This window comes from Oncorhynchus keta, chromosome 17 (genome assembly GCF_023373465.1).
Source record: "Oncorhynchus keta strain PuntledgeMale-10-30-2019 chromosome 17, Oket_V2, whole genome shotgun sequence".
Taxonomy (NCBI): Eukaryota; Metazoa; Chordata; class Actinopteri; order Salmoniformes; family Salmonidae; genus Oncorhynchus; species Oncorhynchus keta.
The window spans coordinates 36,341,858-36,399,141 of record NC_068437.1 but is presented as its reverse complement, the minus strand read 5'-3'; the positions used below and the strand labels follow the sequence as shown (position 1 = coordinate 36,399,141).

Here is a 57,284-nt window from a genome sequence, read left to right as displayed (position 1 = left end):
CAACAGCCCCAAAACTTCACTGCTCTAGAGGAGATCTGCATGGAGGAATGGGCCAAAATACCAGCAACAGTGTGTGAAAACCTTGTGAAGACTTACAGAAAAAAATTGACCTCTGTCATTGCCAACAAAGGGTATATAACAAAGTATTGAGATAAACTTTTGTTATTGACCAAATACTTATTTTCCACCATAATTTGCAAATACATTCATTAAACATCCTACAATGTGATTTTCTGGATTTCTTTTACTCATTTTGTCTGTCATAGTTGAAGTGTACCTATGATGAAAATTACAGGCCTCTCTCATCTTTTTAAGTGGGAGAACTTGCACAACTGGTGGCTGAATAAATACTTTTTTGCCCCACTGTATATAGCCTCGCTATTGTTATTTTACTGCTGCTCTTTAATTATTTGTTACTTTTTTTTTTCTTTCTTTCTTTTCTTTCTTCTTAAAACAGCATTGTTGGTTAAGGGCTTGTAAGTAAGCATTTCTCTGTAAGGTATTTGGCGCATGTGACAAATACAATTAGATTTAATTATGTATGAATATTTTTAATGAGGTTTTACTTTCTCAACTTGTGTAAGTGAGAATGAGATGTAAACACTTGTAATCTATGCAGTGATAAATGTACACGTCTCCAAAGCTTTCAGTGTTCCAGATCCTGGAACACTGTTTTATATTTGCTTAGGCTTACTTTATAATTGGTTATGCATTATATAACGTTGGCACAGACATATGATTAGGGGTAGTTCATAGGCCAAAATTGGGGGGTTGCTGTGTTCTGTGTGGTTTCACACTTTAATTGCAAAATGAAGCAGTTCGGGCTAGTTTGAAATAGAATATGTTTTCCAAAGATGGTAGGCCTAGTAGTATTTTGTGGCCTAGATGCTTTTAGTAGCCTACCCTTTGGGACCTCCCTTACTGAGCATACTAAAAGAAAGCATCGCGCACAACCTAACCAATCGAATTCGTCTATTTCTCGACGGAGCCTTCTTCCCTACTGCCCTTGTGAAAAACCCTCCTCCAGGGTGAGTGGAATGAATATATCCTTCCTTTTTATTTGATCAGTCCTAAACATCGGACTGTAATCAGATATATGTAAATCATTAATAGTAAGAAAACCCGTATATTATTGGACTTTATTGTGGATTATATAAATAGGGCACTTCACGAAGGAGGACTAGGCGGGTGCGACGAGGGATCGAGGGACGCCGCCATATTTGCTCTTGCTCGCTAGTGCACTACGAGATACGTGCTTTGTTTCGTGTACCCTTCATTTTAGTACCCTTGTATTTGTTCATGATGGAAGCGATGGATAAAAGGCCTTTTGGTTCAGAATATAACTATAAAAGTAAGTTTTATGCCAACCACGAATGTCGTTTTCTAAAATTTGTGTTAACCTAATTGTTTATGTTAAGCATAGGGTATTATTTTGCGACGCCGACTTGGGAGTCTGTTGAAGTTATCAAAGTTATTTGTTTACTGCTGATGATGGATATACTAACATTGTTGTATTTGTTACCCAATAAGTGTCGGAAAATGACATATCCAGATTGATAAAATTGCGTGCAACGAATGACGCCATCTTCACTGGGAAGAGAAACTCTGCCATGCCTGCCTGGAGGTGAGTGAGTGATACAATGTCTGATACTCAAAACAAAAGTGGATGTTTGATGGCTTTGATAATGGCAATTAGTTGTGGCTTTCATCTATATGCTTACCTCAAAATAAACTATCTTATGCCACTTTATTTGATATGAGAATGTTATATTTTATCAGTTTAGTTGATAAATCAATGTTGAATCACTGATGTGCATTTCCTAACAAAAATATAATTTGAAAAACATGTAGGCCTATAGGAAAGTCAGGGTTTTAAGAGCTAGTTATGAAGATGAAACCCTATCGATATCCGACTTAACTCACTTTGATTCTGCAGAGCAATGTTAGTGGAGTTGGGTCTCGAAGGAAAGCTGACAACTGGGCAATTGAAAAAGAAGTGGGAAAACCTTAAAAAGAAATATAAGGTAATGATTATGAATGCAATTGAGAACAGGAAACATACACCCTTGGCCTTAACTCAAGATGTATTATCTTCTGTTTTGAATCACGCTTGAACACAGATTCTAGGCTTTGGTTCCGGCCCAGTACTAACCCGATGTATCTAATCAAGGGCTCAATGATGCATTTAATCAAGTGTGTGTCATAACCATAAATCCTGCAAAGACAAGGAATAGAACATTAACCTGATTGTACCCTCTGTCATCTTTCTTTGTAGGATTTTAAGTACCCTCCTCTTGGCATGGAGAAAGTCAATCCAATGTCCTGGCGTTGGTTCCACCTCATGGACGATGCCATCGAGGGTCGCCTATCTGGGTCTGCCCGTATCCTAAACCCTTCACTGTTTGATTTTGGGGAAGTTGGGGACGTTTCATTCGCGTCCTCTCCCACTACCTCTCCCATAGCAAACAAGAGACTTTGTATGAGGCCGGAAGGGGGTGAGGGGACAAACATTTTTGAGTTCTGGGCCAAAGCACAGTTGGGGGAGAGTGTTGGGGCTGCGAGCACGGTAGCAGATGGACAAGTGGCGTACACAGACGCAGCTACAGAGGAGATCCGTAGGGCTGCGGTGGAGTGTGAGAGGGCCCTGCGAGAGGAGGGTAGGGGTGGGGGTCAGAACGAGAGGGCTGCGCCTGACAAGATGCCAGTGGGTGGATACGGGAGGACCATGGCTGAGGATGTAGAGACCATAGCTGAAGACGGAAGAGCCATGTTGGTGAGAAATCCTGGCAGGAACATTGAGAGGGAGACTGCTGAACTAGAGAGACAGATAGCAGATTTGGAGAAGGAGAGGGAAGTGTTAGAGAGGGAGCAGGCTGATTTTGACAGGGAGAGGTTGATATTGGACAGAGAGAGGGATGTGGTGAACAGAGAGAGGGTGGCTGTTGAGCGAGGCAGAGCATCACTGGACAAGGACAGAGCGGCGATGGATAGGGAGCGAGCGGCAATGGAACGGGAGCGAGCCATACTGGACAGGGATAGGGCGTCAATCGAGAGAGAGAGGACAGAGCTGCAGAAAGAAAAGGAAGCCCTAATGAAAAGCAAGATTTCCAGGAACAACGGCTCTGCTGATGTAGAACTGGACTCATCTACTATAGAGAAGAGAGAAAGACTGCTTTCCATATTTGAAAGACTTGTTGATAAGCTGTGAAAATGAAACATCGTTCAAAAACAAAAAAATTGTCCAGGTGAAGGATATTGTAGGTGACAGTGTGTACAAGACATGAACAGGTTTCTATGTCACCAGGCCCCTTATCATTGTGATCATTTTCATAAAGTTAACTAGTGGTGGCTCTCAGATCCTCCCTGCAGACACTGGGAGTGCAGTCATTTAATTAGTGCTTGGTGAAATGAGCATTGAGTGTGAGGTTTCACCTGGAAAAAGAACCCGCTACGATGTTTGTTGCGCTCGTTCTGTTTTTACATTTTTTTGTAGCTTGTTTACCATTAAATGTCATCCACTATTTAAGTATAGGTTTACACTACGAGAAATGACATGAATTTCTGTTCCCTAAATGCATTTGTTAAACTGCATTTGACCATTATTTATGTTCTGTTCGATCTGCCAGAGTACCAGTGTAATGCTATATTGTTAATAAAGCCCACTTTTTTTTTTCTTTCCTCTAGTTGTCATATACTGCCATTACTATGTAATTACCCTGTACCGAGGTAGTAAATATGCATGAATGCATTCAGTTGTACAACTATAGTCTTTTACAATAAGCACTATGCAACTGCCTATATTTACATACCTGGTACAATGTAATGCTCCTCTATGACCCTGGAATAATACCTATAACATAATGACATAGCCTTCCTCACTGCCACCATGTCAATGTTATGATCATTTTATGTACTTTAAAAAGGTGTGCTTGAATCATGCAAAGACAGTCAGATTAATGTTATCAGGTTTCCAGATATTTATTTATCCAGTCAACATTTTCAGAAAGAAATAATCTCAAAAACATCTGTCAGACAACAGTCAGTCCATAATTATTCCATCTGTGCCTAATGGACAGCTCCTGAGATACTATTGTACAGCATTTCAAGTTTAATAAAGTCAAAAAGGTAATGAGGTTTTCTGAACACCAAATGCATTAGTGCTTGTCACACCTTTTTTGGCTTTGTGCAAAATCTGTACGATTCCATTGGCTGGGGAGACTTCCAATGGTGTCACGTGCCCTGCAAAAGGTTTGTACATGTTAGCATTTTAAAATGCTCACATACAAAAAAACTAGAGAAAGTTGCCAGTCAACTCAACACTCGTGACCTTTTCTTGACAGACAGCTGGTTGCCAGGCCAGGGAGTGTCCATTGGTTGGCTGTGGTCACCAGGGCCTGAGAGATCATGAAGTCATTGGAAAAACGTTAGGCCATTACCTCACAAGAGTGAGGCCTAAACAAAACATCTGGGATACCTTGTCACAGCATAGATGTTCGTTAGAGGAATGCCTGTATCCAACATGTGACACAATTACCCGACAGTGGCACAACGTGCCAGAGAAGACACTGACTGACTTCTAGGGGAAAGACCAAGCAAAATAGGTGCATGGCTGTGGTACAGAAAATCCACAATAACTCAAAATTCCTCTCCAAGAGGAAATAGAAGATGTGCATGTGATAATCCACCATGCATTAGCAGTACAAGCTCTGAAACATCAAAATAACTATAAACACTTGGGAGTCATCAGACAGAGAAGAGAGTACAATATACAAAAGATGGAGCTGTATAAAATGTTGGTCATTTTTTATGTTTACTGCACACGTTGATGCCTGTAGTCAGTGTGTGCGAAGTTCAAATGTGTGCCAGTCATGTTGAGAGTGCATAGGGTGCTTTGTTTTTACACTGCTGCTACTCGCTGTTTATTATCTATGCAGTCACACGGCAAACTACCAAATTACCTCGACAAATCTGTACCCCCGCACATTGACTTAGTACCGGTACCCCCTGTAATATAGCCTTGTTATTGTTATGTAATTTTCTTGTGTTACTTTTTTAGTTTATTTAGTAAATATTTTGTTAAGTCTATTTCTTTAACTGTATTGTTGGTTAAGGGCTTGTAAGTAAGCATTTCACGGTAAGGTTGTATTCGGCACATGTGACAAATGTAATTTGAGTTCAACACTCACTACCGAGTTCCAAATTGCCTCTGGAAACAACGTCAGCACAAGAACTGTTTGTCGGTAGCTTCATTTAAAGGGTTTCCATGACCGGGCAGCCGCTCACAAGCCTAAGATCACCATGCGCAATGCTAAGCGCCGGGTGGAGTGGTGTAAAGCTTGCTGCCATTGGACTCTGAAGTAGTGGACACACGTTCTCTGGAGTGATGAATCACGCTTCACCATCTGGCAGTCCGACAGACAAATCTGGGTTTAGTGGGTGCTAGGAAAACACTACCTGCCGGAATGCACAGAGACTGGCCTGCAGAGCCCTGACCTCAACCCCATCGAACACCTTTGGGATGAATTGGAACACCGACTATGAGCCAGGCATAATCGCCCAACGTCACCAATGCTATGTGGCTGAATGGAAGCAAGTCCCAGCAGCAAAGTTAAAAAATCTAGTGGTAAGCCTTCCCAGAAGACTGGAGGCTGTTGTAAGCAGCAAAGGGGGACCAACTCCATATTAATGCCCATGATTTTGGAATGAGATGGTCGACGAGCAGTTGTCCACACACTACAAGACCAAACGCATCTTAAGTGTGTTAAGTCTAAAGACAAGTCAAACGCATTATCTGCTGATGTATGCATGTCCTGTGGCGAGAAGGAAAACGCTTGCAGAAAATGATCTGGGGTTATTTAACTGTAGAATTGACACTTCTTTCAGAATCAATGGAAATATCCTAGTAGACAATATTCATTAAATATTAGGTAATATTATTCGTGGCCATGGTTCCAAGGGGCGAAGTGAAAGGCCCACACTGTACGCCCAATTTCTTCTCGTCACACTGAGACACAATCATAAACATCTCGGTGATGGCGATTCTTTGGCCTGTTCTTTCATGATATTGCTGTAATGGCGAGTAGTTTTGTCTCTGAAGTTTCAGATTGCTGTTCAAATGACCTTGTTTTCCCTGGCAACATCGTGGCTTTTTCACCGACTTCCGATAGCAAGGACTGAATGTTCGTGGTTATTTTAAAGCCATTGCATCAAAACACATAGCTACCAAATTTTTGTTTTTTAATATCATGGAAAAAAAGTTATCTATGTTTTGGACGGTCCTTTCTGTCAAATGGCTATTGTAGCTAGCATATCACAGTATTGACATATACAGAAAATGTTTTCGTTTTGTTGAAAAGATTGAATATCCTCGTAATATGCAAGAAAAAAAAACTTATTTTTTAAAAGCGGCGATGTGTCAACTATAAACTGCTGCAGAATTTGTGAACAAATATTTGTTTTTCTACCCCATGTTACACGGTTACGACACAGGAAACAACCAATCATATTGGTTGAAATACATGACACTCATCAAATTCATACGGATCGTATAACGTCGAAGTATATGCATATACTACTGACAAGATACTTGTCTTAATGGGAGTAGTTGTCCACAAAGCGGCACCTGTGTCAAGCTCCAGCCTATTCCTTTCTTTGGATTGGTGGATACATATATTTAAATACATGTTTTAGTATTCGATAAGGGTTGTTGACGTCAACAGCCTGTATTCAATTGGGATATGCTATTTTCGCCTTCATCTGCTCGTCGAAAATGTTCAGACTTGCTAACTCATTGTAGTCAACAACCACGTTCATCCAGTTAGCATTTCGGAAACGTCTGAGTTTCCTAGTTCCGACTTGCATGTGAGACAACTCCGAAAGTGCCACCCCAGGATGTCACGTGACCATTTATGTATTTGTATTGAACCTTTAACTAGGCACGTCAGTTAAGAACAAATTATTTTTTACAATGACGGTCTACCCCGGCCAAACCTGGGGTAGGCCGGTTGTGCGCCGCCCTATGGGACTCCCAATCACATATTTAACTCAGATGCAGTGCCTTAGACAGCTGCACCACTATATCAGTACACTCATAACAATCTAAATAAACCTTACGTAGCAAATAAGCCATACACTTTTAGTTGACCAAATTCCACTCTCTCATTGACCTCCATGCAAAACAAACGAAACATCGCCTGCTGGAGACAGATTTTTTCCCCTCTGGCTTCGCCTCTTCCACGCTGATTAAGCGTTCACTGAGGGGATTCTATTAAACTGCCCCAGGGTGCACTGGGCTATGGACCAACACGTGACCGGCCGAAAGCTGTGAGGGAGGCGCGCCCTTTTTCTTTGGAGTTTAACGGCGGTTGGCATCCAATATGTTACATTACCGCACCCAACGGTACTATAAAATAAATATATTATGCTTTGTAATACAAAATGGGAAAAGAAAGAAGTAAAAAAAAATAATAATAATAAAGATACCCTCCCTTCAAACTAACCCTACACTCATTAAAAACCCACTACCCCATTCCCTACTTTGACCCTATCAACTCCTGCACCATGCCAAAGGCCTGGGAGGACGGGATACCACCACTCAACATACCCTGTAACTTCTGAGGTCAAATCTCGTATACCAAAATACTTCTCTGCAGCTACCACCACAATATCTATTTTCTGTGGATAACGTTCCATTTCTGCGGTACAGTTGATAACCATTGCTATGAACACTAAGAAGCCAACCTTACTTAAGTGATAATGCCCTCGAAGCCAGTATTTGTAAGATATATTGGCCAATATATCCTCCAAACGCCAGCTTTGAGGGCATGATCACTTTTATACAACGGGTTACCAACATATTCAAATAATGATTTACATATTTTCATTACATATTTTATTTTTATGAATTCATTCTTCCTTCAACAAGATGTAGTCTCGACACAAATCTAGGGTTGCTACCCTAACTGGTTGGTCGTTCATTCTAACGGTTCGTTTGCCAGAGACGTGACTCAGTCGTTAAGTATTTTTGTTCTGCATCTATGGACCCAGTCGTTCGATCTAAATGTTCTGTTGCCATACTGGCTGGCAACGTTCTTATCCCATGGTTGCTAGCTAGCCAACTACGGCTAACGTACAGTCACGTCAAACAGTGCAGCCAGAGAGGCACCACTCGCCTCAGTTATGTTGTCAACAAGGTAGCCTGATCTGTTGTTCAGAAACATAACCGAGGTAAAGACAGTTTCAATTTGGATATTCGCACTTTCAAACCACTTGAGCCACAGACTCCAAATAAGTGTCAATATGTTGGAAAAATTGCGCAAAACACTGCACAGGTCTTGTTTTCACGATTTGGTCATTCATTCACTTTCCAAAGCTAATAAACATTTGGAAATGTGAGCAGCATTAAGTATTCCTAGTTGAATTAGTTAGGGAGTGTAAACAAAGTACAAACTTTTGTTAAATTTTAATTTCAATAGCTCCTTGGTCATGTGACCTACTGACCTCAACCAAGGTTCAGAATGTCCACTAACTACACTTCTATATTGCACACCCTTTAGTTTGTCCATTTTCTCCTCACTCAATTTTACATGATTTTTTTTCAAAATGTTAAATTTCAATAGCTCCTTGGTCATGTGACCTACTGACCTCAAACAAGGTTCAGAATGTACACTCAGTGGGCAAGTCAGATCTGTAACTGTGGGATAAGGATTGGCTCTAAGGGCTGAGTCGGTCAGGCTTGGTGAGAGTGACTCTGGACGTGCCCCGGGCCCTTCTTGCGGATCTCCCCAGCTACGGTGCTAGCCGGCCCTTAGAAACGGACTTAGAACTGGTATGGACCTGGGGAATCCGACTGTTTAATTAAAACAACAGCATGTAGTGGAGATGGCGTGTGCCTTACCATTAGCTGACACTACCAAGCCTCAGGCTTGCCTGAGTGCGGGACACCACACATTGTAGGTGGGGAGGTCTTCTCTACGCTCACTAGACTCTAGACCCATTGGCCCCGCAGTGATAGGGCATTGCATGGATCTGGATCATGCCCTACGAAGTGGGGAGAGGTATCTCCAGCTTGTCTGGGGAGGGAGGCCTACATCTGATGTGGGTAGTACCATCCACGCCCATTGATTTGCTGCGGACCTATAAAATGGACGGGTGAAGCCTAGGTTCCCACTGGGCACAGATCACTGAATGTCAACTTGAGGAAATTCAAAGGAATATTACCCACCTGTCGCGGTCACACTCAAATCACACAAGCACATTTGGTGTATGTGCTTGGCTGAAGAGCCAATGGTGCGAAGCTACCATCTATGGGATTATGACTGAATGCCTCTATGTCAGAATCCCCCCTAAACGTAACGATACAGTAGCACCACAGATCTTCGGTTGGCCCGGGATAGCCTGCCTCTTTTGGCAGGTGAGTAGAGCTGTTAGTGACGGGGTTGGGGTGCGGCCGGATGAGTTACCGCCCCCTTCTCCTGATGCGCACCGCATGTTTGTGGAGAACATAGTGCTAAATCACTTGCAGACAACCTGATTCTGGGTCGGGGTTCCATACGTAGCAGAGCAGCTCACTCGCTGTGATCTATTGAAAGTCAGCCATCGATCCAAGCTTTTGTCGGGGACAGAAGGCATCTTCCTCCACCATCCTCCTTCTTTACTTATGGGTTACCAGATGTATGCAGAAGGGCCAGGGGCCAAAGGCCAGACACAGAGTGTGAGAAAGCCCAAGCAGGCAGGTAGAAGGCGTAAGACATTGACATGGGGCTCTGGATAGGTAGGGGGCTAGGTGGTGGTCACCCATCCACCCCCCCATCCACTCCACCTGTGAGTCAGGTTGGGACTCGCTGTAGAAGTCAAAGGGTCACCAGGTGCACGAGGAGGTGCACTCAGGTGCACTCCATCAAGGCAGGGGGCACTCAGAGTCCGAGCAGGGGCGGCCGGACACGGAGGCCATGGAGTTTATTTAACTAGGCAAGTCCGTTAAGAATAAATTCTTATTGGGACTGTTTGGGACAAATTCTTATTGCCTGTTTGGCCCTGTCCAGGGGTATCGTCGGGTGGGGCCACAGTGTCTCCCGACCCCTCCTGTCTCAGCCTCCAATATTTATGCTGCAGTAGTTCATGTGTCGGGGGGCTAGGGTCAGTCTGTTATATCTGGAGTATTTCTCCTGTCTTATCCAGTATCCTGTGTGAATTTAAGTATGCTATCTCTAATTCCCTCTCTCTTTCTCTATCGTTCTCTCTCTCTCGGAGGACCTGAGCCCGAGGACCATGCCTCAGGACTACCTGGCCTGATGTCTCCTTGCTGTCCCCAGTCCACCTGGCCGTGCTGCTGCTCCAGTTTCAACTGTCGTTCCTGCGGCTATGGAACCCTGAATTGCTCACCGGACGTGCTACCTGTCCCAGACCTGCTGCTTTCAACTCTCTAGAGACAGCAGGAACGGGAGAGATACTCTGAATGATCGGCTATGAAAAGCCAACTGACATTTACTCCTGAGGTGCTGACCTGTTGCACCCTCTACAACTACTGTGATTATTATTATTTGACCCTGCTGGTCATCCATGTTCTGTTATAATCTCCACCTGGCACAGCCAGAAGTGGACTGGCCACCCCTCATAGCCTGGTTCCTCTCTAGGTTTCTTCCTAGGATCTGGCCTTTTTAGGGAGTTTTTCCTAGCCACTGTGCTTCTACACCTGCATTGCTTGCTGTTTGGGGTTTTAGGCTGGGTTTCTGTACAGCACTTTGAGATATCAGCTGATGTAAGAAGGGCTTTATAAATACATTTGATTTATTGACAATGACTGCCTACCCTGGACCAATTGTGCGCCACCCTATGGGACTCCCAATCACGGCAGATTTGATGCAGCCTGGATTCGAACCAGTTACTGCAGTGACACCTCTTGCACCGAGATGCAGTGTCTTAGACCTCTGTGCCACTCTGGAGCCACACTCAGAGTCTCTGAGTGGTAAAAAGTGGACGGGTCACAAACTGCACAGAGACTGTTTCGGGTTACCAGGTGCACGTGGTTCCTGACAGCGGAAATATAGACGTCTTAGTGTCCGGGATGCTTAAGTGTGGTTGCCTAGTGGGCAAGGTTATGGAGATGGCTGACCCTGGCCGGGACGCGGTGATGGGTGATGCCCAGTGAGAGGGGTGTTGACCGGATAGGGAGAGTAGGTGTTGAGTCCCGGAGGTCTGTAGTTCCAGGGAGTAAGCTATACACTCTCAGCCCCAGGGAGAGGGCAGGCAGGCGGCAGGGAGTGTAGGCATAGAGGCCTGGAGTCAGAGGTCACCAGGTCAATGGGTGCCTGCCTGGAGGTCAGGAAGGCCCCAGGTAGAAGGCCCAAGTGAATAGGTGTGTGAGTGACACTGTCCTTCAGGGGAACAGAGCAGACAATTAATGTAAAATTGTGTGAGATGAAAATGGACAAACGAAAGGGTGTGCAATATAGAAGGGGAGTCAGTGGATATTCCGAACCTTGGTTGAGTCCAGTCGATAACATGAACAAGGAGCTATTGAAATGAGAACATTTGAAAAATTAATGTAAAATCTTGTGAGATAAAAATGGACAAACTAAAGAGTGTGCGATATAGAAGGGTAGCCGGTGTACATTCTGAACCTTGTTTGAGGTCAGTAGGTCACATGACCAAGGATCTATTGAAATTAGAAGGTTTGACAAATGTACAATGGCTTGCGAAAGTATTCACCCCCTTGGCATTTTTCCTATTTTGTTGTCTTACAACCTGGAATTGTCACGCCCTGGTCAAAGTATTTTGTGTTTATCTTTATGTATTGGTTCAGGCCAGGGTGTGGCATGGGGTTTTTGTATTGTGGTGTGTTTTGTCTTGGGGTTTTGGTATATAGTGGGATTGTAGCTAGTGGGGTGATCTAGCAGAGTCTATGGCTGTCTGGAGTGGTTCTCAATCAGAGTCAGGTGTTTATCGTTGTCTCTGATTGGGAACCATATTTAGGCAGCCATATTCTTTAGTTGTGTTGTGGGTGATTGTCCTTGGTGTCCTGATGTCCTTGTTCTGTGTTAGTTTACACAAAGTATAGGCTGTTTCGGTTTTTGTTCCGTTTGTGTTTTTTCGTGTCTACGTTGCTTATTAAACATGGATCGCAATCTACACGCTGCAGTTTGGTCCGACTCTCCTTCACCACATGAAAACCGTAACGGGAATGAAAAGTACATTTTTGGGGGTGTTTGTATCATTTGATTTACACAACATGCCTACCACTTTGAAGATGCAAAATAAATAAATAAATTATTTACATAAAAACAGAACTTGAGCATGCATAACTATTCACCCCCCCAAAGTCTATACTTTGTAGAGACACCCTTTGCAGCAATTACAGCTGCATGTCTCTTGGGATATGTCTCTATTAGCTTGGCACATCTAGCCACTGGGATTTTTGCCCATTCTTCAAGGCAAACCTGCTCCAGCTCATTCAAGTTGGATGTTTCTGCTGGTGTACAGAAATCATTAAGTCATACCACAGATTCTCAATTGGATTGAGGTCTGGGCTTTGACTAGGCCATTCTAAGACGTTTCCCCTTAAACCACTCAAGTGTTGCTTTAGCAGTATGGTTAGGGTCATTGTCCTGCTGGAAGGTGAACCTCCGTCCCAGTCTCAAATCTCTGGAAGATTGAAACAGGTTTCCTCTCAAGAATGTCCCTGTATTTAGCTCCATCCATCATTCCTTCAATTCTGACCAGTTTCTCAGTCCCTGCCGATGAAAAACATCCCCACAGCATGATGCTGCCACCACCATGCTTCACTGTAGGGATGGTGTTCTCTGGGTGATGAGAGGTGTTGGGTTTGCGCCAGACATAGTATTTTCCTCGATGGACAAAAAGCTTAATTTTAGTCTCATCTGACCAGAGTATCTTCTTCCATATGTTTGGGGAGTCTCCCACATGCCTTTTGGCGAACACCAAACATGTTTGCTTATTTTTCTCTTTAAGCAATGGCTTTTTTCTTGCCACTCTTCCATAAAGCCCTGCTCGGTGGAGTGTACTATGGACAGTCCTATGGACAGATATTCCAATCTCCGCTGTGGAGCTTTGCAGCTCCTTCATGGTTATCTTTGGTCTCTTTGTTGCCACTGATTAATGCCCTCCTTGCCTGGTCCATGAGTTTTGGTGGGCAGCTCTCTCTTGGCAGGTTTGTTGTGGTGCCATATTCTCTCCATTTTCTAATAATGGATTTAATGGTGCTCCGTGGGATGTTCAAAGTTTAGGATATTTTTTTATAACCCAACCCTGATTTATAATTCTCCACAACTTTGTCCCTGATCTGTTTGGAGAGCTCCTTGGTCTTCATGGTGCCGCTTGCTTGGTAGTGCCCCTTGCTTAGTGGTATTGCAGACTCTGGGGCCTTTCAGGAACAGGTGTATATGTACTGAGATCATGTGACATGTCATGTGACAATTAGATTGCACAGAGGTGGACTTTATTTAACTATTTTTTTTTTTACTTCTGAAGGTAATTGGTTGCACCAGATATTAGTTAGGGGCTTCATAACAAAGGGGGTGAATGCATACAGTTGAAGTAGGACGTTTACATACACTTAGGTTGGAGTCATTAAAATCATTTTTCAACCACTCCACAAATTTCTTTAGTTTTGGGAAATCGGTTAGTACATCTGCTTTGTGCATGACACAACTAATTTTTCCAACAATTGTTTACAGACAGATTATTTCACTTATAATTCACTGTATCACAATTCCAGTGAGTCAGAAGTTTAAATACACTAAGTTGACTGTGCCTTTAAACAGCTTGGAAAATTCAAGAAGAGGATAAAGGGGGAGGCTTGCAAGCTGAAGAACACCATCCCAACCGTGAAGCACGGGTGTGGCAGCATCATGTTGTGGGGGTGCTTTACTGCAGGAGGGACTGGTGCACTTCACAAAATAGATGGCATCATGAGGAGGGAAAATGATGTGGATGTATTGAAGCAACATCTCAAGACATCAGTCAGGAAGTTACAGCTTGGTCGCAAAAAGTTGTGGCAAAATGGCTTAAGGACAACAAAGTCAAGGTATTGGAGTGGCCATCACAAAGCCCTGACCTCAATCCTATTGAAAATGTGTGGGCAGAACTGAAAAAGCGCTTGCGAGCAAGGAGGCCTACAATCCTGACTCAGTTACACCAGCTCTGTCAGGAGGAATGGGCCAAAATTCACCCAACTTATTGTGGGAAGCTTGTGGAAGGCTTCCTGAAACTTCTGACCCAAGTTAAACCATTTAAAGCCAATTCTACCAAATACTAATTGAGTGTTTGTAAACTTCTGACCCACTGGGAACGTGATGAAATAAATAAATGCTGAAATAAATAATTATCTCTAATATTATTCTGACATTTTACATTCTTAAAATAAAGTGGTGATCCTAAAACAGGGAATTTTTACTAGGATTAAATGTCAGGAATTATGAAAAACTGAGTTTAAATGTATTTGGCTAAGGTGTATGTAAACTTCCGACTTTAACTGTATGCACATGTAACGGATGTGAAACGGCTAGCTTAGTTAGCGGTGCGCGCTAAATTGCGGTTCAATCGGTGAGGTCAATCATTATATGAAATCCAAATAAAAATCTATTTAAATTACAGGTTGTAATGCAACAAAATAGGAAAAACGACAAGGGGGATGAAGACTTTTGCAAGGCACTGTATGTAAAATCTTGTGAGAGAAAAAATGGACAAACTCATTCTGAACCTTGGTTGGGGACAGTAGGTCACATGACCAAGGAGCTATTGAAATGAAAAAGTTAGAAAAATTAATGTAAAATCGTGTGTGATGAAAATGGACCAACCAAAGAGTATGCAATGTGTAGGCCAACTGAGTGTACATTCTGAACCTTGTTTGAGTCAAGTAGATCACATGACCAAGGAGCTATTGAAATTAGAAACATTGAAAATTAATGTTAAATCGTGTGAGATGAAAATGGATAAACAAAATATTGTGCTATATATATGGCTACAGGTCCTGGCTGTAGGTCCTAAGACTAAGGAGCTATTGAATTTCACAAATGGACAAACAAAAGATTGTCCAATGTGTAGGCCCACTGAGTGTACATTATGAACCTCGTTTGAGATGTGTGGGTCACATGACCAAGGCGCTGTTGAATTTCAAAAATGTAAATAAATAATTTGAAATAGTGTGAGATGTAAACTGACAAAAAAAATGTGTGTAATGTGTGTCTATGCCATCGGGTTAGCTAGAACCAGTTTTTAATGTTTTAAGAGTAATGGTCACTATGTTGATGGTCCCTAACTGCTGTTGGTGGATGTAAGGAAAACTACAGGCGAATAAACAGCCATCACTAACACAAAGAGGCTGCTGACAACATACAGACTTGAAATCATTAGCCACTCTAACAAATGGATCCCTAGTCACTTTATTAATGACACTTTAATAATGAGGTTTACATATCTTGTATTTCTCATCCCATATGTATATACTGTATTTTAGACCATCTATTGCATCTTGCCTATGTCACTCGGTCATTGCTCATCCATATTTATATGTACATATTCTTATTCCATCTCTTTACTTAGATCTGTGTATTAGGTAGTTGTTGTGGAATTGTTGGATTACTTGTTAGATATTGCGGCACTGTAGTAAATAAAAGCACAAGCATCTGCTAACCATGTATGTGACCAATACAATTTGATTACTCCACTTTTGTTTTGAGCCGACATCACTTTCGGGCAGAATGGGGCAGCCGGCTCATGCCCGGGAGACAGCCCGCTTCCAAAACGAATGCAATCATCTTCCACGCTTTGCAAAATACGCCTGCCCGGGCCAGATTAATAGAATCCCCTCACTAGTCAGCTTGTTAAATAGAAGAAAAACTGCATAACATCTCGTTAAATGTTGTACATTATTGTGCAACCTGTTCTATTTGGTACCAACTCGAAATATTCCTAACACATGGACAAATTTACTGAGAGATGAAAGGAAGAAATTGTTTTGATTGTTATTCTGTTAGTGGGTTGGGTTATCTGAGCTAGCTGCTTGCTACCAAAACGTTAGCGGCCACTATTGCCTGCCTAGGCTACGAAAACGTTAGCTCCTAGCTAAACAACGAATCGAGCGCTGGCAAATCCAAAGTTCTTTGTTTCAACAAACTGCACCTTGAAGAGAAAAATATTATCAAACTCAACGAGATTCTGGCTGCAGGATAGCTACAACTACCTACTCAGCATTTCTTATAGTAAGCTCACTGGATGGAAAGCTTGGGCACGCTTCCTTCCTGTAAGTGTTCACTTCTCCATTCTTTAGCTGCCGCAAATGGTGGACCAACTTCCCGTCACGGATAGCTCTTATAAAAGTGAGTAGCTAATGTTATTAGCTAATTTCCCTTGTCTAATTTAGTTAGCTGGCAGAAGGTCAATTGTAACGTGTGCAATTGCAGGTTGTTTTACTAGTAAAGTCATTTATTATGTGGATTGTTTTTATCAGCTGTGCCTCCATCGAGATCTCTAGCTTGTTATAGACAAGGAGATAGCAACACATTGTGTTTTGTTTACTGTATCTGAAAAGGACATCAATAGGTTCATAGAACTCTGTTCCTCCAATGAGGTTATTTTCACAGGACAAATCAATTCTGCCAAGGTTGCCTGGAAGTATTTATTTATTTATCTATTTCACCTTTATTTAACCAGGTAGGCCAGTTGAGAACAAGTTCTCATTTACAACTGCGACCTGGCCAAGATAAAGCAAAGCAGTGTAACACAAACAACAACACAGAGTTACACATGGAATAAACAAACGTACAGTCAATAACACAATATAAAAATATATATACAGTGTGTGCAAATGAGGTAAGGCAATAAATAGGCCATAGTGGCGAAATAATTACAATTTAGCAATTAAACACTGGAGTGATATATGTGCAGAAGATGAATGTGCAAGTAGAGATACTGGGGTGCTGGGGTGCAAAGGAGCAAAAAATATAATAATATGGGGATGAGGTAGTTGAGTGTAGAGGTCGACTGATTATGATTTTTCAACTCGATACCGATTATTGGAGGACCAAAAAAAGCCGATACTTTTTAAATATACATATTTGTAATAATGACAATTACAACAATACTGAATGAACAATGAACACTTTTATTTTAACTTAATATAATACATCAATATCTATTTAGTCTCAAATAAATAATGAAACATGTTCAATTTGGTTTAATAATGCAACAACAATGTGTTCGAGAAGAAAGTAAAAGTGCAATATGTGCCATGTAAAAAAGCGTTTTTAAGTTCCTTGCCTGCTGCTGCCTACCACCGCTCAGTCAGACTGCTCTATCAAATCATAGAACATGAGAACATATGAAATCTGGTGGTTCCGTTCAACATGAGTCTTTAATATTCCCAGGTAAGTAGTTTTCGGTTGTAGTTATTATAGGACTATTTCTCTCTATACTATTTGTATTTCATGTACCTTTGACTATTGGATGTTCTAATAGGTACTTTAGTATTGCCAGCCTAATCTCGGGAGTTGATTGGCTTGAAGTCATAAAAGAGCTGCTGGCAAACGCAGTAAAGCACTGTTTGAATGAATGCTTACGAGCCTGCTGCCTCCTACCACCGCTCAGTCAGACTGCTCTATCAAATCATAGACTTAATAATATAATAACACACAGAAATACGAGCCTTAGGTCAATAATATAGTCAAATCCGGAAACGATCATTTCAAAAACAGAACGTTTATTCTTTCAGTGAAATACGGAACCGTTCTGTATTTTATCTAACGGGTGGCATCCATAAGTCTAAATATTGCTGTTACATTGCACAACCTTCAATGTTATGTCATAAAATTCTGGCATATTAGTTTGCAACTAGCCAGGCGGCCCACACTGTTGCATATACCCTGACTCTGCGTGCAATGAAATGCAAGAGAAGTGACACAATATCCCTAGTTTAATATTGCCTGCTAACATTCATTTCTTTTAACTAAATATGCAGGTTTAAAAATATATACTTCTGTGTATTGATTTTAAGAAAGGCGTTGATGTTTATGGTTAGGTACATTTGTGCAACGATTGTGCTTTTTTCACAAATGCGCTTTTGTTAAATCATCACGCGTTTGGTGAAGTTGGCTATCTTTGTTAGGAAGAAATGGTCTTCACACAGTTCGCAACGAGCCAGGCGGCCCAAACTGCTGCGTATACCCTGACTCTGTTGCACAGAACGCCAGAGAAGTGACACATTTTCCCTAGTTAAAAGAAATTCATGTTAGCAGGCAATATTAACTAAATATGCAGGTTTAAAAAATATATACTTGTGTATTGATTTTAAGAAAGGTGTTGATGTTTATGGTTAGGTACACATTGGTGCAACGACAGTGCTTTTTTCACAAATGCACTTGTTAAATCACCCGTTTGGCGAAGTAGGCTGTGATTCAATGATAAATTAACAGGCACCCTGCAACGCAGGGCAAGCTAGATAAACTAGTAATATCATCAACCATGTGTAGTTAACTAGTGATTATGTTAAGATTGACATTTTTTTATAAGATACATTTAATGCTAGCTAGCATCTTACCGTGGCTCCTTGCTGCATTCGCATTACCGGTAGTCAGCCTGCCACGCAGTCTCCTCGTGGAGTGCAATGTAATCGGTGTCCAAAAATGCAGATTACCGATTGTTATGAAAACTTGAAATTGGCCCTAATTAATCGGCCGACCTCTAGTTGAGTGGGTTATTTACAGATGGGCTATGTAGAGGCGCAATGATCTGTGAGCTGCTCTGAAAGCTGATGCTTAAAGTTAGTGAGGGAGATATGAGTCTCCAGCTTCAGTGATTTTTTTTTTTTTTGCAATTCGTTCCAGTCATTGGCAGCAGAGAACTGGAAGGAAAGCCAGTCAAAGGAGGACTTGGCTTTGGGGGTGATCAGTGAAATATACCTGCTGGAGAGCGTGCTACAGGTGGGTGCTGCTATGGTGACCAATGAGCTGAGATAAGGCGGGGCTTTACCTAGCAAAGACTTACAGATGACCTGGAGCCAGTGGGTTTGGCGACGAATATGAAGCTAGGGCCAGCTAACGAGAGCATACAGGTCGCAATGGTGGGTAGTATATGGGGCTTTGGTGACAAAACAGATGACACTGTGACAGACTGCATCCAATTTGCTGAGTACAGTGTTGGAGGCTATTTTGTAAATGACATCGCCGAAGTCAAGGATCGGGAGGATAGTCAGTTTTACGAGGGTATGTTTGGCAGCATGAGTGAAGGATGCTTTGTTGTGAAATAGGAAGCTGATTCTAGATTTAATTTTGGATTGGAGATGCTTAATGTGAGTCTGGAAGGAGAGTTTAGTCTAACCAGACACCTAGGTAGTTGTCCACATATTCTAAGTCAGAACTGTCCAGAGTAGTGATGCTAGACGTGTGGGCATGTGCGGGCAGCGATCGGTTGAAGAGCATGCATTTAGTTTTACTTGCATTTAAGAGCAGTTGGAGGCCACGGAAGGAGAGTTGTATGGCATTGAAGCTCATCTGGAGGTTAGTTAACACAGTGTCCAAAGAAGGGTCAGAAGTATACAGAATTGTGTTGTCTGCGTAGAGATGGATCAGATAATCAGCAACAAGAGCGACGTTGATGTATACAGAGGAAAGAGTCGGTCCGAGAATTGAACTCTGTGGCACCCCCATAGACAGACTGCCAGAGGTCCTGACAACAGGCTCTCCAATTTGACACACTGAACTCTGTCTGAGAAGTAGTTGGTGAACCAGGCGAGGCAGTCATTTGAGAAACCAAGTCTGTTGAGTCTGCCGATAAGAATGCGTCCAAAGCCTTGGCCAGTTTGATGAATACGACTGCAGAGTATTGTCTTTTGTCGATGGCGGTTATGATATCGTTGAGGACCTTTAGCGTGGCTGAGGTGCACCATTGACCAGCTCTGAAACCAGATTGCATAGCGGAGAAGGTATGGTGGGATTCGAAATGGTCTGTAATCTGTTGGTTAACTTGGTTTTCGAAGACCTTAGAAAGGCAGGATAGGATAGATATAGGTCTGTAGCAGTTTGGGTCTAGAATGTCTTCCCCTTTGAAGAGGGGGATGACCACGGCAGCTTTCCAATCTTTGGGGATCTCAGACGATACGAAAGAGAGGTTGAACAGACTGGTAATAGGGGTTGCAACAATTGCGGCGGGTAATTTTAGAGAGTTTCCGGATTGTCTAGCCCAGCTGATTTGTAGGGGTCCAGATTTTGCTGCTCTTTCAGAACATCAGCTATCTGGATTTGGGTGAAGGAGATGGTGGAGGCTTGGGCAAGTTGCTGTGGGGGTGCAGAGCTGTTGACTGGGGTAGGGGTAGCCAGGTGGAAAGCATAGCCAGCTGTAGAAAAATGCTTATTGAAATTCTCAATTATAGTTGATTTATCGGTGTTGACAGTGTTTCCTAGCCTCAGTGCAGTGGGCAGCTGGGAGGAGGGGCTCTTATCCTCCAAGTATGTCAGGGTTGGTGTATGAAATTGTATACACCAGTATACCACAACCAGGTTTATATCTTTCTTTTAACGGTGCAGTGCAATTCTAAGGGGATTGGGTCTTGATGGAAAGCTGACAGCTGACCAGATTGCCAAAAAGTTGGAAAATCTGAAGACCAAATACAAGGTAAAGTGGGCTTGTGTTCTTAGAAGACTGAGATTTCTGACTTCTAAAATAAGTGTTTACTGATATTGTCAATATTTACTGATCATGAAGTCAAAACAAAAAAGCCTCATCCCAGCCATAGTCACACTTTTGTATTTGTCTTTTAGGACTTAAAATACATTTTTCTTGGCAAGGACACTGTTGCTACCAGCATAGCCTCCTGGCCCTGGTTCCAATTTATGGGCGAGGCCATGGAAGGACGCCTCTTCAACAGCGCCCAAGTTTTGGCAGTGGCATCTTTGGCTGGTGAGGCTCCAGGTTCTTCTTCACCATTAACCAACGAGAGAGGACAGGGGGGTGACGGTGCTGACATTTTGGAGTTCTTGATCAAAACTGAGATGGAGGACAGTGTGGGGACAGAGAACTTGGAGGACAATGCAACTGTTAACACTGACGCAACTCAGACTGAGGGCCCTACTACTATGGGCTGGCGAAGAATTTCAGAATGCTCGTATAAAAGTAAGTAAGTGAGTGAGTTGGGAATACTCTGATTCTGTTGATCATTCAAATTATTTATTCAACCTTAATTTGACCAGGAGGTCTGTTTAGTCCAGGGCTCTTCAACACTGTTCCTGGAGAGCTACCATCCTGTAGGTTTTCAGTCCAACCCCAGTTGTATCTAACCTGATTCAGTTCAATAAATTATTAGAATCAGGTGCCGTAGATTAGGATGGATTGGAGCAAAAACCTACAGGACAGTAGCTCTCCAGGAAAGGGTTGGAGAACCCTGGTCTAGACTCTGGTCTTTAAGGTTACCTAGTGGCGCAGCGGTCTATGGTACTGCATCTCAGTGCTTGAGGCATCCCAACACACACCCTGGTTCAAATCCAGGCTGTAACACAACCGGGCCTTGATTAGGAATCCTATATGGCGGCACGCAATTGGCCCAGCATCGTCCGGGTTTGGCTGGTGTGTGCCGTCATTGTAAATAAGAATTTGTTCTTAACCGACTTGCCTAGTTAAATAAAGGTTAAAATTCAAGAATAAGAATGTAATTGTAGTTATTGGTTGTTAGCAAGCTTGCTGCAAAAAATGGTGTGTTATTTGATACATGGTAATGTATGCTCAATCTGATGTACCTGATTCATATTACTGACATTGGTTCCTGTTTATCAGTGACAGAGCAGGAGACGGAGAGAATGATAAAGCTGCGTGCCGTGAATGAGGCTCTCTTCACAGGCAGAAAACATACTGCCAAGCCTGCCTGGAGGTGAGTATGTTTGGAAAGGACATATACAGACCATGTTTTGGCCCAGCACATCCTGTGATTATCTGTCCCAAATCCACCTCCAGCTCCTTTGCACTTATGTATGTCTAAAAGGACTGGATAGGTGTAAACAATATGATGATAAGTCTTTCTAGCTCGACTTGGAGCTATTAGCATATTGCTTATACCTATTTGATCATTTCAGATTTTGTTAACTGCTCTAAATGAGAATTAGTTTGCAAATTGTTGTCTTCGGCATTTTTGTTTGTCTCTGAGAGGAGGCTGCTGAGTGGAGGACGGCTCATAATAAGGGCTGGAATGGAGTAAATGGAATGGTATCAAACACATGGAAACCATGTGTTTGATGAGTTCGATTACCATTCCATTGATTTCGTTCCAGCCATTACTATGAGCCTGTCCTCCCCAATTAAGGTGCCACCAACCTCCTGTGTTTGAGTTTATTTTATTTTTACAGGGACAGTGCACATTAATCAACATTTCAGTAAAAGTGACGGTTTTAGCCGGCCGGCTAATTTTCAACCGCAGTCCCTGGGCAGGTTATTTAAAAACAATTACAATATAGACAATAGCAACATAGGACAAGCAAGACATAGCATACAGACAGAGCAACATAGGACAAGCAAGACATAGCATACAGACAGAGCAACATAGGACAAGCAAGACATAGCATACAGACAGAGCAACATAGGACAAGCAAGACATAGCATACAGACAGAGCAACATAGGACAAGCAAGACATAGCATACAGACAGAGCAACATAGGACAAGCAAGACGTAGCATACAGACAGAGCAACATAGGACAACAAGACATAGCATACAAACATAGCAACATAGAACAAAAAGCAGCAATACAAAGTTCAAAAAAGCAACAAAGTGTTTCCACACCTCATAAGCTACAGACAACATGGAAAGCTGCAACACACAGAGGGACCATGTTCACATATCTGTTCACATATCTGATTGACCTTCAGCCATGTCTTCAAGCATTTTGTGAAAGTGTGATATTAGGTGCCGTTGTGTTGTCTCCATGTTTTCCTGCAGAGCTATTTTAAATGAGTTGGGCCTTCAGGGAAAGCTGACTACTGACCAGCTTGCCAAAAAGTGGGATAACCTCAAGAGGCGATATAAGGTAATGTGATAGTGACGGCAGTACTCAACCAGCGTATTTGTGTGTTTCATTTTCATTCTTGAATTTTTTTGTGTAGTGTATAAGAAACATTCCCAAAGTTTCTTGAAGTTATTCTTGATCCACAATGTATCACTCTCTCATCACCTCCTGCACACATCTCTTCTCAATTCCACTCCACACTGCTTTGTCCACTGAACCCAGACACTGTATTCCTCTTTTGGTGCAGGAGTTGAAATGTCCAGCCCGCAGCATGGAGAGCAACCCAAATTCCTGGCCCTGGTTCTACCGCATGAATGATGCCATGGAGGGACGATTCGCCAGCTGCGCCCCCATCCTGACGCCATTAGTAGAGGAGGGTGATGAGGAGTTTGAGCCCTCTCCACTACCAAGGAAGAGGGCTCGTCGGACGCCAGGGAAGGGTGGGATGTCTGAGTTCTTGACAGAGTCTGAGATGGATGAGCTGGTGGAAACGGAGGAGAGGAATGGAGCAGCCGTCTTCCAAGGGGCCACCATAGGGGAGTATCACACGGCCACAGAATTCTCATATAAGCGTAAGTGATGATGTTTTGCCTTTCAAAGGGACTATTTGCTCAAAATATAAATCAATATGATTTTCCACTTTCTTGGAATGGTATTGGTCGACCCAGACAGTTTATAAAGTGCATGTTTGAGTTATTGTCAATAAGCTAACTAGCAACAAGTTACTTCGATAACAATTATTTGTGAAGAATAATGCTAGTTGTTATATTTGCTTGATTTACAGTGACTGAGGAGGACACCAAGAGATTGATAGAGTTACGTGCTTCCAATGAGGCTCTTTTCACAGGGAAGAGAAATACGGCCAAGCCTGCCTGGAGGTAAGTTAGCTTGTGTTGGAAGAAACTATTTGGCTAAATAAAAATGTGGTATTTCCAGTCAATGTACTCAGTTTATTTTATACTTCCATTATTTCTCTGTAGGGCTATAGTAAAAGAGATGGGCCTCGCAGGAAAGTTGTCTGCTGACCAGGTTGCCAAAAAGTGGGACAACCTGAAGACAAAATTCAAGGTATTGTAACTAGTGTGTGTCCATGTATATTTTGTCCATGATCTCTCACCCTGTTTCAGGGGCTGTGTGTGTAGTTGCTTGCACATGTACACTGAGTGTACAAAACATTAACACTTTTCCTAATATTGAGTTTCACCCCTTTTGGCCTCAGTACGGCCCCAATTCATCAGGGCATGGACTCTACAAGGTGTCAAGTGTTCCACAGGGATGCTGGCCCATGTTGACTCCAATGCTTCCCATAGTTGTGTCAAGTTGTCTGGATGTCCTTTTGGTGGTAGACCATTCTTTTTATTAATATTTATTTCTTTACTCCCTTTTTCTCCCCAATTTTGTGGTATACAATTGGTAGTTAGTCTTGTCTCATCACTGCAACTCCCGTACGGACTCTGGAGAGGCGAAGGTCAAGAGCTGTGCGTCATCCGAAACACAACCCAACCAAGCCGCACTGCTTCTTGACACAATGCCAACTTAACCCGGAAGCCAGCCGCACCAATGTGTCGGGGGAAACACCGCTGACACAATCACCTGGCGCGTGCACTGCGCCCAGCCCGTCACAGGACATCCCTGCCGGCCAAACCCTCCCCTAACCCAGGCAATGGTGGGCCAATTGTGCTCCGCCCCATGGGCCTCATGGTCGCGGCCAGCTGCGACAGGTGGTGGACCATTCTTGATCCATACGGGAAACTGTTGATCGTGAAAAACCCGGTGGCGTTGCAGATCTTGACACACTCAAACCAGTGTGCCTGACACCTACTACCATACCCCGTTCAAAGGCACTTTTGTCTTGCGCATTCACCCTTTGAATGGCACACATACATGATCCATGTCTCAATGTTTAAAAACAATTATTTAACCTGTCTCCTCCCCTTCTTCTACACTGTTTGAAGTGAATTTAACAGGTGACATCAATAAGGGATCATAGCTTTCACCTGGATTCCCCTTGTCAGTCTCATGGAAAGAGGTGTCCCTAATTTTTGTACAGTCAGTGTATATGTACATGGATGCTCATATGTGGGACCAGAAGATGGATAGGTCACACTAAGTGATATCTCCTAATAAGTTTATATCTTCTCTTATCCTTTAGGACTTGAAGTATCCGCCGCGTGGCATGGAGAACCAGAACACCCCTGCCTCCTGGCCTTGGTTCCAACTCATGAATGATGCCTTCCAGGGCCGACTGGCCGCGAGAGCCCCCAAAATAACTCCCATATGGATGAACGAGGAAGACTACTTGTTTGTATCCTCGCCGATGCCTACAGAGAGAGACCCGTGTCCAATGCCAGAAAGGAGTGAGATTTCTGATCTGGAAGAGGGAATGAGACCAGAGGGGACAGAGGTGGATGGAACGGTTACGTTCTTAGACACCAGTGGAGAGGAGTGCCCCACACCTGTGGAATTCTCCTATAAAAGTCAGTGTCATTCCTTCATTCTTCATGTCTCTGAATGTTCTTTTCAAGGAGGATAAAATATACTTTTAGAAGTCAAATTTCATGAGTTAAAAATGGATTAATGTGTTCAGGTGTATATGGACTAGGGCTGTCCCCGACTAAAATAAATCTTGGTCGAACGAGAGTAGTCTTTTCCTTTGAACAATCGATTGGTCGAAATTTAAAAACATGTCCTTTTCCATATATAGACACACCCTATGTGTTTTAATAAAATCAACTATATGTACTGAGCTTGTCTGATGCTTTAAGCTTGCTGTTTTATTAAATAATTAAGTCACACAAATGACTCAAGGGAGCCAGAGATCAAGATAGCCTAACCAGAAGGGGGAAAAATAACTGTTCCGTACCCTCCTCTTGCTGCTGCTCGCCTTCAAAGATTCTGCCTTGCCGTTACACTCCTGAAGTTGCCGGTAATAAGCTACACCAGGGGTCGGCAACCTTTTTCCATTTGGAGTGACAATTTATCTTACCATTTCTATCGATCTGTGTGCCAGTTATGATTTTCATTTGCACATTTTTGTGGAACAGTTTCATTTAATTTATTGTCTTTTATATCTCAAAATCATTGTAATGTGGTTTATCTAAATTCTAACAAACAAATAAAAACATGGTAGCCTGAAGGTAGAAAATATCCTGATAAATATACTATAAATCACATTGGCTACGCATGTCTGTCTGCAATGAACTTGAAACATGTATCAACTGTGTCCGGCCCAAAGCCCATGCTAGCAAATTTTCAACATTGTATAGAAAATACTGGGCCCTCGGTTTCCCACACTAGTGAGCTTAGGACAGACACAGCTGTAGACTATTTGTGCAAGGGATAATAAGTAATCAATTATTTTGAAGTTTACACTGGATCAGAGCATTACATTTTTCCCTTTCAGGCCGAGTGGTTATTTTATTAATTTTTTATTTCACCTTTATTTAACCAGGTAGGCAAGTTGAGAACAAGTTCTCATTTACAATTGCGACCTGGCCATGATAAAGCAAAGCAGTTCGACAGATACAAGGACACAGAGTTACACATGGAGTAAAACAAACATGCAGTCAATAATACAGTATAAACAAGTCTATATACAATGTGAGCAAATGAGGTGAGAAGGGAGGTAAAGGCAAAAAAGGCCATGGTGGCAAAGTAAATACAATATAGCAAGTAAAACACTGGAATGGTAGTTTTGCAATGGAAGAATGTGCAAAGTAGAAATAAAAATAATGGGGTGCAAAGGAGTAAAATAAATCAATTTAATTAAATACAGTTGGGAAAGAGGTAGTTGATTGGGCTAAATTATAGGTGGGCTATGTACAGGTGCAGTAATCTGTGAGCTGCTCTGACAGTTGGTGCTTAAAGCTAGTGAGGGAGATAAGTGTTTCCAGTTTCAGAGATTTTTGTAGTTTGTTCCAGTCATTGGCAGCAGAGAACTGGAAGGAGAGGCGGCCAAAGAAAGAATTGGTTTTGGGGGTGACTAGATAGATATACCTGCTGGAGCGTGTCCAGGTGGGAGATGCTATGGTGACCAGCGAGCTGAGATAAGGGGGGACTTTACCTAGCAGGGTCTTGTAGATGACATGGAGCCAGTGGGTTTGGCGACGAGTATGAAGCGAGCGCCAGCCAACGAGAGCATACAGGTCGCAATGGTGGGTAGTATATGGGGCTTTGGTGACAAAACGGATTGTACTGTGATAGACTGCATCCAATTTGTTGAGTAGGGTATTGGAGGCTATTTTGTAAATGACATCGCCAAAGTCGAGGATTGGTAGGATGGTCAGTTTTACAAGGGTATGTTTGGCAGCATGAGTGAAGGATGCTTTGTTGCGAAATAGGAAGCCCATTCTAGATTTAACTTTGGATTGGAGATGTTTGATATGGGTCTGGAAGGAGAGTTTACAGTCTAACCAGACACCTAAGTATTTGTAGTTGTCCACGTATTCTAAGTCAGAGCCGTCCAGAGTAGTTTTGTTGGACAGGCGGGTTATCAAAAGGGAGAGAGCTGGAAATATTTGTCAAATACATTGAGGAACTATTGTCATTCTCAATGGAATCTAAAAAGAGACTTTGTTTACTCGCTGTTTTGAGTTGAAGACATTTTTAATTTGAGAAGCTCCACAGCTCAATAGTGGTAGTGAGTTAAGACAATCAGAAATATTTCCCAACATCCTCAAATAGGTAAATTTATAAGTCAAGTAGCCTAGGCCGACTTCTATATGCGTAATCAGGTGCACATCCTTACTCAACATTGACAGGAGCTCTCCAAACAAAAGACAATGGAGAAAAAAATGTACAATTTGTAAATGTTAAGAAATAAACCAAAACTTTTTCTCACAAGTGTAGCATAGGTTGTGAGCTCTGCAAACAACGTTTCCACTCCGACCATGAGAGCGCTTCACGACTGTAATAATAATATTGAATGCATTAACAGAAATTACCGTAATCAAACTAATATTGTTGATTAGAAATTATGTGAATTAAAGTAAATGTAGGTTACTACTACTGGTGATTACAGTTACTGTATATGTAATGGGGAATTGATAGACTAACAATCAAAAGGGCAAACAATTCACACAAGGAAGTTATGAAACAATAAATGTGCATGAAATGGCGGGAAAGACGTGCTTTGTGCATCTTAGCCACACTCCCCTTTTCCTTGGATAGTGGCATCCCCGCGGATTCCTCAATGGATTTAGTCCAGTGAGACCGGCGAGAATCAGACATGTCAAGTGTGCCATGAAAAAATCTATATATTTGCGACTGCTCAACTAAACAATTCTCGGCCGACCAAGAGCCTATCGACCAGACAGTCAACCAGTTGACAAAATGCGGTCAGCCTTAATATGAACCATATACAGTGCCCTCAGAAAGTATTACTCCTTGACTTTCATTTTGTAGTTACATTCTGAATTCAATACATTTACATTACATTTAAGTCATTTAGCAGACGCTCTTATCCAGAGCGACTTACAAATTGGTGCATTCACCTTATGACATCCAGTAGAGCAGTCACTTTACAATAGTGCATCTAAATCTTAAAGTATATTGATTCATATTTTTTTATCACCCACCTACACACAATACCCTATAATGAAGAGTGAAAATATGTTTAGAAACTTTTGCAAAAGTATTAAAAATAAAATATAGATCTAATTTAAGAATTCACACCCCTGAATACTTTGTTGAAGCACCTTTGGCCGAGATTACAGCATGAATTGTCTTGTACAGTGCATTCGGAAAGTATTCAGACCCCTCTACTTTTTCCATGTTTTGTTACATTTTAGAATAAGGCTGTAATGTATTACATTTAAATGTTTTCATCATCAATCTACACAAAATACCAAATAATGAAAACCGGTTTAGACATTTTTGCAAATGTATAAAACACATATTTCTTAACATACCTTATTTACATAAATATTCAGACCTTTTGCTATTAGACTCAATTGAGCTCAGGTGCATCCTGTTTCCATTGATCATCCTTGAAGTTTCAACAACTTGATTGGAGTCCACCTGTGGTAAATTCAATTGATTGGACATGATTTGGAAAGGCACACACCTGTCTATATAAGGTCCCACAGTTGACAGTGCATTTCAGCAAAAACCGATCCGAGACAGGATTGTGCTGAGGCACAGATCTGGGGAAGGGTACCAAAAGAATGGCTGCAGCTGTGAAGGTCCCGAAGAACACATCATTCTTAAATAGAAGAATTTTGGAACCACCAAGACACTTCCTAGAGCTGGCCGCCTGGCCAAACTGAGCTATTGGGGGAGAAGGGCCTTTGTCAGGGAGGTGACCAAGAACCCGATGGTCACTCTGACAGAGCTCCAGAGTTCCTCTGTGGAGATGGGAGAACCTTCCAGAAGGACAACCATCTCTGCAGCACTCAACCAATCAGGCCTTTATGATAAAGTGTCCAGAGAATCCACTCCTTGGTAAAAGGCACATGACAGCCGACTTGGAGTTTGCCAAAAGGCACCTAAAGACTCTCAGACCATGAGAAACAAGATTCTCTGTTCTGATGAAACCAATATTGAACTCTTTGGCCTGAATGCCAAGTGTCATGTCTGAAGGAAACCTTGCACCATCCCTATGGTGAAGCATGGTGGTGGCAGCATCATGCTGTGGGGATGTTTTTCAGCGGCAGGGACTGGGATACTATTCAGGATCGAGGAAAAGATTAACAGAGCAAAGTACAGAGAGATCCTTGATGAAAACCTGCTTCAAGTCACTCAGGACCTCAGACTGGGTGAACGTACACCTTCCAACAGTACAACAACTCTAAGCACACAGCCAAAACAACGCAGGAGTGGCTTCAGGACAAGTCTCTGAATGTCCTTGAGTGGCCCAGCCAGAGCCCGGAATTGAACCTGATCTCTGGAGAGACCTGAAAATAGCTGTGCTCCGACGCTCCCCATCCAACCTGACAAAGCTTGAGAGGATCTGCAGAGAAGAATGGGAGAAATTCCCCAAATACAGGTGTGCCAAGCTTGTAGTGTCATACTCAAGAAGACTCGAGGCTGTAATCACTGCCAAAGGTGCTTCAACAAAGTACTGAGTAAAAGGTCTGATATTTCCATTTTTTATATTTAAAACATTTGCAAATATTTCTAAAAACATGTTTTTGCTTTTTTATTGTGGGGTATTGTGTGTAGATTGAGGCGGGAACAATTTAATATATTTGAGTAAGGCTGTAACCTAACAAAATGTGGAAAAAGTCAAGGGGTCTGTATACTTTTCCGAATGCACGGTTTACTTGTATTTGGTATTTTATTAGGATCCCCATTAGCTGTTGCAAAACCAGCAGCTACTCCTGGGGTCCACACAAAACATGAAACATAATAACATAACACAGAACATTAATAGACAAGAACAGCTCAAAGACAGAACTACATACAAAAAAATGTTTATACGTAGCCTAATACACACAAACTATCTAGGTCAAATATCTGCATTTGAGGATTTTCTCAAGCACCACGTTGGGTGGGGAGTGTGGGAGAACAGCAATCTTTAAGTATTTTCAAAGATTTTCAATTGGATTCAAGTCTGACCTTTGGCTGGGCCACTCAAGCGCTTTCACATTTCTGTTCTGAAGCCATTCCAGGGTTGCTTTGGCTGTATGCTTGGGGTCATTGTCCTGTTTTTATTTTTTTTAATTTTTTTTTTACCTTTATTTAACCAGGCAAGTCAGTTAAGAACATATTCTTATTTTCAATGACGGCCTGGGAGGCAAAGATTTCCATTCCAAGGTCATTTGCACTCTGAAGCAGGTTCTCGTCAAGGATTTGCCTGTATTTGGCTCCATTCATTGTTCCCTCTATCCTTACCAGTTTCCTAGTCCCTGCCGCTGAAAAGCACCCCCATAGCATGATACTGCCACCATGCGTCATGATTTGGATGGTGTTCAGACCGGTGACCAGCTGTGCCTGGTTTTCTCCAGACATAGTGCTTTGCATTCAGGCCAAATGGTTACATTGTCTCATCAGATCATATAATCTTTTGCCTTATGTGCCGAGTCTTTTACATGCCTTTTTGCAATCTTCAGGTTGCCATGTGGCTTTTTCTCAGGAGTGGCTTTCTTCTGGTACAATCTTCCATAAAGTCCAGATTGGTGAAGTGTTATAGAGATGGTTGTCCTTCTGGCCAGTTCTCCCATCTTAGCCAAGGAACTCTGTAGTTCTGTCAGAGTGGCCATTAGGGTCTTGGTCATCTCCCTGACCAAGGTCTTTCTTGCCTAGTTGCTCAGTTTGGTTAAATGGCCAGCTCTAGGCAGAGTAGATCCACATTTGTTCAATTTCCCAATGATGGAGACCACTGTGCTGTTGGAATCTTTCAACACTCTATAAATAGTTTTACACCCTTCCCCAGATATATGCCTCTTCACCACTCAATTTCAGAGCTCTACAGCCAGTTCCTTGGACTTCATGGTATAGTTTCTGCTCTGACATGCACTGTCAACAATGGGACCTTATATAGACAGGTGTTTTCTTTCTAATTTATCTCCAAACAATTCAATTGGCCACAGGTGGGGTGGCGGGGTAGCCTAGTGGTTAGAGCGTTGGACTAGTAACCGGAAGGTTGCAAGTTCAAATCCCCGTTCTGCCCCTGAACAGGCAGTTAACCCACTGTTCCTAGGCCGTCATTGAAAATAAGAATTTGTTCTTAACTGACTTGCCTAGTAAAATAAAGATATAAAATAAATAAAAAGGTGGACTCCAATCAATTTGTAGCGACGTCTCAAAGATGATAAATGGAAATTGGATGCACCTGAGCTCAATCTGGAGTAAAGGGGTGTGAATACTTATTTAAATGAGATTTCTATTTTTCATGATTGTGAGATAAAAAAAATCAACAAAACAACAAAATATGGAATAAGTACTTTATGAAGGCACTGTAGGCAACAATCAAGAAAAACATTGGCAAACGAATAGTAACTTTAATATTGTTTTGATGACAGTGACAGAGCAGGATACGAGGAGGCTGATTAAGTTGCGTGCGGCCAATGAGGTTCTCTTCACTGGGAGGCGAAATGCTGCCAAGGCTGCATGGAAGTGAGTAGGATTTAGTATGAAAATAAATGTCAATGACGAAGCACTAAAGTCAGATATGCATAATCAACACTGATCACATTGGTTATTTTTGTGTGCAGGGCCATTTTAAAAGAGTTGGTTCTCCTGGGAAAGGTGTCAACTTACCAGGTGGCCAAGAAGTGGGACAACTTAAAAAGAAGATATAAGGTAAACTGTCAAGTGTTTCTGGGAAATTTCTGCAACATGAAATAATCAAAATGTAAATAGATCAAAATCAGAATGTTTATATTGAAGGACCAATCCTTAATAATGTCCATGCATTGCTAAAACACTTTCACCCAGCTGAAGTCTGCTCTGTTGTTTGTATTCTACACTGTGGTCACACTTGTCCCCTCTTGTTCCCTGAACAGGACCTGAAGTACCCACCTGTGGGAATGGAGAGCATAGCAGACAACGCTGCTTCCTGGCCATGGTTCTACCTCATGAATGAGGCCATGGAGGGCCGCCTCGCCGCCAGCGGACCTGTCTTGACCCCTATAACGGAGGGTGATGACCCCGAGCCTTCCCCTTCACAGTCCTCTCGAAATAGAGGATGCCCGTTGCTGGAAAAGGGTGACATCACACTGGAGTACCAACAAGAGATTTATGTGCACCCCACCATAGAGGAGTGCCACCGGGCCACAGCAGAGTGTGAGAGTGCACTGAGAGAGGAGAGGTTGGGTAGGGGGCCAGCAGGGGGCACTGCTGCCCAGAAGTCAGTGACACTGGAGAGAGGGTGGGAGATGGTGGAGAGGGAGAGGGCAGCGATAGAGGGGGATAGAGCGGCGGTAGACAGAGAGCGGCAGTGGCTGGAGAGCGAGAGAGCCAACTTGGCAAGAGACAGGATGCTGTTGGAACAGGACATGGCGGCACTTGGTAGAGAGAGAGAGGCCTTTGAGAGCCAGAGGGCAGCAGTGATGATGCACAGTGCTACAGGGGTGCACACTGGACACGTCAACCACTGTGGGATGGGGATGTAGACCTATGGTATTAACTGCCTTGGAAGCCAAGGACTGTTCAAGAGCCTTCAAGTTAATTAGAGGAGTCTTTTCAGCATGTTTTCACCTTATTGGCTCGAGATTAATAAATGTTTTACACTCACAAGAGAACGCGCTGTCTTTGATTTGTGATTGATACATTCAAAACATCTAAACGTAATGGTTTATTAAACTAACAAGTGACAGAGACTTCAATCTGTAAAATGGTGGACTTGTTTTAAATGTCATTTGAGAATTTCTCTTTCTTTTGACAGAACAGGCTAATGATGTCATGTAACCCTTAAAGTGTTTGTGGTGTGACTCATTATCTCAATGGCCTCATCCTGTCTTTTCAGTCTCGGTTGCAATTATATTGTGATATAAGACAAAATTAGCACTATAAGTGAGAGAACTGAATTTGTTATGGAAGTATTAACTTTTTATGTACTGACTACTTTTCTCTAATGTGAAAGCCGTTTCCATTTTCAGACAATGAATATCCTATAAATTACTGCCAAAAAAGTATAGAAGTGAAATATTGTTTGAGAAATCAAATCACAGTATGACCAAAGCTCAAGTGAGAAATGTGGTGGAATATTTTTTTTGAGGAAATAGTACCCGCTCAACAATTGTGTATAGCCTACAATAAAAAGGATCATACTCTGCTCATGATTTTCTTGTTATCGGATCTGTACAAATGTAGAGGACGAGGGGCTAAAATCAATGGATGGTTAGGTTTGAACGTAACAGCTATTTTATTTGACCTTGATATAACTCAACATAGTAATGCATGGAATTAAATATGTTTGTGTCCAGATGCCCTTCGTAGCCAGCTGAAGAAGCTTTGCTAGGAGAATCTCCAGGTGGACTTTATAAAGTCCTTGTCTAACCCGCTCCACTGGCTGGGACAGTGTGTCAAGTGCAGGGGCAAGTCCTTCTTTCTTCAAGGACCTGGAGGTCATGCAGTTCCACCAACTGTCCAGCTTGAAGTGTCATCGCGGCTGCAGCCTCCAGTGCAGTGAGCAGAGTGTTTCTGGGTGGAAATTTTCCATATTACCCAGGAGATTCATTGCCTCTTGCATAGACCTTGTTCAAACATAATGCACAATGTGTTTTTGACAGGCAATGCCTGTGCATAGTACTGCAGTTGTATATTGTTTTGAGAGGGGGTGGAGAAAAGGGAGGGATGATTCAGTGAAAGAATCTGGTGAAGAAAGAAACTTAGCTTTTAACTTAACTGGATAAACCTGACTAGCAACCAGCTGCATTTGCTCTTTTGTGTTTTTCATAAGGGGCTTTTCATACAGGCAACAGGAGAGAGAGTAATCAGATATCATGCTCACTGTACGCATAGGTAAGTCATATTTTCCCATAAAATGCCAATGCTTTATGTTTACTGAGAAATCTGTATGTCAACCTGTCAATACAGTATTTGCTTTAAGAACAATTACAAGGTAATCTCTTGTAGGACAAATGGTGCATAAAACACACACCCCAGAAGTAAGTTGCAAAGCCAGGTTTTTTTAAAGCATGTTTTATGTATTACTGCTCAATATATGTTTTAATAGTGTCTATAGAGTACTACGGAATAACTTATTTTATGAACAGATGAATAAACAAGATTATAAACAAAATATTTTTTCCCATAGAGGAGCGAAGACTACCAACAATGTGGTTTTATTTGTAGAGCAGTCTTCTCTTTATCTCTGGCTCAGGCCAGTCTGGTGTTATTAACCCTTTCCTACTGTAGGGTGAGTGTAGAAATATACTTTAGTGTTTAGTGTAGGGCTCAGATCCTAGCTTGTGATCCATGCGAGTACTGACTTTCTCATATTTCATGCATTTACTGTATGTCAATAGGAAATTGGATTGAACATGAGTGAAATCAGCCCTTTGGTTGTAAATGTTACAGTTGTAGTCATGCAGTCATTGACAGCTGTCTATGGTTGTCCACAATACATAAGTGACTTGATGATTATCCCATATAAGTACGATATCCCCATTATTTATCTTGCAGGCCTTCTTCCAATCATAGCAGTGCTTGGAATCATTTTCTTTGCCGTTTTCCTCATAATGCAGTCTCAAAGTAAGTCTCGATGACAATGTTTGTCACACAAGGACACATTCATTTGATAACGACTATTAATTACATGCTGTTAATAAAAACCGGCATAACATTTGAATAAAAGTTTGTCATCTAGCCTAGCTACTGATGAATTTATCAGGAAAAGTGTTAATGTTTTCTTGAAGAGTAAGTACCTGCTACAATAGTTCCCATTCATAATGATACACGCTGCTCCTTCCCCCTATTACTCTAGGCCACACCCTCTCCTGGTATCCTGAGTTTCCTGGTCCAGAGTGGCTACAGGTGCCTAATGTACCCAAAGAGACCAGTGAGTAATCAGAAGGATGTGTATTTCCACCTATGCAACATGTTTGGGCTACTAGCATCCACATATTCAACATTCAAACAAAACAAAGTTATAGCTGGCAAGGCCAAAAAGTTAGTCTATCCCATCAAATGAATGGTATGGGGAACCATTAATATGTGTGATTGTGTGTGTTTCTCCTCCTGAATACTTGCGCAGCCTCCAGACAAAGACCGTGTGGCATCCCAAAGCCCTGTCCAGAGGGGGACTTCAGCTTTTTAATCGCCAGTGGAGCTGCTAATGTGGTTGGACCCAAAATCTGCATGGAGGACAAAATGTAAGGAACATATCCTTGTGTGTGTTGTTACAGGTTTTTTCCATTTATGTTTTGGGGTTGGACTTTTAGCACGTAGGGCTCACTGTGACCTTGTTCGTCAGTATATGTTACACCTGTGCTGGTTGCAATGTCGTTAGTGGGAAGGTGTTTCACCTGAGCTTGCCCAGATGCTATTTAAGAGTGGCTGGCCCACTGTTCCAGTTGTCTTGATAGATCCGAAGGGTTAACACCTTTTAGTTGGTGCGCCCTATTTTTATTTTGTAGACCAACAAGACTTAATCTGGTTTTGCGCCACACTTTTGTTTTGCTTCCTGTCTTTACATTTGGTGTATGTTTTACTTTCGTTTGCTTTTTCTTGGGCAAATTCAGTCGGCGCTCATGGTGGGTGTCTTTTAGCTTCCTGTTGTTGTTAGTCAACCTTTAGTGGACACCACCATGAGTCTTTCAGAACCCCTCCTAAAACCCCACCTGTTTTGGTTGTTGGTCAGTGAATCTTTGTTGGTGCCCTATTCTGTTTGAGCAATTTTTAGTTTTTTTTGCTGGGGTGTGTGTGTGTGTGTGTGTGTGTGTGTGTGTGTGTGTGTGTGTGTGTGTGTGTGTGTGTGTGTGTGTGTGTGTGTGAGAGAGAGCGATATCTTTATGTAGAGTGCCCGACCTATTATTGTTCACTGTTGGGGGGGGGGGGTTGTCAGGTTGTGAGACTCTGTTCTATGTTCTCTTCAGGGTTATGTGGAAGAAAATGTTGGGTATGGAATTAACATTGCTGTTGTGAACGGTAAGTCAAAAGGTTATATACACATAGTATTAACAGTTTTATAATTTTACATCTTGTATTCAGTGTTAATCTGATTTTAAATACCTAATTAGTCTCTTTTTCACACAGGGAAGATCACAGCGCAGAATGCTCAATGAGGATAAAATAATCCTAGAGTGTCAGCTAAAGACTTAGAGAAATCTCTGGAACATGTTAACATCTCTGTTGATGAGTCTACGATACGTAGAACACCAAACAAGAATGGTGTTCACGGGAGGACACCATGGAGAAGCCACGGCTGTTAAAAAAACAAAACATTGCTGCACGTCTGAAGTTCGCAAAAGACCACCTGGATGTTCCACAGCGCTACTGGAAAAATATTCTGTGGACAGATTAAACTAAAGTTGAGTTGTTTGGAAGGAACACACATCACTATGTGTGGAGAAAAAAAGGCACAGCACACCGACATCAAAACCTCATCCCAACTGCAAAGTATGGTAGAGAGAGCATCATGGTTTGGGGCTGCTTTGCTGCTTCAGGGACTGTACAGCTTGCTATCATCGACAGAAAAATGAATTCCCAAGTTTATCAAGACATTTTGCAGGAGAATGTAAGGCTATCTGTCCGCCAATTGAAGCTCAACAGAAGTTGGATGATGCAACAACACAACGACCCTAAGAACAGAGGTAAATCAACAACCGGGTGGCTTCAACAGAAGAAAATATGCCTTCTGGAGTAGCTCAATCAGTCCTGACCTCAACCCGATTGACACCAGACATCCCAAGAATATTGCTGAACTGAAATAGTTTTGTAAAGAGGAATGGTCCAAAATTCCTCCTGACTATTGTGCAGGTTTGATCCGCAACTACAGAAAACGTTTGGTTGAGGTTACTGCTGCCAAAAGAGGGTCAACCAGTTATTAACCGGTTCACACACTTTTTCCACCCTGTACTCAATGTTTACACGGTGTGTTCAATAAAGGCATGAAAACGTGTAATTGTTTGTGTTATTAGTTTAAGCAGACTGTGTTTGTCTATTGTTGTGACTTAGGAGAAGATCAGATCAAATTTGATGACCAACTCATTCAGAAATCTGGGTAATTCCAAAGGGTTCAGATACTTTTTCTTGCAACTGTACATGTAGGTAGGGGTAAAGTGACTATGCATAGATAAACAGCGCATAGCAGCAGCGTAAAAAAGGGTGTCAATGCAAATAGTTTGAATAGCCATTTGTTTAACCTTTAAGCAGTCTAATGGCTTAGGGGTAGAAGCTGTTAAGAAGCCTTTTGGACGTAGACTTGGCACTCCGGTACCGCTTGCTGTGTGGTAGCAAAGAGAACAGTCTATGGCTAGAGTCTGGAGTCTTTTACAATTTGTAGGGCTTTCTTCTGACACCGCCTAATATAGAGGTCCTGGATGGCAGGAAGCTTAGCCCCAATGATGTACTGGGCCGTACACACTACTCTCTGTAGCGCCTTGCGGTCGGATTCCGAGCAGTCGGATGCCATACCAGGCATTGATGCAACCAGTCAGGATGCTCTCGATGGTGTAACTGTAGAAACGTTTTGAGGATCAGAGGGCCCATGCCAAATCTTTTCAGGGGAATAGGTTTTGTCGTGCCCTCTTCAAGATCTTGTTATTGTCCTGTTACCACACTGCCAGGTCTCTGACCTCCCTGTAAGCTGTCTCATCATTGTCGGTGATCAGGCCTACTGCCGCTGTGGTCGGCTAACTTAATGATGGTGTTGGAGTCGTGCGTGGCCACACAGTCATGGATGTACAGGGAGTACAGGAGGGGACTGAGCACGCACCCATGAGGGCCCCCAGTGTTGAGGATCAGCATGGCAGATGTGTTGTTGTTTACCCTTACCACCTGGGGGCGGCCCATCAGGAAGTCCAGGATCCAGTGGCAGAGGAAGGTGTTTAGTCTCAGGGTTGAAAGCATTCCACAGGGATGCTGGCCCATGTTGACTCCAATGCTTCCCACAATTGTCAAGTTGGCTGGATGACCTTTGGGTGGAGGACCATTCTTGATACACATGGGAAACTGTTGTGTGGAAAAACCCAACAGCGTTGCAATTCTTGACAAAAACTGGTGCGCCTGGCACCGACTACCATACCCCGTTCAAAGGCACTTGCCCGTTCACCCTCTGAAAGGAACACATACACAATCCATGTCTCAATTATCTCGCGGCTTAAAAATCCTTTAACCTGTCACCTCCCCTTCAAATACACAGATTTAAGTGGATTTAACAAGTGACAACAGTAAGGGATTATAGCATTCATCTGGTCAGTCTGTCATGGAAAGAGTAAGTTTTGTATACTCAGTGTATTGCTGTCCATCAATGATTCCCAACCAAATTTACTGAGCTTGAGCAATTCTGACAAAAACAATGGATGTACAGAGTTCCATAATTATTGGCACCCTTGATAAAGATGAGTAAAAAATATATAATACAAATCCTGAGCTATATTCTATGCTACATAAAATTGGAAAATTATATTTTAAACTAATACAATTAATCAGATAAAAAAAACTTAAAAAAACAGTAATCAAAAAAAAAAATGGGATCAACATTATTGGCAACCCTGTTTTCAGTACTCCAGCACTCTCCCCTTGTGAGAATAATGACAGATTTTTTCCAAAATGTTTTGAGAACACATTGGGATGGATTTTAGACCCTTCCTCCATACAGAATCTTCCCAGATCCTTGATATCCTTTGTCCGCGTTTATGGACTGTCCTCTTTTGATTCAAACCACAGGTTTTCAATGGGGTTCAAGTCCAGAGACTGAGATGGCCATTGCAAGATGTTGATTTGTGGTCAATTAACCATTTCTTTGTGGATTTTGATTCATGCTTTGGATTGTTTTGCTGGAAGATCCACTTGCGGCCAAAAGTGTCAGCCTCCCGTCAGAGGCAACCAGGGTTTTGGCAAAAAATGTGCAGTTATTCAAAATGAGTAAACTGTAATGGCTTCCAACGATGCTTCCACCAAGTACTGTCAGGTGTGAAGGCATGCAATAAAGACTTAATATTTAAAAATGTATTTAGAACATTGTCAATCATCTGAAACGTTATTATTTAAGGCAGCAAAATGTGAAGATTGCAAGGGGTGTGTAGATTTTCACTAGGCACTGTATTTCCTGCTTAGCAACATTAGATAAATGCATCTCCACCCTTTCCATGATCGATTTCTGTACCTTGTTATAAATGTTGAGATATTAACCAACCAGATACAATCATTCCTGTATGGGTTGGTCAACCATATCCAGCACATTGAAAACTAAAGTACAATTTTTCTTAAAATAATACATAGATTTTTTTCAATTTGAGTGTACATAATTCTAATTTCCACTCCTCAATAAAGAAGAAAACCACTGATCATGTTGAAAAGCTGACATGTTATCCCTGTCTTGCAGATATTGAACCTCTGGTGGAGTTTCTGGAGTCCATTGAGAATGGATCCATTGTGTTGATTGCCACCTACGACGACCCAGCTGCAAAGTGAGTCACATTTCATTTTAACATTAAACCAACTTTCATGGCAGAATTTGACCAATATGGTCATCCAGGATACTATATGATAATGCTTTGGGATCTTTGGAGTGTGCACCAAAATCATTTAATTAATTGAAGCGCTCTACATGCTCATATAAAGTCCTATCGCAAGCCTATTCATATTGTTTTTAGTGATACAATTAATGATGGTAGTGAGGAAAAATACTGAATGCTTTTAGTAATTGATTGACAGATTGAACGAAGAAGCAAGGAAGCTTATCAGAGAGCTTGGCAGCTCTGCTATCCAGTCATTAGGCTTCAGAGACAACTGGGTCTTTGTTGGAGGAAAAGGAGCAGATGTCGAGAGTACCTTGGAGAAGGTAATACCATACCAACGTTTATAATATGTTTTCACTGTCTCTGTTATCCAGTTTTTTGGATTGCACCTGCAGTTCCCCATGTTTTACTTATATAATTTGAGCCGGATGAGCTATGTGTTTATGTTGCTGTTGCAGGAATCTAATTGATCCGTTTCCCCCCCACAGCATATTAAAAACAATAGGGACAAAAACAAGTATGACTCCTGGCCAGAGATGATTGAATTGCAAGGATGCTTACCACGCTATTTGGAGTGATTGGTACCAAAAATGTTGTTATCCTGCCAGACTCCATATCCACTGTAAACATTTGCACATGTTGTGATGTTTGTATTACTCTAAAAAATGCATAATAAACAACAGTTTGGCCTTGTCTATGAAGTATTTTTTTGGCAAAATACAGAATTATCTGTTTATAACACAGATAATAGAGCTTGTCAGTCTTACCTGTGGTTCATTCAGCCATTTTTATTGGGGAAATTGATGGGGAAAGAATGGGGTTTTGGGATAAATGCAGAAAATAAGGTCTGTGGTTAGGTCTTATACGTTTTGTTCTATTAGATCAGTAAATCAGCTTTTAGTTTTCTTGCACCTTATTTGTGGAATGTTCTTCAACATGTTCTTAATGTGATGTTTTGGTGCCTCAAGGGCAATTCAGAAAGCTGATTGAGGACCTTATTACTGATGAATGTGTTTTTTTATGACCGTGTCTTTCTAAAAGCAATATGTATTTATATGAATGCATTTTCTGTAATTCAGGGCTAGTCTGTAAACGGGACCTTGGTCTCTGTATGACTCCCAGATGAAATAAAGGTAAAATAAAAATCTGACATTTCAGCATGGAATTAAACATCAAGGTCGGTATTCAGGTAATAAAAAATAAACAGTGCAGATAACAATTACCATCGTCAACTCAATCTTCTCTTTCCTGCCAAGGTAGGATTTACCCTCCATCCTCCTCTTCCGAACGTCTCCTTTCCACTTTGAAGGGTATTTTGTTTTCTTGGTTGGCCCATTCTCATCCCCTCAGTTGTGCTACTACTGCTGTACAACTTTTTATTTGTAGTAGCTAAAACTTACTGAGATGTTTCACTATATGACAGATGTGCTTATAGGCGGTGTCATAAAAACAGAATTACATTTAGACATACACACTATACAGAGAGAGCAATGGAGTGGGAGGATTCTGCGCTGGCCTGACCAGTTGATCTAGTGTTGACCGAATGTGATAGTTAGCTATTGCCACACACCTGTTTAATCTGTTCACTCTTTATGCCAATGACAAGGTGGCTAGTTAATTTAGCCAACAAGCAGAGATCCTATTATTAGCTAAAAACAGGAGATTAAACATTCTGTTAGATTGAGATTCTGGGTTAGCCAGCAAATTAGTTCGCTACATAACCATTTAGTTTGCACACACCCTCAAAACACAATTTCAGCTGCAAAATTATATAAGAAAAATGTCCACATCGTCGGGACCGCAGTGGAGAAGGTGAAAAGCTTCAAGTTCCTCCGTGTTCATATCACCGACCTGAAATGGTCCACCTACACAGACAGTGTGGTGAGGAAGGCACAACAGTGTGTCTTTAACCTCAGGAGGCTGAAGAAATGTGTCTTGGCCCCCTAAGACAAACTTTAACAGATGCACAATTGAGAGCATACTGTCAGGCTGTATGCTCTCAACTGTCAGGCTGTATCACTGCCCAACTGCACTGCCCGCAACCGCAGGGTTCTCCAGAGGATGGTGCAGTATACCCAATGCATCACCGGGGGGCACACTGCTTGCCCTTCATGACCCCTACAGCAGGTGATTTCACCGAAAGGCCAAAAAGATAATCAAGGACAACAACCACCCGAGCCATCCAGAAGGCGAGGTCAGTACAGGTGCATCAAAGCTGGGACCGAGAGAGACTGAAAAACAGCTTCTATCTCAAGGCCATCAGACTGTTATATCACCATCGCTAGCTGGCTACCACCTGTTTTTATTTTTATTTTATTTTACCTTTATTTAAATAGGCAAGTCAGTTAAGAACACATTTTTATTTTCAATGATGGCCTAGGAACAGTGGGCCTTGTTCAGGGGCAGAGTGACAGATTTTTACCTTGTCAGCTCCGGGGTCAAACGCTCTAACCACTAGACTACCTGCCGCCCCTGCCCCCCCACCCGGTTACATAACCCTGCACCTTAGAGGCTGCTGCCCTACATACTGTGTTACTAATACTGCTTTAATCATTTCATATGTATATACTGTATTCTGTTTTACCTTATTTTAGTCAATACCACTCTGACATTGCTCTTCCTAATAATTATATATTTCTTAACTCCATTCTTTTACTTTAGATTCATGTGGATTGTTAGATAATACTGCACTTCTGGAGCTAGGAACACAAGCATTTCGCTACACCCGCAATAACATTTGCTAAATATGCGTATGTGACCAATAAAATTTGATTTGAAAAAGCATAACAAGCAAATGTCTTGGTATTTGCTTCCTAAAAGCCTTGATTATATTTCACCATCTTTCATTATTAGTAATTCATTGCAATAGTATCAACATTAAAAATGATAATAATTATGAAAATAACCATTCTGTCTTGCTTTATTTTCAGTTTGCATTAGCCTCAAACAAATTAGGAGAATTTTACACATAAATAAACCCACCCACCCCAGACTTTACAAAATGTGATTTTATCTGATTTGTTTTTCAAGTGCTACACCATGTGTGTGTGTGTATATATATATATGTATGTATATGTATATATATTTTTTATTTAAATTTTACCTTTATTTAACCACGCAAGTCAGTTAAGAACATATTCTTATTTTCAATGACAGCCTGGGAACAGTGGGTTAACTGCCTGTTCAGGGGCAGAACGACAGATTTGTACCTTGTCAGCTCGGGGTTTGAACTCACAACCTTCCGGTTACTAGTTACTCTAACCACTAGGCTACGCTGCCGCCCCATATATATATATATATATACACACATATATATATATATATATATACACACATATATATATACACACACATATATATACACACACACACATATACACACACACACATACACACACACACACATACACACACACACACATACACACACACACACACACACATATACATATATACATACATATACATATATACATACACATACATATATACATACACATATACATATATACATACATATACATATATACATACATATACATATACATATATATATATACATATACACATACATATACATATACATATATATATATATACACACACACACACACATGGTGTAGCTAAAGTGAAACTACTTGTGACAGTTTTCACACTGGACCTAAGACCATGTGTCCTCATTGGTGGGAGAGAACTCCTCGTTGCATCGACCACACGAGGGACTGTTGACTTCAAATGTACTTTTTAATTTGTGGCCTGTTGAGAGAGAATATGCATTTAATAAACTGTGACAGCTAGATAAGGGTGAGGTCTTTACGTCAGTTGTACATCAGATTCAGTGGTTAGAAATACAACAAGGTCGGGCCTCCGGTCTAAGGCACTGCATTGCATTAGACCGCTGCATCACTACAGATCCTGGTTCGATACCTGGCTGTGTCGCAGCAGGCCGCGCACAATAGAGGCGGGTCACAATTGGCCCAGCGTCGTCCGGGTTAGGGGAGGGTTTGGCCAGCCGGGATGTCCTTGTCCCATCTCGCTGTAGCGACTCCTGTGGTGGGCTGGGCGCATGCACGCTGACACGGTCACCAGGTGTACGATGTTTCCTCCGACACATTGGTGCCGCTGGCTTCCTAGTTAAAAGAGCATTGTGTCAAGAAGCAGTGAGGCTTGTGTTTTCGGAGGACGCATGGCTCTCGACTTGGGAGTTGCAGCAATGAGACAAGACTGTAACTTCCATTTGGATATCACTAAATTGGGGAGAATAAGGGGTGTATACCTAAGAACCCAAAGGACACCAGATAAGACAGACTGACCCTAGCACATAGACTATTGCAGCATAGATAATGGAGACTGAAACAGGGGTTGGGGGGACACTGTGACCCTGCCCAAAGTTCCCCCGGACAGGGCCAACCAGGCAGGATATAACCCCAACCACTTTGCCAAAACACAGCCCCCACCCACTAAAGGGATATCAACACACCAATAACTTACTACCCTGAGACAAGGTCGAGTATAGCCCACTAAGATCTCCCCCACTGCACAAACCCGAGGACAAGAAGGGTGGGAGAGCATGAGCAAGGCAGCAACAGCAAAGGGGGTTTCTCACTCCAGTGCCATACCGTTCACCTACTCACCCCTGAACCAGACTACACTCAGCTACTGAAGAGAGGAGTCTTCAGTAAAGACTTAAAGGTTGAGACCGAGTCTGCTTCTCTTACATGGCTCAGCAGACCATTCCATAAATATGGAGCTCTATAGGAGGAAGCCCTGACTCCAGCTGTTTGCTTAGACATTCTAGGAACAATAAGGACGCGTCTGTCTTGTGACCGTAGAGTAAGTGTAAGTATGTACGGCAGGACCAAATCGGAGAGATAGGGAGGAGCAAGTCCATGTTAGCAGTGGGTTAGCAGTAAAACCTTGAAATCAGCCCTTGCCTTAACAGGAAGCCCGTGTAGAGGCTAGCACTGGTGTAATATGATCAACTTTGTACTCTGTGGTGTACTTGTGGGTTTATCCTCTCACTTGGATGGCAAGGAGGTTCAAGTTGTAATAATGGGTAGTGTCGTGTGTTTGGCTATGCCGGATTAAGTGATATGACATGCTATTCTATAAAATAATTTCTCCGTAATGAATATTACCTGATTAAGCTATTCATGTAAATGTAATTAACTAGAGAGTCGACCACAAAATAATATTTACAGAGCTGTTATCTTCCGAATAAACTCTTAAAGACCTAATAATATTTTACATCAATAGCAGTCAATATTAAACGTCATCTTAATTGAGTCTCATCTGAAAGTTATTTTTTAAATTTTACTAGGCAAGTCAGTTAAGAACAAATTCTTATTTTCAATGACGGCCTAGGAACAGTGGGTTAACTGCCTGTTCAGGGGCAGAACGACAGATTTTGCACCTTGTCAGCTCGGGATTTGAACTTGCTACCTGCCGCCCCAGGGTAGCCTAACTCCTCTTGGTTATCTGCACGAACCCTGACTAACAATTTGAATCAGCAATACAAAATTGGGTTTAATTATTTACTAAATACCTAACTAATCACACAGAATTACACATACACATAATTAAATCATAACGTGATTACAAATGACGTCATAAAGCAAAACGTCCCTAGCGGGAGGAACAGATATGACAGCTGGTTACACAAAAGAAAAGGGGCTGGGTTTGAGTGAAAGAGCGGGAAGACTGAGGAAACAAAGGGCGAAGCTGTGCTATTGTAAATACAGTATCTTATGCATTCTAAATTACTGCCCATTTGGAAAAGGAAAATGCAATAAATATTTACTCTGAGTTGCACTTCGGTAGGTTGGTGGTAGATGGAAGGCCGTGTTGCCCAACCGAGTCCTTCGTCCTTTGAAGAATGTCTCTGCTGGTAAACTGAATACGCTGTAGTAACGTCGTTGTGTGGTAGACGGGATACTCTGTCTGTTACTTCCTAACCTGCGTTTGCAGCGGCTGTTGCTAACTCAACGGCTAGGAGGTATCACTTCTGTAGTGAATAAGAGTTCAAAGTTCATACCATTCACAACCAAAGCTCACGCTGATGTTGGCTTCGTTCTGTAGTTATTATTTGAACTATTCTATCATCGGACCGTCGTCCTCACGTCCTCAGAACAGGAGGTTATATTGTCATCAAGGGCTTATATAGGAAGGGAGAGGAGGACATGTTTGAAAAGTTTTATAGCCCATGTCCCTTCACAGGGCCGGGCCACTGATTGAGCAGAGCCCTATCTTATGAAAACCCAAATCTCATATTTTAGAAGCTAAAATCACATTTCATCCCATCACAAATAATTTCATATTCAAAATGTTTAATTGAACAACAATTCCATGTGAATCCAATAACTCTGATGTGTAAACTTTCCACTGTAGAGTTTATGTCATCTTATCATTGATGAGAATGTCTCAGATGACAACCGAACTGACATCATATTCATTAAGTACCACTGCATATGTTAAATTGGTCAGATTACCAGAATATTGTTCATTTCCCCCCACCTTCTGATGTTCCCAGAATCTCTATGTTAACCAAGGATTTTGCAAATGTAACATCAGTAGGGTAGAGAGAGGAAAAATGGGGGAAGAGTTATTTATGACTGTCGTAAACCTACCCCCAGGCCAACGTCATGACAGTAGCATACACATTAATAATACTTTTAAAAAATATATATAATCTGGAATGACACCCATATGGTAAACCACAGTCAGTGATGATGACCTATATCTGATCTGATCTGCATTCTAACTTCAATATTTTTTTGTAAGGGAAGAGATACTGTAGTATGTGTTATTCCATTATAGGAATATTATATATGAAAATGTGTTTATAAAACTACAGTATATTTTGCAGTGTTGAGATGTAGACCTCCTAGTATTACCAATAGTGTTCAAAACATTAGGAACACTTACTAATATTGAGTTGCGCCCCCTTTTGCCCTCAGAACAGCCTCAATTCATTGGGGCATCAACTCTAAAAGGTGTCGAAAGTGTTCCACGGAGATGCTGTTGACTACAATGTTTTCCACAGTTGTGTCAAGTTGGCTAGATGTCCTTTGGGTGGTGGACCATTCTTGATACACATTGGAAACTGTTGTGTGTGAAAAACCCAGCAGCGTTGCAGTTCTTGACACACGCAAACTGTTGTGCCTGGCACCTACTACCATACCCTGTTCAAAGGCACTTAAAACATTTGTCTTTCCCATTCACCCTTTGAATGGCACACATACACAATCCATCAATTGTCTCTGCATGGAGATACCGTGACAAGATCCTGAGGCCAATTGTCCATTCATCCTCCGCCATCACTTCATGTTTCCCCATAATAATGCACGGCCCAATGTCGCAAGGATCTGTACACAATTCCTGGAAGCTGAAAATGTCAGAGTTCTTCCATGGTCTGCATACTCACCAAATATGTCACCCATTGAGCATGTTTGGGATACGCTCGATAGATGTGTACGACAGCGTGTTCCACTTCCCGCCAATATCCAGAAACTTTGCACAGCCATTGAAGAGGGGTGGGACAACATTCCACAGGCCACAATCAACAGCCTGATCAACTATATGAGAAGGAGAAGTGATATGCTACATGAGGCAAATGGTGGTCACAGCAGATAATGACTTAAGGTATCGGTGACCAACAGCTGTATATCTGTATTCCCAGTCAAATGAAATCCATAGATTAGAGTCTAATGAATTTATTTCAATTGACTGACTTTCTTATATGAACTGAAACTCAGTATAATATTTGAATTTGTTGCATGTTGCGTTTATATTTTTGTTCACTCAACTACTTTTCTCCTTTTTGGTTTTATTGAGTTCCTATTTCCCAAATTAACTCAAAGGATATCAGAATATTGTTTTTACAACAGTCACTAATCTATTAATTTCCTCTACAGTCTCATTCTGAACGTCGCATAATCCGTGAATCTGCACAAACCAGAGTCCTACTAAATAAGTCCGTACCACACCAACTGAGTTGATTATTTATTTACTAACAAGCTAAAATGACAATATAAAGATACATATAAAGATACACAAAGATAGGCTACTGATTTGAACTTAGTACAATGAAACAGGTCCGTAACGGGCCAACACAATATGACACGTTACACAAAATGGGGATTCAAAAAGAGAGAGAAAGAGAGAAAAGCACACTTGGGTACATTTGTAAGCTATACTTAGTTGAGCCTTAACCTTGCCCTGAACTGCCGCTCTTATAGGTCAAAATATAATGATGTAATTACGTGTCGAAGGTCTCCGATGTGGTATCTCATCAGAGTTCGTCCTTTTCCTCTGATGGCGGCACCTCTGTTGTTACAGGGTGTAACTCTCTGATTGTCCACACGATGTCAGTGTCCTTTCTCTTAGTGGTCTGTTTCCTCGCCCTTGTTCTGAAAGGGGGTCTTCTGAGTACAGTCAGCCGTGTAGCTCAGGGCTCCAGAGTAGGAATGAAAGCAGTGTAAACACACGATTCCTTGGAGAGTTAGACACAGCTATTCATCCGAAGCATAGATTGTTAAAAGGTTCCTTTGTCTGCTTCAACCTCGTGTTGCGTTTTCGGTTTGCTACTATCTCGGACCTTGGCTGCAGCTCGTGGTCACTTAGTCTGATATGTTAATTCTTAACTCCCATGTTTTATACCCTCGGGTCAGAAAGGGGCGTTTCCGTCTTTATGGCAAGTTCTCTGGGCGTCACTAGTTACGAGGCAAGGTCTGGATTTTACTCACATCCAATTTAGACAACTAACATTTAATCTTTACAAAAACATTCTATTTGATCTGGACATTTTCCACACAACTTATAGTATACAAACATCAGGTACATATTGTGAAAACTCTTCAAGTTACAATGTTTTTGTTATAACGTCGTCATTTAAGGATCCATCCGTTCTTTTCAATTTTAGCCTAATATGACATATCCAAATCTAACTGCCTGTAGCTCAGCCCCTGAAGCAAGGATATGCATAGTATTGGTACCATTTGAAAGGAAACACTTTTAAGTGAATATCCACTGAATACCCTTCTATATTGGGGCCATCTCTGTAGTGACCAGATATACGTCATCAGATACGTCATCAGAGCGCGCAACAGAACATTTTACTGTCTACACTCGATTTGTTGTTTATATTAAAACATTTTCATTAAATCAATTTTAATCCAAACTAAAGTTTTGTTGCTAAGGATTCCACGACGTGGTTAGCCTTTACGGCTGGGACTGCAAGTTTGTGTTTCTTTTTTTGCATGGATTCTGCGAGTGCTAGCTGGCTGTACTACAGACACCTGTCGTCGTCGTGGGAAAGACTCATTGTTATCTTTTCATATAACAACTGGTTGCATTAAAGAGCCAATCTGGATACGAAGGAGATCCTGAGGGAAATTGACGAGTACCAACAGCTTTACGCTGTGGAGGAACAACATACTCCAGCATGGAAAGATCTGACAACCTCACAAAATAACTTTAACCCAACAAAAAAAGAAAAACAGATTAATCTACAGACACGGATGATTTACTTACCATTGAGGTAGAGGCTAGTGCTCTGGCTGGAATCCATGCAACACTGGAAAAGTTGTGTGAGGAGGTAGCAGGGCTGAGGGGGAGTTTAGAGTTCAGCCAGAGTGAAATTCTCAGGCTCCAAAGAGAAAACAAGACACTCACAGCCAAGGTAAAAATCCACAATTCCAACATGCATTGTCTACTCAGGGAAAACAGGGTGATGAAGGGGTCACTACTAGACATACAAAGTCACTGCCTCCTTACCTGCATCCGTAATGGGTCTTCGGTCAAACGAACACCCCTCATCACTGTCAAATGCTCCCTAAAACAGTTCAGCGAGCAGGCCTTTCTAATCGACGTGGTGCGGGTATCCTGGAAGGATATTGACCTCATCCCGTCAGTAGAGGATGCCTGGGTATTCTTTAAAAGTGCTTTCCTCACCATCTTAAATAGGTGTAACAGTATAATTTTAAACCGTCCCCTCGCCCATACCCGGGCGCGAACCAGGGACCTTCTGCACTCAACGACAACAGTCACCCTCGAAGCATCGTTACCCATCGCTCCACAAAAGCCGCGGCCCTTGCAGAGCAAGGGGAACTACTACTTCAAGGTCTCAGAGCAAGTGACGTAACCGATTGAAACGCTATTTTAGCGCACACCGCTAACTAAGCTAGCCGTTTCACATCCGTTACATAGGCATGCCCCATTAAAAAAAATGTAGAACCAGGAACAGATACAGTTGAAGTCAGAGGTTTACATACACCTTAGCCAAATAAACTATTCCTGACATTTAATCCTAGTAAAAATTCTCTGTATTAGGTCAGTTAGGATCACCACTTTATTTTAAGAATGTGAAATGTCAGAATAATAGTAGAGAGAATGATTCATTTCAGCTTTTATTTCTTTCATCACATTCCCAGTGGGTCAGAAGTTTACATACACTCAATTAGTATTTGATAGCACTAACTTAAATTGTTTAGCTTGGGTCAAACGTTTCGGGTAGCCTTTCACAAGCTTCCCACAATAAGTTGGGTGAATTTTGGCAGATTCCTCCTGACAGAGATGATGTAACGGAGTCAGGTTTGTAGGCCTCCTTGCTCGAACACACTTTTTCAGTTCTGCCCGCAGATTTTCTATAGGTTTGAGGTCAGGGCTTTGTGATGGCCACTCCAGTACCTTGACTTTGTTGTCCTTAAGCCATTTTGCCACAACTTTGGAAGTATGCTTGGGGTCATTGTCCATTTGGAAGACCCATGTGCGACCAAGCTTTAACTTCCTGACTGATGTCTTGAGATATTCAATATATCCACACAATTGTCCTTCCTCATGATGTCATCTATTTTGTGAAGTGCACCATTCCCTCCTGCAGTAAAGCACCCTCACAACATGATGCTGCCACCCCTGTGCTTCACGGTTGGGATGGTGTTCGTTAACTTGCAAGCCTCCCCCTTTTTCCTCCAAACATAACAATGGTCCTCATGGCCAAACAGTTCTATTTTTGTTTCATCAGACCAGAAGACATTTCTCAAAAGACATTTCTCCAATCTCTGTCCCCATGTGCAGTTGCAAACCGTAGTCTGACTTTTTTATGCCGGTTTTGGAGCAGTGGCTTCTTCCTTGCTGAGCAGCCTTTCAGATTATGTCGATATAGGACTCGTTTTACTTTGGATATAGATACTTTTGTACCTGTTTCCTCCAGCATCTTCACAAGGTCCTATGCTGCTGTTCTGGGATTGATTTGCACCACAGTACATTTTTTTTTTTTTTTTTTTTTTTTTTTTTAACCTTTATTTAACCAGGCAAGTCAGTTAAGAACATATTCTTATTTTCAATGACGGCCTGGGAACAGTGGGTTAACTGCCTGTTCAGTGGCAGAACGACAGATTTGTACCTTGTCAGCTCGGGGGTTTTGAACTCGCAACCTTCCGGTTACTAGTCCAACGCTCTAACCACTAGGCTACGCTGCCGCCCCTATTTCGCATTCATCTCTAGGAGACAAAACACGTCTCCTTCCTGAGCGGTATGTCGGCTGCGTGGTCCCATTGTGTTTATACTTGCATACTGTTGTTTGTACAGATGAACGTGGTACCTTCAGGCATTTGGAAATTGTTCGTCCAAGGATGAACCAGACTTGTGAAGGTCTTGTGAGGTCTTGGCTGATTTCTTTGGATTTTCCCATGAAGTCAAGCAAAGAGGCACTGAGTTTGAAGGTAGGCCTTGAAATACATCCACAGATACACCTCCAATTGACTCAAATTACGTCAATTAGCCTATCAGAAGCTTCTAAAGCCATGACATCATTTTCTGGAATTTTCCAAGCTCTTTAAAGGCACAGTCAATTTAGTGTATGTAAACTGCTGACCCACTGGAATTGTGATACAGTGAATTATAAGTAAAATAATCTGTCTGTAAACAATTGTTAGAAAAATGACTTGTCGGGGGACAAAATGGCGCCGTAGAGAGAACACGGTGTTTCAGCGAGCTCTCGTCGCATTCGTAAATTTATATTCTTACATTAATCTCCTAGCTTGAAAAAGTGATAGAATTGGCTAAATAAGTTACCATATAATGAGTCTTGACGACTATTTCGCAAAAATCTCCGACAACATGCCCAATAGAACTACTAAGAAGTCGACCAAAACCACCACCCCTGTGGATGTGCATGAGGAGCTAGCTAACGTTAGCGAAGCTAACACCATTGCGGACCCAGGCACAATGGACCTGATAATTCAAAAGATGACTGATAACATTACTAAAGTGATCGATGCTAAGATAAGAACGGTCTTGGAAGCAATAGCAAGCCATTCAGCTGAAATACAGAGTGTTGTGAAACGTGTTGTTGAGGCGGAAGGAAGAATTGCTGCAGTGGAAACTTCAACTACATCTATGGACGCTAAAATAAAAGCACTTGAGAAACAGGTGCGCGAAATGGCGGAGCACATTGATGACTTGGATAATCGAGGACGCAGATGCAATATTCGTGTTGTGGGACTCCCGGAAAATTCTGAAGGGACACGTTCAGTAAAATTCTTTGAGGAATGGATCCCTGGCTACATTACATTTTACATTTACATTACATTTAAGTCATTTAGCAGACGCTCTTATCCAGAGCGACTTACACATTGGTGCATTCACCTTATGACATCCAGTGGAACAGCCACTTTACAATAGTGCATCTAAATCTTTTAAGGGGGGGGGGGTGAGAAGGATTACTTTATCCTATCCTAGGTATTCCTTAAAGAGGTGGGGTTTCAGGTGTCTCCGGAAGGTGGTGATTGGATTGACTCCGCTGTCCTGGCGTCGTGAGGGAGTTTGTTCCACCATTGGGGGGCCAGAGCAGCGAACAGTTTTGACTGGGCTGAGCGGGAACTGTACTTCCTCAGTGGTAGGGAGGCGAGCAGGCCAGAGGTGGATGAACGCAGTGCCCTTGTTTGGGTGTAGGGCCTGATCAGAGCCTGGAGGTACTGAGGTGCCGTTCCCCTCACAGCTCCGTAGGCAAGCACCATGGTCTTGTAGCGGATGCGAGCTTCAACTGGAAGCCAGTGGAGAGAGCGGAGGAGCGGGGTGACGTGAGAGAACTTGGGAAGGTTGAACACCAGACGGGCTGCGGCGTTCTGGATGAGTTGTAGGGGTTTAATGGCACAGGCAGGTAGCCCAGCTAACAGCGAGTTGCAGTAATCCAGACGGGAGATGACAAGTGCCTGGATTAGGATCTGCGCCACTTCCTGTGTGAGGCAGGGTCGTACTCTGCGGATGTTGTAGAGCATGAACCTACAGGAACGGGCCACCGCCTTGATGTTAGTTGAGAACGACAGGGTGTTGTCCAGGATCACGCCAAGGTTCTTAGCGCTCTGGGAGGAGGACACAATGGAGTTGTCAACCGTGATGGCGAGATCATGGAATGGGCAGTCCTTCCCCGGGAGGAAGAGCAGCTCCGTCTTGCCGAGGTTTAGCTTGAGGTGGTGATCCGTCATCCACACTGATATGTCTGCCAGACATGCAGAGATGCGATTCGCCACCTGGTCATCAGAAGGGGGAAAGGAGAAGATTAATTGTGTGTCGTCTGCATAGCAATGATAGGAGAGACCATGTGAGGTTATGACAGAGCCAAGTGACTTGGTGTATAGCGAGAATAGGAGAGGGCCTAGAACAGAGCCCTGGGGGACACCAGTGGTGAGAGCACGTGGTGAGGAGACAGATTCTTGCCACGCCACCTGGTAGGAGCGACCTGTCAGGTAGGACGCAATCCAAGCGTGGGCCGCGCCGGAGATGCCCAACTTGGCTACCTACAAATGGACACTAAGGCTGGTCGTGTGAAGCTGGACAGAGCCCATCGCTCTCAAGCTCCAATACCGGGCCCCAATCAACGCCCACAGCCAGTGGTTATAAAGTTCCACAACTTCATCGACAAGCAGCGCGTCATGGATGCGGCTAGAAACATCGGTTCTGTTGGTAGTCAACATAAAGGTCCAAAGGTCTCATTCTTCAATGATTACTCCACAGCGGTTGTACGAAGACGCAAAGCGTTTGATGAGGCGAAGGCTCGACTCAGGGGAATGAAGATGGACTACGCACTGTTGTACCCGGCCACATTGAAGATTATGGTCAACGGATCACCTAAAAAGCTCTACACACCTGAAGAGGCTGCTGCGTTTATTGACTCTCTCGGGTAAATAACTTTAAGCTGCACCTCCACAGCATTGAATAACTTTGCTTATTTTTGGTTGAATCTGATCATGAAACAGTGGCGTGAGTCCTCACGTACTCCGGCTCAGTAATATTCATATCTTTATTATTTTTCTTGCTAAAGTAATAGCCGCTATAGCTCAGGCTGAGATATGTGTGAACCCATATTGGTGCCCAGGCTTGGTTTTAGGTGGAAGAGCCTCAATCTTCTTCTGTTGATTTTCTTTTCCATATATATAAAGGATGAGGCTATTGAGCGGCAATGCAGACTTAAGAGTCTACATTGGAGAGTTGAAATCCCCTGCATGTTAGCTAGTGGGAAAACCCCCTTTTGGATTTTTACATGTTTAATTTTTGGGTTTAGTATAGTTCGAGTTCAGGGTTCATATTTTTTGTTTATGGTCAGTGAGATGGAGGAGAGTTCAACACATGGAAAAAGGTACCACCCCACTTTTACAGTAGGATTCAGTCTGAATATTGAATGGTCAAGATACAATGGCAGATAACAGACGTACGTGGAACATTAGAGGGAGCCATAACCCCATTAAGAGGAAGAAAGTATTGTCTTTTTTGAAAAAAGAAAATATTGATATTGCCCTGTTGCAAGAAACCCATTTGGATGATAAGGAGCACCTGAAATTACAACAAGGAGGGTTTGGTCAAGTGTTTTTCTCATCATTTACATCCAGAAGTAGAGGTGTAGCAATTCTGGTGAAAAATAACTTACCACTTAAGGTCTTGAATTGTGTGAAAGATAAATTTGGTCGCTTTGTTATAATTAATGGTACTTTACAAGGGCAGAACATTTCCATAATGAATATTTACTTCCCCCCTGCTCACCCCCCTGATTTCCTCACTAAGGCATTTCTAGACTTTTCAGAATTAAACTCAGACACTGCAGTGGTTGGAGGAGATTTTAACTGCTTGTTGAACCCCCTTATTGATAAGTTTCCCAGTGGTATAGCTTCACTCTCTCCTCAAGCTATGTCACTTAAAGTTATTTGTGATGATCTGGGGTATGCGGATGTCTGGAGAGCTTTCCATCCCTCCAACAGAGAGTTCACTTTTTTCTCTGCACCTCATGGATGTCAGACTAGAATAGATTATTTTTTTATGCCCAAGACGTCTCTGCAGTCTGTTTTATCTGCTAGGATAGGAAGCATAGTCATATCTGATCATGCTGAGGTGATCCTGGACATAAAACTCAACGGGGCATTCAATCGGTCAAGACATTGGAGGTTGAACACAACCATTCTTAAAGACCATACATTCACATCATATTTTATAACAGAGTTTAAAGCATTTTTCTCTATTAACTCTCAATCAACAGATAACCCCTCGCTCCTTTGGGAGACCTGTATAGCGTATGCCAGGGGTCTGATTATGTCATACACAGCTACTAAGAGACGGAAAAAGCGGGAAAAGCAAAAAATGTTAGAGGGTGAATTAGGAACTAAAGAGAAGGACTACATTAAAACGCCCACTCCTGCCCTATTAAAGGAAATATCAGTCAACGTTAGACTCTCTCCTAACACAGGACGCTGAAAAGAAAATGAGATTTGTCAGGTAAAAGCTATATGAACATGGCGATAAGCCAGGAAAGTACTTGGCTAAGTACCTAGCTAAAAAGAGGGCTGACTCTCAGTCAATTGCTACTATTACTGATTCTGATGGTAATCATTTATATGAAAATAAATTGATAAGTGACTCATTTAAGAAATGTTATACAAACCTTTATGCCTCAGAACTGCCCAAGGATGCACCCAAATTAATGGAGAACTTCTTTGGTAAAATTGAGCTCCCTACTATCTCCGAAGAACAGAGGTCCCTCCTTAATGCCCCTATTACCAAGGAAGAGATAATGTTCGCAATTAAGAATCTGCAAAATGGTAAGGCCCCAGGACCAGACGGGTTTTGTAGTGAGTTCTATAAAGAGTTCCATGGCCTGATCCTTGAGCCATTGCGTGATATGTTTAACCACTCATTTTCAAATGACCAACTCCCTCAAACGCTGAGAGAAGCCAACATCTCACTTATTCTCAAAAAGTGAAAATGTCCAGAGTCTTGTTCCTCGTACAGACCAATTTCCCTTCTGAATGTGGATAGAAAATTGCTTTCTAAAATTCTAGCCACAAGATTAGAGGACTCATTGCCACTAATTGTGAAAGGAGACCAAACTGGCTTCATTAGTCAACAAACAGGTCACTGACCATCTCGAATCCCACCGTACCTTCTCCGCTGTGCAATCTGGTTTCAGCCGGTCACGGGTGCACCTCAGCCACACTCAAGGTACTAAATGATATCATAACCGCCATCGATAAAAGACAGTACTGTGCAGCCGTCTTCATCGACTTCGCTTTGGCTTTCGACTCTGTCAATCACCAAATTCTTATCGGCAGACTCAACAGCCTCGGTTTTTCGGATGACTGCCTTGCCTGGTTCACCAATTACTTTGCAGACAGAGTTCAGTGTGTCAAATCAGAGGGCATGCTGTCCGGTCCTCTGGCAGTCTCTATGGGGTGCCACAGGGTTCAATTCTCGGGCCGACTCTTTTCTCTGTATATATCAATGATGTTGCTCTTGCTGCGGGCGATTCCCTGATCCACCTCTACGCAGACGACACCATTCTATATACTTTCGGCCCGTCATTGGACACTGTGCTATCAAACCTCCAAACGAGCTTCAATGCCATACAGCACTCCTTCCGCGGCCTCCAACTGCTCTTAAACGCGAGTAAAACCAAATGCATGCTTTTCAACCGATCGCTGCCTGCACCCGCATGCCCGACTAGCATCACCACCCTGGATGGTTCCAACCTTGAATATGTGGACATCTATAAGTACCTAGGTGTCTGGCTAGACTGCAAACTCTCCTTCCAGACTCACATCAAACATCTCCAATCAAAAATCAAATCCAGAGTCGGCTTTCTATTCCGCAACAAAGCCTCCTTCACTCACGCTGCCAAGCTTACCCTAGTAAAACTGACTATCCTACCGATCCTCGACTTCGGCGATGTCA

The 57,284-nt window shown here is 42.3% G+C and overlaps 3 protein-coding genes across 6 annotated transcripts; all 3 read left to right on the top strand.

Moving 5' to 3' along the window:
- The first annotated feature begins 978 nt into the window (after positions 1–978).
- On the top strand, positions 979–3,678 carry LOC118395780 (uncharacterized). The gene is made up of 4 exons (XM_035789705.1): positions 979–1,351; positions 1,531–1,624; positions 1,937–2,024; positions 2,276–3,678. The coding sequence occupies exons 1-4, from the start codon at positions 1,300–1,302 to the stop codon at positions 3,206–3,208; spliced, it is 1,167 nt and encodes a 388-aa protein (XP_035645598.1). The 5' UTR covers positions 979–1,299; the 3' UTR covers positions 3,209–3,678.
- A 12,122-nt stretch (positions 3,679–15,800) lies between these two features.
- LOC118395779 (uncharacterized) lies at positions 15,801–33,718 on the top strand. 4 transcript variants are annotated; one of them, XM_035789703.2, is made up of 13 exons: positions 15,801–16,337; positions 18,840–18,935; positions 20,538–20,625; positions 20,799–21,123; positions 21,781–21,874; positions 22,935–23,022; positions 23,249–23,573; positions 23,786–23,879; positions 23,982–24,069; positions 25,154–25,478; positions 31,965–32,058; positions 32,157–32,244; positions 32,448–33,718. In XM_035789703.2, the coding sequence occupies exons 4-13, from the start codon at positions 20,844–20,846 to the stop codon at positions 33,054–33,056; spliced, it is 2,085 nt and encodes a 694-aa protein (XP_035645596.1). In that variant the 5' UTR covers positions 15,801–16,337; positions 18,840–18,935; positions 20,538–20,625; positions 20,799–20,843; the 3' UTR covers positions 33,057–33,718. The 4 variants fall into 4 exon arrangements, with proteins under 4 accessions (XP_035645596.1, XP_035645597.1, XP_035645594.1 ...); XM_035789701.2 differs by having other exon boundaries at positions 15,802–16,337; positions 20,772–21,123; XM_035789704.2 differs by lacking the exon at positions 18,840–18,935.
- Positions 33,719–34,288: 570 nt separating this feature from the next.
- LOC118396028 (protein FAM3C-like) lies at positions 34,289–40,765 on the top strand. Its single transcript, XM_035790176.2, has 8 exons — positions 34,289–34,407; positions 35,071–35,139; positions 35,372–35,446; positions 35,642–35,759; positions 36,483–36,529; positions 39,935–40,019; positions 40,267–40,393; positions 40,559–40,765. Exons 1-8 carry the CDS (start codon positions 34,389–34,391, stop codon positions 40,646–40,648), a joined length of 630 nt encoding a protein of 209 aa, XP_035646069.1. The 5' UTR covers positions 34,289–34,388; the 3' UTR covers positions 40,649–40,765.
- Positions 40,766–57,284: the final 16,519 nt, after the last annotated feature.

Bases quoted from the DNA above. Each gene is read 5' to 3' on its own strand.
- LOC118395780 (XM_035789705.1), top strand. From the start codon at position 1,300: ATGATGGAAGCGATGGATAAAAGGCCTTTTGGTTCAGAATATAACTAT. The intron at 1,352-1,530 runs GTAAGTTTTATG...TTACCCAATAAG, and splicing joins TTCAGAATATAACTATAAAA to TGTCGGAAAATGACATATCC. The intron at 2,025-2,275 runs GTAATGATTATG...CTTTCTTTGTAG, and splicing joins ACCTTAAAAAGAAATATAAG to GATTTTAAGTACCCTCCTCT.
- LOC118396028 (XM_035790176.2), top strand. The intron at 35,447-35,641 runs GTGAGTAATCAG...ATACTTGCGCAG, and splicing joins TAATGTACCCAAAGAGACCA to CCTCCAGACAAAGACCGTGT. The intron at 35,760-36,482 runs GTAAGGAACATA...TGTTCTCTTCAG, and splicing joins ATCTGCATGGAGGACAAAAT to GGTTATGTGGAAGAAAATGT.
- LOC118395779 (XM_035789704.2), top strand. From the start codon at position 20,844: ATGGGCGAGGCCATGGAAGGACGCCTCTTCAACAGCGCCCAAGTTTTG. The intron at 21,124-21,780 runs GTAAGTAAGTGA...CCTGTTTATCAG, and splicing joins TTCAGAATGCTCGTATAAAA to TGACAGAGCAGGAGACGGAG. The intron at 32,245-32,447 runs GTAAACTGTCAA...TTCCCTGAACAG, and splicing joins ACTTAAAAAGAAGATATAAG to GACCTGAAGTACCCACCTGT.